Below are 54916 nucleotides of genomic sequence, written 5' to 3' on the forward strand. Positions count from 1 at the left end.
TCCCTTTAAAAAGTTTCCTTGTGTGTTTTTTTTTTTTTTTTTTTTTTCCCAAACGCCTGCTTGGATTGCTGCGATGTGCTGGCTGCTGTGGTTGCCTGGCAAGCGCGACAGGGCGGTGCCTTGGAGACCCGCTCTGCCCTGGCCGCGCCCCGCCTGCGCGGGCTCCTACGCAGCCGCGCCCTCGGGAACGCCTCCTTCTTCCCCGGGATTGACACCCGCCCCGCCCAGACCCGCGCAGCCTCGATCTCGGTTGGGGTCCGCTCCGCCTGGATCTCCGCCTGGGCTCGTCCCCCCGGAGCTGTGGCAACACCCGCTCTCGGCGGGAGCATCTCCCGCACCGCCGGGGCCCCTGCCGCCTTCCGGAAACGGGAAAAAGCCTTCCTCGCTCTGACTTCCGGGTTTTGAGTCATCAACGCGCGTCCGCCGCGGCGGCACCGCGCATGCCGCCACTTTGGCGTAGTCCGCTCCCGCGTCCCCGCTGTTAGGTTTGCCCAATTATCCAGGCTGCTGCCGGCTGCCCGCGGCCATTGCGGCACCTCCAGGCGCCCCAGCCGGGCTGCTGTTGGCCGCCCGGCACTCTCTCCTCGGGCGGCTGATGACTGTGACCGCCTGTCACTGCCTCGGCATGGTCGAAAGAAAGATCCCGCTCTGATCCCGCAACTTCCTCCGCCCCCCGCCCCGATAGCTTTCCTGGGACTGGCAGAGGTGTCTGTGGAGACCCTAAGGGTGATGACGACCTCCCATATCCCCTTTTGGTGGGAATCGTTTGTGCTCTTCCTAACTTGCTAGGAGTAACCCTCGCCTGCGGATGGCAAGGCGATTCCCTCCCGCCCTGAGTGGTGGGAGTCATTTGTGCTGCCTGCTGATGGTAGGTAGCCCCCGCGGCATTCCGAGAAATCGCCTCCAGCATCGTTCCCGCCTGAGCCAAAAGTCTCAAGGCCGTTTTATCTTTCCCTGTTGGTAAATGATAAAAGTGTCCATTAATCTCCCTGAGTTGTTCCTGGGAATAAGCTTTCCCCATGTTCTCAGTGTTCCCAATTTTGACCATTCTTACCAAAAGCTAAGTCACTTTCAAAGCTGGTCTGGGGTTTTCCTGGTCACTGGCTATTGGAACCCTGCACATCCCTCTGGGTGCCCTGGATGGCTCAAGACTCTGGTAGGGGCTTGGAGATCCTGGCAGGGGCTCGGAGACCCTGGCAGGAAGCCAAAGACACTTGGGATTTCAATCTTAACCCATGGAGCAAATTACCAATGTTGTATGAAGAATTACAAGTCACAAAAGTTTAAGTGGCATAATAGCAGTTTTCACAGGGTGAAAAGTAGAATTTTGAAGATTTTTCTATAGGGGTCTAGGAGGCAAGATGGAGGGACTTGGGTGTTGTCCTGTCTTTCTTCCTTCTTCTTCCTAGCCTCCATCTTTTTGGTGACAGTGGCACATTTAGATTGGCCTAAAGTAGAAGTAGACAGTCTGACATAGACAATAGGTATTGGAAAATAATGATAAAGTATATGTAACTCATAGTATAAAATTTAGACACCAGCCCAGTGGTAGGCAGTGTGCCCTTGACAGGCCTGCAGATTAGACCTCTGTGGGTCTGAGAGAAAATATTTTGGATAATAGATGATAAACAACCTTGTGAACATGAGCCAAAGAATCCTGACTCTTTCTTCAACCACCAGGTTGGATAAAAAGGACTCTCGGGTCATCCTGCAAGCAAGAAAACCTGAGAACCGGCCAGCAGCTCACTGGTGCAGAATGTCCAGGGCCCATTGGTCGTCCTCCTTCCAGGTCAATGTTGAAGCAAGTTGGCTTGGCAGAGGTCAAGTTGTCTGCTCTGGAATTTTTCCTCGGTGGTGTGCCTCTTCCCGGGCTGTTCAGTGGTCTGGGTCTCTGGCTGGATCCTTCTCTGACCAGATCCCAGAAGTGCCTCCAATTCTCGAGTTTCCTGCTGTCCAGATGACCCGAGAGTCCTTTTTTCCCAGCCCGATGGCCGAAGAAAGAGTCGGGATTCTTTGGCTTGTGTTCACAAGGTTGTTTATTATCTGTTATCTAAAATATTTTCTCTCACACCCGCAGAGGTCTGATCTGCAGGCCTGTCAAGGGCACACTGCACTGCCCTGAGGCAGTGCTATCTCTTTATACTGAAAACTACGTGAACTTTATTTACTGCTATTTTCCAATACCTATCACCTATGTTAGACTGTCTACTTCTACTCTAGACCAATCTAAATGTGCCACCATCACCAAGAAGATGGAGGCTAGAAAGAAGAAGGAAGAAAGACAGGGAACGTCCCAAATTCCTCCATCTTGGCACTCCAAACCCCTGTTCTAAAAATCCCAAAATTCTACTTTTCACCCTGTGACAACTACTGTTATGCCACTTAAACTTTTGTGACTTGTAATTCTTCATAGAAGGTTGGTAATTTGCTCCATGCGTTAAGACTGAAATCCCAAGTGTCTTTGGCTTCCTGCCAGGGTCTCTGAGCCCCTGCCAGGATCTTGAAGCCCCTACCAGGGTTTTGAGCCATCCAGGGCACCCAGAGGGATGTCCTGGGTTCTGACACAATCACCCTTTCTGTGAAGAAATTCTTCCTGAAAACTGGCTAATTGCGGCGTATTTTCAATACAGAGAAGCACCACAGCATTCTAAGTTCCTGCAGAGTTCCATTTATGCCTCTGTCTTCTGGGGTCTGTGAGGCTCTCTTCACTTTGTTGTCCTGAATGCATCCCTTTTCCTGACTTAGATATGCTGGGGAAGATCGAGGAATCCCAGAAAAAAGCATAAGGCTGAAAGGGACCAGTGCGTCATCTTGTCCCACCTCCCTGTTCCACAGGGCCATCCCAGAGCACAGGGCACAGGATTGTGTCCAGATGGTTCTGGAATATCCTCAGTGAGGAGACTCCACACCTTCTCTGGACAATCTGTTCAGTCCTTGGTCACTGCCCAGGACAGAAGTTCTGCCTCCTGCCCTGGTGGAACCTCCTGGGATCAGTCCCTGCCCGTTCCTCTGGTGCCATTGCTGGGCCACCCAGAGCCTGGGCCCTGCTCGGAGCCCTCCCTGCACACAGGGACACCCAGGGCTGAGGGCCCCTCTCAGCTGGGGCTCCTCTGGAGGCTGGACAGCTCCAGCTTCCTCAGCCTTTCCCTGCCAGGGAATGCTCCAGGCCCTAAATCATCTCTGCATCCTCCACTGGCCCCACTCCAGGAGCTCCCTGTCCCTCCTGTGCTGAGGAGCCCAGGACTGGCACAGCACTGCAGATGTGCCTCGCATGGCTGAGTAAGATTTGCCCATTCTTACATTTTTGACTTACTGTTCCTTATGAAATCATGACAGAGACTCAGAAGCAGCTGTGAACACCACTCACAAATTGCATCAACATGACTTTTACCCAGGGAGGGACTAACTTATGCTCAAGAAAAATTATAGCAAACATCTGGAGAAGAACTTCTAACTTTTGTATGTTAAAGCTTATAACTGAATTATATAATGCAAGAAATACCTACTAACATTATAAGTCACTGATCTGTGAAAATGTATTACAGTGAGGCTGTGTTGTTGATAATACTTGACAAAAGTTAAGATAGTTAAGGCTTATTAAATTCCTTTTTGTTTTTCTGTTCTTGATACTATGCTCACACTTGTCATCTGACCCTTTGACATGCAAACACTTTGCAAATACAAGTGATAGCTACATAGCTCCATGGCACTGGAATGATAACTTGATGTTATTATGCCCTCTAATGTTGACTTCCTACATAGTTACAGACTTAACATTCTAAAAAATATGCACCTATCTACTAACCTTTATGCTGGGATGGGGTTGACAAGGTATTTCTGAAAAAACTGCCTGATTATAACTCTTTAGAATCTTCAGCTTAATGAATCCTGCAAAGATAATAAAATGAAAGCAAGACTTACTCAGATTTACTGGAAGCAAAAAAAAATGTGTAACAAATCTCCCATCTCTTCAAGGAGGCAAACAGAAAGAGAATCTGCTCTACAAGATGGTCTATCACCAAGCAGATAAATATCTGGGTTTCAATCAGTTCTGTTTCTCATGATTTCTTTGTACATTGGAGTATTGTAAATGTTCCCAAGGGCTGTCAGTATGAAAAAGAAGAAATTGAGATGTGTGAGCATTAAACAGAGCTTTAATACACTAAGGACCATGTAGATTCTTTTACACTCGAGGCCAGTTAAGTCCTTCCATGTTCTTATTCAGCTGAGGCTAGAAAAAACTAACCTTTAAATTTTGAGTTACATTCAATAACACTAAAAAAACCCAAACAATGGGGAAAAATACAAAATGCAAAAAAAAAAAAGAAATTTCAGTTTTTTAATATCCCAAATATACAGGAAAAACTCATGGTCCAAGTCTTCATTTAAATGTACACAAGTGTTATAAATATTGGAGGTGTGAAGACAGATTCAGCACAGCAGAAACAGCCTTGACCCAAAAAAGGTTTTTTTTTTCATCACAGCTTTTTGGCTACTTCTCAAGAGAACAATGTCACACCTGAGTGGAGACAGAACAGAAATTCTTTGTAAGCAGCAGGACAAAGTGTTTTAAATGCAAAGAGCAGGGTTTTGTTCAGAGGGTTACCAGAAGTGTTAACATCCTGTTTTCATCTTTGTGGTTTGCACTGATACACTTCGAGTCTGTTGGGTTAACGAAAGTTGGGACAATGAAAGTGATCTGACATGAAAGACAGAATAAATTTATCTGCTCAGAGCAAATTACACCCAACCCCTCTGCTAAAAATTAAAGAGCAGTTTATGGACTTCCTGATGCAGCTGATCTCAGGAAATGGCATTTGGGCATTTTTGTTTCTCTAAGAAAAATAATGGGAAAAGATTTGTTTCCCTTATTAAATCCCATGTCTCTAAATAAGCATTAAGATACATCTTTATTATTTAGCCACTTTAAGGATACAAATTTTCTTATTAACAGAATATCTGAGAATAACCAATATAGACCTGGGAAATTAAGGTTTTGGATCTTTTGAATTACAGAAGGTAATAGTAACACTCTTAAGAGGTTCTGAATCAAAACTAAATTCTGTTTTCTTCAGAAATAATGAAAGCTGGAACAGTGATCTTTGCCTTATGATAACCTGATTGACAATGCATCAGGAGCAAACAGACAACCAATCTGCAAGGAATCAGTGAAACCATTAATAGAAGGCTTTGCAAAGGCATGGATTACACCTGAAGGATGAGATGTTGTCCAGAGGTACCTGGACACTGCAGAAGTGGTCCATGGGAATCTCATGGGGTTTAACAGGACCATGTGCTGATGCTGTACCTGGGATCAATCCAGGCTGGGGATGAGCAGAGGGAGCAGCCCTGGCAGAAGGACTTGGTGGTGCTGTGGGTGAGAGCTGGCCCTGCCCCAAACCAGAACTCCCCTGTGCTGGGCTGCACCCAGAGCCCCAGGGCAGCAGGGCAGGGGGGATTCTGCCCCTCTGCCCCGCCCCCCCTGCAGGGCTGCATCCAGCCCTGGGGCCAGCACAGGAAGGACAGGGAGCACCTGGAGCCAGGCCAGAGCAGGGACACCAAGCGGGTCAGAGGGATGGAGCAGCTCTGCTAGCAGAACAAGCTGAGAGAATTGGGAGTGCTCAGCCTGGAGAAGAGAAGGCTTTGGGGTGACCTCATTGTGGCCTTGCAGTGCCTGAAGGGAACCTACAGAGAAGATGGAAAGAGACTCTTGACAAGGGCCTGGAAGACAGGACAAGGGGCAAAGGCTTCACACTGACACAGGGTGGGTTTAGATTGGGTATTAGGAAAAAATTGCTCCCTGTGAGGGTGGTGAGGCTCTGGCACAGGTTGCCCAGAGAAGCTGTGGCTGCCCCATCCCTGGAAGTGTCCAAGGCCAGGCTGGATGAGCCTCTGAGGAACCTGCAATAGTGGAAGGTGCCCCTGTCTATGGTGGGGTTTGGGGCTGGATGATCTTTAAGGTGCCTTCCAACCCCAGCCATTCCATGATTCTATTATATTCCTTTGTTAATGCAATTCCCTTAGTCACAAGTAATACATGGAGAAATGGATCTGCTGCCATTCACTGTAATCAGTAGGCTTAGATAGGAAGTTACTGACACTGTGGATTAGTAAAAGCTCAGTTGCATTAATCAGTAGCAATCACTTCACTGCTTTACAAAACCCCTACCTTAGCATGGTATCATGATCCTCAATGAAGCCCCCAGAGCTCCAAGGCAATTCCTCATTGTCTGAGCCTGACTAATTGTCACAATCCGTCCTGGGGGGCAAGATTCGTGAAGGTTCTTTTCACTAATCTCAGGGTGCAAAACCTGACATGACAAGGGGATTTTGCAGTAAAATCAAAGCAAAAGTACTTTTATTGAATAACTACAGCAAAAATGCATTAGGGAGAAGAGGAATGAAGAGAAGAGAAAGAATAAAAGAGAGAGAGAAGAGAAAGGAGGTGTATAGCTACCAGACATGCAGATGACAAAGTCCCTCGAAGTCCAGTCGACGAAGAGCCTGTCGTCTTCACGTCAGCGGAGATCTCCTTGTGTACCAGTAGTCCGGCAGCAGAAGGCGTCGTCAGCAGTAGGCGTCGTACAGAAAGTCCATCAGCAGCAGGCAAGAACCATTGTCTTCTCAGTCCAGTGGTCGCTTGCAAGCTTGCTTTGGTCACCGGGCCTTACACGCCTTCCCCCACCCCATGATAGGGATTTCAGTTTCAGTCTTTTAGGGAAGAAGAGGAGGCTTTTCCATGTAGGGGTGGCATGTCTCAGTCCTTGAGGGGAGAACCTTCTCCCTCTCTGTCACAGTGATTGATGTACGGTGAATGGAGGGTCTTTTGTGGTGACCACCGAGAAGGTCATTCCAGAGAGAAAGTCCAGCCAAGTCAGGAGGGTGGAGAAATTCCAGGGCCAGCGTTGCTAAGTGATGCAGGCGAAGGAGAGCACACTGCCCTTTCTCGGGTGCAGTGTTCCACGAGTCGTACACACCCGTAGACAGTATTTGGCTTGGTGGATCAGTCAGACCTGGATTTTCAGAACAGGATCTTTTCCTTTTCCCGGTGGTCTCAAACTTTCATGACGATCGAGAGGCAAAGAATAAGGGAAATTTCAGATGGACACTCACACTAATGCTGCTGACTTCCAGTAAGAGCATACACAGGCAAAAATATCTGCCAGACTGCAACCAACATTTAAAGTGACCTTCAAAATTAATACATTTAAGGAATACAGTTAGACATTATAAAGTATTTTATTTTAGTTTTTCTCAAAAAACACAACATTCTAAAAAACATTTCCCTATCATCATACTGCCGTAGTGCTGTCTAGACTGTGTTAATGCCAAGACTGTAGGTATTAAAGAATTAAAATTATGACAAACCAACATCTCTGAATATAATACATCAAAAAGCTGGTGGCCAGATGTCATTTTGATTAAACAACATTAGTATTCAGTAGCACTTAAAAAATGCCTAGCAATTTGCAGAATAAAAACTCATCCTAACATCAGACACATCCATAATAAGAGTCCTCCAAAGTGGATGATTCCAGGATGCTGCCCACTGTCTGTTTATCAGCAAAACCCTTTCCACAGTCTTTTCCTCTGTGTGGCACTTTGTCACTGACCATTTAACTTGTGGTAGCACTGGGATGGAGAGGTTTGACTCTTGCCAGTCTGGAGAGGCCAAGTCTTAGGCAGTGAGTAGGTGGCTTAACAGGAACACATTTCACAGAAACATTACTGCTTCCTGATGGAGCTGGAGATGATTTTAAAACAAAAAGGTATTAGAAGTTTAAAGGGGGGAAAAGGATCATATGACTGTTGTCTTCTAATAGTTTTCCTAGCAGGACAAAAGAAGCCTTCTGAAGAGAGTGCAAAAAGGTCCAAATCACAGGGCACATGGAAATCACTCCCAAGGGATTCCTCCTCTGGGAGCCAGTGCAGCAGGAATGTTGCACAGGTTAATTACCCAGCCACACACTGCAGCAACACTGGGCAGCTGTTCCCAGCGTCCTGGGCATTTTCAGGCACTCCACAGAGAAATACTGCACACAACTCCAATGGGGAAACGTGGACTTGAGAGAAAGGAGCCAAACAGAACCACATACAGAGAAGAGCAAATATGAAGAAAAATCAAAGAATCAGGAGTCAGCAGCAGCATGCTCAAACACCTTGAGAAAATAAAGCTTTTAAGCATTTGCTTTATTAGAGCAGCTAAAATACTTCAGCATTTTTAAAATATTCTTTGTTTAGAACAGATAATAATAATTTAGCACATACCAGAAATAAAGAAAGCTCTAAATAAGAGAGAAATTGACATGGAAAGAATCTTTTGATTAAGGTCTGATCCACAGTTTGGAAAACATTTTGTAAAGCAGTTAAGAATAATGCTGCAAATTAAATATAGATATAGCTATTCTTCCCATCTCTCTTTTTTGTTTTAAATCTGTCCAAAGAAAATCCCTGTAAAATGTATATAAAGGGCAAGCATTTCCCTGGAATAGTTTTTGTTTGCTTTTAGGAGAGATTGCTAAAAGCTTAAGTCAACTCATGTATGTGTCTACAGCTGCAGCCTCACCCATACCTGGTGGTGTCCATTTAGGCTTTTTGTCTGTGACAGGACTTGATGCATGTAGAGGCTTCCCAGCTGCTTCCAAGGGACTGGACATCACCTTCTGCCTTGGCTCAGAGTTGTGTTCCATTATCCAGGAAGGAGAAACTATAGGTGAAGCTGGGATGGAAAATAATTACTATAGAAAGATGCTCTTTAGCAGAGAAATCATCACTTAAGATGATGGACAGCAGAAATAATGAGGATGGTACTAGACTGTCCCATCTTGAAGCACTAAGTATTTACACAGACACCTTGCCTGTTAGGGAATGACACAGACATGGATGCAGCTTGCTCTTCCAAAAGATGGCACTCACAGGAAGGAAAGAAGGAAGGCTTACTTGCTTTTTAAAATAAGCTTAAACAAAGCCAACAGTGAAAGCTCCAACACCTGACACTACTCCAGAATCACTGTTTTGACAAAAACCCCAGAAAACAACTGCAACAATGAACAGAGGATCTTTAAAGAGATGAAACTTTCCTGTACAAGGAGGGCAGAAGGAATTTCTCCTGACACACAAATGCAGAGAAGCAGTGACATTTTGCTGATCTGGGAGTGAATAAGCTCCAGTGAGTAAATTTAGTGTCCAAGTGCAAATGAGATGTCATGAGTATGAGGGGATAATGCTTCAGTAAGGGGAGAGTAAGGGAAAATGCAGTCAAAGCAGCATGAATTTCACTAAAAATCCAAACTAAATGTAAGGCATCACATCCAAAGCACATCTAAGGATGTGGTTTTGGTAGAGAAGAACTTACTGGGTACAGACCCTGGCTCAGAATCAGGATCATGGGCTCTGTCATCACTGTCAACCACCAGTGACTTGTGATGTGCTGGACCTTTGGTTGCTGCTGTCCTTTGTCTCCCATCACCCTCAGGTGCATCATCATCTATAACCTGATTGAGACCTGCAAAACAGAAAGTGATTCAATCAGCTGAAATTCACAGTAAATCTATTTTCTTCCTCTACAATAATTTGGTATTTGAGTGCCCAGAATTAATTTTGGTGATATGAAGTCATACTGTTCAGAAACATATCACTGATGCCTGTTTTCATGTGGTTCTCATTTTATTTTTTCATTGTCAAATTTATCAGCATTTATCTGTAATCAGGCGAACAAAATGAAGACCAAAAATTAACCAAGCACAGGTTTGCTCATTTTAAGACTGGGGCCAAGTTTTTAATGAAAGAATCTACACATCCTTCAACCGTTATTTAAGATAAAGACCCTTTTTTCCACATAACAAAAAAAAAAAAAAAAAAAAAAAAAAAAAGATAAACCAATGGAAACAAAAAAGAGACAAGGTACTTAAATGTTTTTTGTGAGAAGAGTGCAAAAACAACTTACCTAAAAGTTCACTGTCTACACTGCAGTTGGAAAAAGGGGGTCTCCTCTGTCTATTTTCTGATTCAATATTCTTACCTGTTTTAAGATTCAGGGAAAAAGATTAAAAATACTCTATAAAAACGCATTATAGAAAGTAAAAATACATTATAAAAACCACATTATAAAAAGTAAAAATAGCAAGAAATTAAAATAGCTGAAGTTTTTAACTGTGTCTAATCCAAGTATGTATTTGGAAAATCTTATAGAAGAGTTATTTTTCTCACAGAAAAAAAAGCCCAAGAACATAAGAAAACAGGCAATACCTAGAAAGTCTCTCTTGTCATGACATCTTGAAATAAAATACAATTTTCAATCTATTTCAGGGTAAAATAAATTCCCATGGTCAAATTCACTGCATATAAATAAAGAATGTTGCATGGAACTGTAAAGTAACCTTGTTCTTCTGAATTTTGCACTTCTTGAGGATCTGCAGATTTTTCTTTGACTGATAAGGCTAAGGCAACTTCCACATCTCTTTTATAAAGTCTCTCATCCAAGGATAACCTAGGGAAAAAATGACAACATATTAAATAATAAAACAATTACATGAGTGTTACAGAACTATTTCTGGCTCAGTGAACTCTTTAAAATGTAGGTACTTGTGAAGAGATTAATATTTCAATACATATTTACAGCACATCTTGTTACAAATGTTACATTTTGAAATTATTTAGACAAAATGCACTAACTTTTAAAGCACTCTATACTTTAAAGCATTATAATTGTAAAACAGTGCATGTGTGCATATATATACATATATCTAAATATATGAACTATTAACTGGCATTACTGCAGGAAAAAAAAAAAGTGATTGCCTTTGCTTGAAATGCCACACCAAAATGTAATATTTAAACACAACTCTACAAATAAAAATTAGATTTCTCATTTTCATTGACACTGACTTTGTATCTTTCTTTAAGTATGTTCTTTCCAAAGAAATCAAACTTGCCATTATGTTTCTCTGGTTTAGGAGTCCCTAAGAAACTCAGAATTTTTAGAGTTATTTGAAAGTGCATTAATACAGCTCAAAATCTTTATTACAGTCATGTATTACTTGATTGTACTCAGCTGCTTAAAACTCTAGGGGAAAAGAAATCAAACTGAAGCATTCTTATTGAAATCCAGTTTTACACAGAGTTGACCAGAACATTTCTTACCTCTTACTAAGTGTCTGTGTCTGTGATGGAGTCACTTCTATTAGCTTTTTTGACTTCTCTTTTTTCTCCTTCTTTGATTCCTTGAGCTGTGTTCGGGATTTTTTGCTTGAAGGTGCAAAGTCTTCATCTGTTAGAAAACAGCAACAAGCTCTCTTGAGTTTTCCTATATTCCTAAAATTTCATAATTTTCATTGCACACTGAAAATATATCAAGATAACATTTTCTGGAAACTAATCCTATTTTAAAAGAACACAACAACTATAACTGCACTATCCTTAAACGTATTTAAAATGAAAATTCAACAGACCCTCTTTTACAAGTACTTTTATGTGAGAGGCAATGATTTCAAATTCTTGATGTACAAGAACACCCCACTTACCATCATCTTCCAAATCCCCAAACTCAGAATAATCAACAACTTTCTTGTTCCTGTGGCAAAAAAAAAAAAAAAATTAAAAAAAAAAATATATATGCTATCAATCCTTTCTGACTGAGCATCTTGATTTGGTAACACTTTTGGGAAGATCATATTTTACAAGGGAAAAAATAGCAATACATGTTCAGGTGGACACAATCTCAGAATCATGGATTATCCATGAGTTGGAAGGGATTCACAAGGATTATCCAGTCCAGCTCCTGGCCCTGCTCAGGACACCCCAACAGTTCTACCCTACACCAAACAGTTCATCCTTGAGAGCACTGTCCCAACACTCCTGGAGCTCTGGCAGCTTTGGGGCTGTGACCATCCCCTGTTCCAGTACTCCACCACCCTCTGGGCAAAGAACCTTTTCCTGATATCCACCCTAACTGTCCCCTGACAAAGCTCCAGCTGTTCCTTGAGTCCCTGGGACACAGACAGCAGAGCTAAATCTACAACCAGTGCAACTGTACACAATGGCTTATTAGGAATTGTAGAGGATTTTGTGGACACTTGGCTAGCTGACAAAGGTCACTATGCCCCTGCTGCAACAGCTGCATGGGGGAGAAGTTCATTAGCTAGAAAAGTGAAGAAAGGATAAGAAAAGCCACAACAGAGTAACCACAAGAATGTAGAAGTAGGCATAGTTAGCTGATGAGCAACTAACCAATAATGAGCTCGCTTTTTGCAATATGCATTAGCCTTATTAATACTAATATAAATATGTGTGCCTATTCAATAAACTTTTGAGACTTGCTGATCACTCATATTGTGTACCGCATTTCTCCTGCTGATCTCAACAAGGAAAAACTTGTAGATTTTTTAAAAAGACTCCACACCTTCTCTGGACAATCTGTTCAGTCCTTGGTCACTGCCCAGGACAGAAGTTCGTGATGTGTGGGGTTATTCCTTCCCATGTGCAGAATATTGCACTTGCCTTTGTTGAATTTTAGACACTTCTCTGCCCATCTCTGCAACCTTTCCAGTCCCTCTGAAGGGCTACACAGCACTCTGGGGTATCAGCCACTCCTCCCAGCTTTCTGTCATCTGTGAACTGCTGAGGGGACATCAAACCCTTTTTCCAAATCATGGATGAGCAATTTAAACAATACTGAGCCCAGTATTACCCCACCTGCAGGGCTGCATCCAGCCCCGACGCCAGCACAGGAAGGACAGAGAGCTGCTGGAGCCAGGCCAGAGCAGGGACACCAAGGGGATCAGAGGGATGGAGCAGCTCTGCTGGGAAGAAAGGTTGAGGGAATTGGGAGTGCTCTGCCTGGAGAAGAGAAGGCTTTGGGGTGACCTCCTTGTGGCCTTGCAGTGCCTGAAGGGAACCCACAGGAAAGATGGAGGGAGACTCTTGACAAGGGCCTGGAATGACAGGACAAGGGCCAAAGGCTTCACACTGACAGAGAGATTTAGATTGGGTATATGGAAGAAATTGTTCCTGTGAGGGCTGGTGAGAGGCCCTGGCACAGGTTGCCCAGAGAAGCTGTGGCTGCCCCATCCTTGGAAGTATCTAAGGCCAAGCTGGATGAGGCTCGGAGCGACCTAGATAGTGGAGGCTGTCCCTGCCCGTGGCAGGGCGTTGGAACCGGATGGTTTTTAAGGTTCCTTCCAACGCAAACCATTCTACGACAGAACCCTGCAGGACACCACTAATGCCAGGCCTCCAGCACGGCCCTGTGGCACTGATCACGACCGCTCCGCTGGAAGGGATAGAGGCCACCCTGGAATCCCGCCGAGGAGATCGGGCGAGTCCCTCGTCCCTCAGCCCCGGCATACGCACCTCCTGACCGGCCGCGCCATCCCCACCGCCGCCGGCGCCGCTTGGCGCCTTCGCTACAGGCGCAGCGCCGAAAGTGCCGCTGCGAACGCGCAGCTGCGATGATGAGAGCGGGTAGGCGGAACATCCCGGCTCCCCCTTCCCCGAGGCTCGGTTAACCCGCGGCTGCCCGCCCGGAGCCAGGTGAGCCGGGACGGGACGGGCTGGCACGGCCGGGAGGCTCCCGGTGCCCGCGGGCGCTGCCGCTTCCAGCGGAGGGCATGCGAACACCGGGAGCTCCCCGCGGCTGGGAGGGGGCGGATGGACTCCCACAGGCCATGTTCTGTCGGCTTTGAGCCTACGATTTCAGGTCCTCTTTGGAACAGGGGGTTTGTCCCCCGCTCCCTTTCTATCAGCTTCCTCCCCACCTCCTCGCTGCATTGGGGAGCAGCAGAAAGAGCGTGGTCGGGTTTGTGTTTCCCAGTATTTCCCTTTGAATCCCACTCCCATAGAGGCCGTGACACCGCCTCGCGTTGGTTGTCCTGAGATGTTTTTGAAACTGACTTGTTTCGTCTGTGTCTAACACATATGTTTGTTCACAGAAAAATCCACCCCCCCCCCCAAAACCCAACAAAAAACCCACCAAAACCTAAACCCGTGTTTCCCTCGGGGTGTGGTTTTTAGCACTGGGGAGGATTCGGCTGAGTCAATGTGTCCAGCTTTGTAGGTGGTGTTCGAAACAGGGGGATGTGAATGAGCAGAGGAGCCTTGTGGAGGGTAAAAATACCAGCACGGTTGTCCCAGCCTGTATTTTCACTCTACCCCTTGCATCTCTTTTGGCTTATTTTTAATGCAGGTTACAGAAAGACAGAATCAGCTCTTTCTAAAAATCGTGGCAAACATCTGCTCCCCCACTCCCCAGGCCTTGCACCTGCAGAAAGGAGGAAATAAAATCTGTGTGCACTCTGCAGGATTTCAGCTTTTGAGGCATCCATGACCAGAAGTCAGAGTGTTTTGGTTAATTTTCTATTTATCAGGATTCCCATCTGCCCTGCTTCTGCTTTTAAGTCAGGAGATTTACGCTGTAATTTTTAAGAGCAATTACCCACATTTATATATTGACCCACTCAAATACCTTTTAGAGGCATTTGATATTTCGGAAACTGGTATTTATGCTTCAGTTCCAGATGCATGTATTGGAAGTCAAAACTGAGTATCTATGAAAATTTGGGGGGTTACGTATTTTTGGCTGTTAATTATTAGCAAAGCCATGGCTTTTCATTACCATTTTTTACTTCTGATTTTACGAAAATGTAATTCTTGTTACTTTCATTTCTGTTGCAGGAAACAAACTCAAGAGGATGAAGCCTAATAAAGGAAAGACTTTAACTAGAGAGAGAGACTATGTGTACAAATTCAGTGCTGGAAATGAACATTTGGTGATTACCGTGCCTCTCAAATTCCCTGTGCAAGAGAATATCAGTCATTTGCATGGACGTCTGATGGTTCTGCACAACCTGCCATGCTTTATAGAAAATGGTATGAATTGATTTCTTAAATTAATCTCACATATCCTTGCCCACAAGTATCTTACAGCTTGCTCTAAGAAACCAAAAGAACAGTGTTTTACTGGAACAGTGTTTACAAAATTGGTTTTTTAAACAGCAAAACATCAGAGAAAATTACTGTCAGTGCTAGCAAGGAAAAGGTTTTACTTACAGGTTTCGTGGGTGATTGTTGATGTGTTCTGTTGATGGACCATTTTCTTCTTGTTACAAAATAGACCTGAAGCAATCTCTTAGTAAATTTGTAGAAGAGGAAACCATAAAAGATTATGACAGAGAAGCTGAAGTGGCTCTGGAAGCAGTGAAATCAGGAAAAGTAGACATCAACCAGCTGGCAGATACTTGGGCTAAAGCATATAAAGAGGTAAGAATAAGGCTGGAAAGTTAATATTCAAGGCTTGTTTTGTATGTCTGTATGTGCAATCACAGTTGTGAGGATGAAATATTACACTAAAATTCACTGCAATTCTTGCAGATTTTTCTTTGTATCTGAAAGTGAGCATCGAGTCTTCATCCTACAAGTACTTAGTCAGGTTTTTCTTAAATTTAATTAAGTAGAAAGATAGAAAATGGAGAGGCAAAAATGGAGGTTTGTTCATTCAACAGTTGATACTCAAACAAAACATAGGTGTAAGGTTTATAGTAGCTTAGAATTAAAGCAAGAGGTAATAAAGTGACACTCCTATCCTAAATCTCAGTAACAGCAATTAAGGTTAGAAGGAGAAAGTGTATAGTTGAGAGAGACTTTTCAGTTCATTGTTTGGGTTCATATTACTATTTCATATTAATTAAGAAGGATGAGGCTTTAGTTGGAATAATGTCTCCAGTTTCACATGGGATCTTAAAAGTAGTGGAGTGCAAAAGAGCTGGAGGAGTCCTACTGAAAAGAAAAAATGAATGACGAACCTGCAGCATCTGAAGAAAAGTTAATAGGAATTGAATTTTCTTCTCACGAAATACAGAAAAAATGTGGAAAATTCCATAAAGGGTTTGCAAAACTGGCATTTTTGGGCTGTTCTTTGTTGAATAAAAATAGCCTTTCTTCAATAAGTGGTGTTGATGGAATTCTTAGTGACATCAGCTGTTAGTCATCCTCACTAGCAAAGCATTTCTGTTTGTACAGCTGGTGTTCTGGGCCTTATCTAAAATTCATCAGGTGCAAATATTATTGTGGATATTGCTCTTCTTTCCCAGCTGGTGTTGTGTGAAAATTGGTAATTCCTTACTGTAGTCCAAGCCTTAATGATTCTGGCTTTAGTTGCTTTGAAAGAGAAAGAATGGGAGAGGAGAAAATTGAAAGCTAAAGTAGAATGCAGGAAGCTTAAATTAGGGAAGATAATTTATGTATGGCACAGGCTGTGTGTGGGGGCTCCCATGGTTTTACCCCACCATTATGAGGGATCTTGATATGTCCTAAGAGGTATCTTATCCTTTAAAATCTCTTACATTTTCTTTAGACAACATTAGAACATGCCAAACCTGAAGAAACCAGCTGGGATGAAGATTTTGCAGATGTTTATCATGATCTGATCCATTCTCCAGCTTCTGAAATGCTGTTAAACCTGGAACACAATTATTTTGTTAGCATTTCAGAATTAATAAGTGAAAGGGACGTGGAACTGAAAAAGCTACGTGAAAGGTATTACTTTTTTTTTTTATTTAGGTTTTCCTTTCTCTTATTAAATAGGGGTACATGCCACTGGGTGTGTAAACTCATAGGACAATGTGTGTAGCTTATATTTGTCTGTGTAAACCCAAAGTCAGACAACACTTGGCTGGCACAAGAGTATTTAGAGCAAGGGGGAATGGCTTCAAACTGAAAGAGTGAAAATTTAGATTGGATATTAGGAAAAAAATTCTTTACTCAGGGTACGGTGAGGCCCTGGCACAGGTTGCCCAGAGAAGCTGTGGCTGCCTCATCCCTAGAGGTGTCCAAGGACAGGTTGGATGGGGCTCTGAGCAGTCTGGGTCAGGTGGAAGGTGTTCCTGCTGATGGCAGGGGTTGGAATGAAATGAACATTCATGTCCTTTCCAGCCCAAACCATTCCATGATTCTATGATGTCATTAGGGTCAGCTACCTTATATTACTTTGGTGGCCTTCTGTTATTTTCAATGACTAAGGAGAATTTGAGTTTTGATTTTCAGAAAGCGTTGAGTTTGTGTAGGCACACAGTTTGTGGAAATGGGGAGTGGGGCTGTTTTGCCTCATCCCCAATGGGCTACAGCTGTGAAAAGCAGATGAACAATATTGAAGGTAATGAGACATGGAGTGCCCAGGTGCACTGACCAGTCACCAGAGGGACACACAGGTGCAGTGCATGTAAGGTGAGGGGTATAAAAGGTTGGGCTGAAAGGCAAGATGAGAAGATGCTTGCAGCCTTCTGGTGTGATGTTGCTCTGTATGGGTGAACCTCTTTGAAGTTGTGTGGTGACGCTCTGTGTATCATGGTACAGTCATGGCTGTCCTGACTGCAGAGTATGCTGTGTTAAGTTTGAGCCCAGAGTTCTCCCATAAGCTTGCATAGCTGCAGGTGGCTCCTTTATCCACAAGAGGGAACATGTTGAGTGTGGATTTTTCTTTTTGTGCCAGAGTAATTTCAGTAGGTCTGGTTTAGCATTCTCAGTAGCAATATTCCTCTTGAGCTGTGTGTGTTTAAACTCACATTAGACAGTGCATAATCAGTTTGTGCTATGGTTTCTTCTGGACCAAATTATAAATATTTCTAGTTTGGGGGTCAATGTTGCCAGTAAGGTGTTAGCAAATCTTTTTGCTGCTATTGCCTCTTCTCAAGTATGCATACAGAAGAAAGAGCAGTGTTATTGATAGAGCTCAGGTGTAATGTAGCTGTGTATTGACTCTGCTGGAATTTATCACGTCCCTGTGTTGGTGGCAGCTGAGACTGTCCCAAATGAGGGTAGGTGGTGTTCCGTTTATACAGGAGCTGACTTGTGTCCCTGACCCTTAATGCCAGTTTGTGTTGTGGATTTTCATTGCTAAATCTGTGACTGTTCATTCTGACAGTAACAAACAACCAAATCTGTTGTTGTATCACAGCAAAGGGTGTTCTGCTGCCAGTCTTCTGAAATCTGTGTTTGCTTCTCTTTCAGGCAAGGGGCTGAAATGGATAAGGTGATGCAGGAGCTTGGGAAGTCACTGACTGACCAGGATGTGAATTCCTTAGCAGCTCAGCATTTTGAGTCTCAGCAGGTAACTAAAATGTGTCCTGCACATAATCACCTTAAAAAGAACACCCACACCACTCAAACTATCACTGCTCTTTTGTCAGGATTTGGAGAACAAATGGACCAATGAATTAAAGCAGACTACTGCTATCCAGAAGCAGGAATATCAGGAGTGGGTGATAAAGCTTCATCAGGACCTAAAGAATCCTAACAACAGCTCAGTCAGGTATTTAATTCCTCTGTGATGCTTAATTTCAGCTGAAATAGTTCAAAGGATTTGCGTTTGCATAATCTTCTAAATAGGATGCTATAGTCCTATTTATTATGATGTTATCATATCTGTAAATAATTTGCATAGGATAATCAAAGCATATCAAAGGTGAATAGACCATCACAAAGAAATATGTATCATTTTATGAGTTTCTTCATTGTGTGATGTTACAACCTCTCTGTACCAGAAAGTGTTGTAATGCACTAAAGTACAGCTTGACATGAGTGGAATTTCCTCCTATTTTGCCTTTCTCTCCTATGTCAGTGTCTTTGACAGTTTCACAAAGCTTCCTCTTATCTTGTAAGCATGTTCTGGAGAATAATGGTACTTTAAAAAATTGTAACAAGGGTTTAACTTAACAAGCCTCTTTTTAGTTTCATGTCTGTCACTGGACAGCTTAAAAAATGGAATTTTTTAGCGTGAGCACTTGTGGAGAGAGTTGAATGAGAAGCTTTCCTCTGTTTGAGGAAATGCCAGGGAATTTAGAATTTGTAAGTTGGGTGGGATCCTTATTCTTTATCACTAGTACATTGCTGCTTGACAGTTGAAATCGGTAGAATTGCTTGCAAGCTTATAAGAGATTTTTGGAGGTGAGGCACTTTGAAAACAGAAATGCCTCACTAATGCAGAAACAAATTGGATGCTGTTCTTTCATGTATTAGAAACAATATTTGTTGTTTCTACCAGACAGTTGAATTTAGGGAAAATATTAAAACTGATACCTGAAATGTTTCCTGGTAGTATGAACACTGTGGAACATTTGATAAGGTGGTTTTTAATCTCGTCTTTTGTCTGGGAAGAAAAAAAGAACTGCTTTATGTAATAACTTCATAAATTAGATTTTGGCTGCTGTAAATAGGTTTAAGAGAATTCTTTTTATTTTCCTTTTTCCTGCATTCTTACTATGTTATAGCTAGGTATTGTGACCTATTTCTATTTCTCAGTCTTGGAATGTTTTACAAATGGGGCAAGTAATGTAAATCTAACAGTGAAGTCTCCTCTTCCTGCTGCCAGGAAGGCAAAGGTGAAACCTCCTGAGTTTTGGCTGCTGTAAATAGGTTGAAGAGAATTCTTTTTATTTTCCTTTTATTCCTGCATTCTTACTATGTTATAGCTAGGTATTGTGACCTATTTTTATTTCTCAGTCTTGGAATGTTTTACAAATGGGGCAAGTAATGTAAATCTAACAGTGAAGTCTCCTCTTCCTGCTGCCAGGAAGGCAAAGGTGAAACCTCCTGAGTGGAGCTCATGCTCATAGGTTTGGTCTCCTGGTTTCCACAGTCCAGCTGAGAAAACTTGGGATAGCTTTCCCAAAGTTGTTGGTCTTGAATAAAAATTAGGATTAACTTTTTGGTCATTTTCTTATTATTTTAGTGATGAAATTAAAGTTCAACCCAGCCAGCTGAGGGAATCTGTGGAAGGAAATGGGAGAATCTATGAAGAGCAAAGGCTGTTAGAAGAAAGCTTTACTATTCATTTAGGTAAGTGGAGTAAACCAAATAACAGCTGGTAATAAATAATGTGTCCAAGGCATGTATTATTTACACTATTTAGCTCTCAGTGTCTATAATCCATAGTTTGGGGTTGTTTTGGTTTTTTTTCTTTACATGTGTAAGAGAACAGCATAAACTGTATCAAGCAATGTCTGAAATAGGTGGAAATCTTAATGGAAAATACTCTAGAAGCAAATTTTCATCCATTTTGGTTGGGTGACTCATGTGAAAAAGCACAGCAAAGCATACTGCCTAAAAATGATGCTTCGACTTTTCTTACATATGGTAGAAAAATGTGCTTACAAAATTCACTTCCTGTGATCAGTATATAGCAGAATAGATACTTGGAATTTGTATTTTTGTTTGTGTAGTAGAGTCTTCTTGAGCTGTTTTCACCGTGTTATGTTGTGCAGGAGTGGTTTAGGTCACTTAAAAAATCATCAGCAAAGGCATCAGCTAGAGGAGGTTTGATACAAATTTGCAAAATAGTGGAAAAGTTCAAAGGCAAGGTTCACTCTATTACTATACAGATAAAACACAGAGAGGAAAATTGGATTATAACAAAATCTAGGCAGAGATGGGCAGCAACAATCCTCCCAGTATCACAAACTTGGGAACTTGCAAGCTCTGAGAGCATCTCTGTCAGAGGGAAATGCTGGTGCAGCCTCCTGTGCTGCAAGCAAGCTCCAAGGATATCCCTTAGGACCACTGTCCATAGGGTCATAAGATGATTGCCTTGAGTCATTTGAAAAATGTTCATCCTCAGGTTGAATTGCTGGAGTTTCCAAAACTCCAACAGCAATGGTGCTGTTGCCCTTGGGCCATGGATCAGGTAGGGGGTGTTTCCAGGCTGTCAGGGGCTGACTGATGATCCCCTCCATGCAGCTCCCATTTCAGCCATGCAGGAGTTCCTGGGATGGCCAGGGGATGCCTCAGCACCCAGCTCATTGCACAAATTCCTAAGACCTAGCAGGAGTTTGAGCTTGTGGTTCTGGGGAGGGTGGGGAAAAGGATACACCACCACACATCAGTATTTCATCCCTAGCCCTGCAGTATTCCTCAGGAAGAACTGCTTCACAGAAAGGGTTGGAAGGGTCTGCCCAGGGAGGTTTGGAGTCCCCATCCCTAGGGGTGTCCAAGGAATGCCTGGATGTAGCACTCGTGCCCTGGGCTGGTGACAAGGTGGGGATTGGGCACAGATTACACTTGATTTTGGAAGTCTTTTCCAAGCTTAATAATTCTGTGATTCTGCAGTGAGAATAAGGCTCATTTTGGGCATGGACAAGTCTCACTTTGTGAAAACACTGCGTTTTTATTGCTACTTTGTGAATTGTTGATGTGTCTGTAAAACTGAATGTGTGGCTGAGAGCTTCCTCAGGGTGTTACTGGTTACAGCTCCCTTCCAGATTTTTAGGGAAGCACTTTGTGCCCTTGTATTTCAATCTGAGTTTGGCATGTTGCACTAAGTTAGACTTCCACTGGGATTAAGCCATGTGTGCTCTGTGCAGGAGCTCAGCTGAAGACCATGCACAACCTGAGGCTGCTGAGAGCTGATATGTTGGATTTCTGCAAACACAAGCGCAATCACCGCAGTGGGGTGAAGCTGCACAGGCTTCAGACTGCAATGTCCCTCTACTCAACTTCCCTATGTGGCCTGGTGTTACTGGTGGATAACAGGATCAGCTCATACAGCGGAATCAAAAGAGGTGAGCCTTTTAATGGAAGGTATCATGTCAGGGAAAATGACTAAAATAATAAATTAGAATAAAATCTGGCTGTCGTTTCTCACAGAAAAATACTATTTGTAAAATTAAAATTCAGTGGGGGGCACTCATGTTTTGCATATGTTACGGCAAAAGGGTAAAAAATACAAAAAGAGATGAGGATGGGGATTAGTGTTGTGCTGTTATCTCTCATCTCTTTCCTATATTTTGTGTCTGAGTAACAAATAATATTGGAGAGGACCCTTCAATATTGATTTAGACAAATTTATTGTAGGAGTTCCTAACTTTTTAATACCAGATTATCACACTGAAACCTATTTGCAAAAATGAAAAAGAAATATGCCTAGATTTTAAAGTGATAGGTAAATATATAAAAATACCATGTTGTTTTGATACTGTGAATGCCGTTAAAAATGAACAATAGGAATATGACTTCCCTACTCCTGGAAAGTTTGATTAATAGCAATTTGAAGTGCGTGTCTTTTGAGTAAGTGGGCACTATGATGGTGTTTTCTATCAAGGTTAACCAAAGAAACTTCTGTTTATTCCTGATTGACTTTCCCACTTGTGTCTTGAAGTTTAACACCACAGTTTGTGGTAATTGGGAGTGGGGCTGTGGAGCCTCATCCCCAGTGGGCTACAGCTGTGCAGGACAGCTGACCAGTATTGAAGGATTTATTCCTGGTTGACTCTCCCACTTGGTAATTGGGAGTGGGGCTGTGGAGCCTCATCCCCAATGGGCTACAGCTGTGCAGGACAGCTGACCAGTATTGAAGGTAATGAGACATGGAGCGCACAGGTGCACTGACCAGTCACCAAAGGGTACAGAGGGCACACAGGTGCAATGCATGAACCGTGAGGGGTATAAAAGGTTGGGCTATAGAACAAGAAGGGTGGACACTTGAAACCTTCTGAAGTTATCTGGTGTTACTTGTATGGGCTGATGCTTACAGCTTTTGCAAATTGTATGGTGGTACTCTGTGTATCACAGCTGACTCAGCTGTGGCATATGCTGTGACAAATACGCTTGGAATGTCTTTTTTTGACTATCACTTGCCATTGTTCTTGCAGACCTAAAAAAAATGCACAGTAGTGCTTGATATTTCCTGGAAAGTTGGAATCAGGCTTGTAGCAAGAAGGAGAGGGAAGTGTACCAGGAAAAACTGCAGTTGCATTTGTTGATTGCTGTTGATGGTTTCCCAGTAGTTTAATTGTAACAGTATTATCTTGTACTTATTTTGCAGGTACTTTAACTGTTTAAATATTTAAATGAATAACAAAAGGAGAGTATCTGGTTTTATGCTAAATTTTAGGCAATGAGAGAAAACAGAAATTTAAATAATGCCATTAAACACAAAATTGCATCTTGTACCACTAGCTAGAACCTGCAGCCACAGTAGAGGGGAAAGTATGGAACCATGTCACAATCTGTCAAATGTAATCCTCAATAAATTTTGGAAGAGGAGTCCAGTAGGGCTTTATCTGCTTTTGGAGAGTTTGCCTTTATAGCTGGATTTACTTGATCAGTAGAGTAGAATTACATAAGGTTACTGAGCACAACCTCAGGACATGCATTTCAATCTTATTTTTTTCCTAGATTTTGCAACTGTTTGCCAAGAATGCACGGATTTCCATTTTCTTGGAATCCAAGAACAACTTGAAATTGTCCAGAAAGTTGTACTTAAGGCCAGAGCACAGCGTAGCAGCAAGACAAAAAGACACCACGGTCAGTGACAACCAAAATTACCCTCCTTGAAATAGAACAGTGGTCAGTGGGATGTTTGTGGGCAGGGCAGAATTGATGCCACTTTTTTGCAGTTATTTAATGTGTAAAATGGAATGTTTGGGTTCATCAAGAAACTGTGTGAAACTCACAGAGAATGTGATGTTCGGGTAGTGTCTTTGCTGCTCCTTTAAAATGAATCAACATATAAAACTCGCATTTTAACAGCATGGGAAGTATATCAGGCCATTCTGCTTTCCTTAGCTGCCTGTAGCAGCACAAACTTTATCTGTCTTTACCTGTTTATTGCCATGTACATTTAAATCTTAAAAAATTGCAGAAAAAGGAGTTTACTACTTTTCCCCCCTTCCTTTAAAGTGAATGCTGAAAACCAAATAAATTGACTAAATGTGTATTTAGCTTTCTTGTACTGACCAAAGCTTTGGGAATGGTTTTCCTTATATTTGTGTTTGCAAATGGCTGGGAAATGCTCTGACCACATGGTGTTTAGGCAGTGCAGTTGTACATCATGTAACTTTTGTTTTCGCTCCAAAGAGCTACTTACGTGATTTAAATGCATCAGGAATGTGAACAAATGTGAGTACACAAAAAAACTTCCCTTGAGAACCTGTGTATTGCTCCATCTCAAGGGAAATGGTGAAAGCTGGTTTTATGCTGCTGATTTATGTCAATCTCTTAGGAACAAATTTGTTTGAATTTATTACGTTATTGAAAGTAATAGCAAGATACTATGTGGTTGTGGGGGCAACTTCCAAAGTTTCATGTTATGTCTGAGAATATTGTTTGCTTTTGTCCAAATGAAGAAATATCATGGGATGGTAAGTAAGACAGGCAGGGATTTGAGGTTGGATTCAGTTTGGGGTATGTTGAAGACAGCAAAAATTCTTCTACCCATCCCCCTTGCATTTTGGGGACTTTATGCTAACTTCATGGTCAAAATTCAAGCCAGATATCTGTACACGAACCTTTTCATGCCAGAGTGTAATTAATAGAGGGTATGATTAATATTTGTTCTGTGTGTTCATATACAGAAAACAGAATCAGTGGGAATGAAGATAAATTAAAGAATATTGAACGAAACCAGTCGAACATTTTACCGGGTGAGTTGTGTGGCATTGACCCCCTCTTCCTGAAGCAAATTGTGTTTTATATGTCCATATTTTTAGCTCTAAAGTCAGAACATAAATTATAAACTGAACCCAAGCTGACCTCAATCAGAGGAGAAGGATGTTCCTGTGGCTGAGGCAGAGAACTGGGTGTCAGGACATCTGGTTTCTATTCCCAGCTTTGCCACTGCATCACATGGTGTGGGGCAAATCACTTCTTTGCCTAAAGTTTCCTTTTGGAATTTGAGGGTGGAAAAAAGAACTCTGAGCATCTTGGGGGAAAGGTGAAACTTCAGTACTAGCAGCTAATTTTGTTTTTGAGAATGGCTATATGTATATCACTGCTGTGGTACAGAAAAGCAATTTTGAGTGGATTTTTTAACTTTCAGAAATCCTCTCTCAGGGGAAGTATCTTCTGTGTATATTGTGATGTTTAATAAGGAAAGCTGCTGTTGAATTTGAAGATGAATATGCATTTGGAGGGGGGAGGAGTTAAGTCCATACAACCCATGGTTGAGTGAGGTCTTATTAAAATTGATTTAATGACTGTCTTAAATATTTTTAGTATGAGTGGATTATAAATCAACTTGGACCAGATAAATCCAGTTGTCTTGTAGTAGTGGCCTGTGTTACTACTTGTAGGTGGCCACTGCTGGGTATTCCTGCCTCCTTAGGTATCATCCAGAAGGCGTACAGACCCATTCTGCAGCTGTTCCAGTTCAAAGACAGAATCTTCACTTCAGTGGCCAGTGGGAATAGGTTTGAAGGAAGATGTTCATTTGTTGACTGAAACAGCGGGGGCATTGCACACCTGCTTTTCCCTTGACTGTACTATAGACTTTAGATCTTCAGTGCAAAGGAACAATGGAGAGACCTGGATTTCACTGCCTCTCACCTTTGATAAATGAATACTAAGTCTGAAAATACCCCCAACAAGATGTCTTGGTTCCTTTTTTCAAACAACTCTGTAACTCGCCTTCCCACTACTCTGAATTATTTTAAATTCTAATGGTCACTGATCCCTTTGTGTTCCAGTGCCATATCTCAGTTGTTACATAACCCACTATCTTTTTCCACAGGCTCTGCATCCTTTTTTGACCTTTCCGCCTCCCACATCTGTCTCCAATTCTGTGCTTGCATTGTGTATTTTGAGTATTGCACCTCCTCTGGGTTTGTTTTTCTGTTTTGTGCTATATAGAGATCATATCCTGTACTGGCACTGTTATGGTTTATTACACCATGTGGCCATGATGCCAGTGGAACCCATCAAAGCAAGGGAGAGAGTTGTGGGATGGATGTAAAACAGTGACAGTCCAAGAGATTTTAGATCTCCTGTGTACGTCCTCATCTCTGCTGTATATTTCTATTTGCCTTTTATCTTTCTTACGCTTACAAACAATGGATTTCAGTACAGATCACTACCATGATTTCTTGCCTTCCTGGTTTGCCTTATTGTGCAGGAGAGTTCTACATCACACGGCACTCAAACCTCTCAGAAATCCACGTTGCCTTTCACCTGTGTGTGGATGACAACGTCAGGTCTGTGAATGTGACTGCCCGTGACCCGGCCATCATGGGGCTCAGGAACATCCTCAAGGTCTGCTGCACACACGACATCACCACCATCAGCATTCCCCTCCTGCTGGTGCATGAAATGTCAGAAGTAAGTAAATGGAAACATATGGGCTGGTTTCATATCCTTGGATTTTTGCAAGTGGTGTGTTTCATGCTGATTTAGGCCAAATGGGATGGTTTTTCTCACTCACAGGCTTCTGCCACACCACATGGTACTTGTATCTACATGGTGACCCAAATTGAGGAGCTAGACCAATTAAAAACATCTCAGCCAGCTGAATCACTCGAAGTTTTTATTCCCACCCTTCCTTTTGGACAATTCACTTCCTGGATCCATCTCACTGCAGTGGTACAAGTATTAATAGAAGATGGGACTACATAGCTGGAAGCTCTTGCTTAGAAACTCTATCTTCAGAGCTGCTGATGCAGTAGTGATACCAGATTCCCTCTTTTTATTATCATTAGCTGTAAACATTAAAACTAAATTTTGGGAGCCGCAGAACTGGCAAAGCTTGACTTAGAGTTCTGTAAATCTAAACGCTACCTTTGCCTTCTGTAAGTCTTCTACCACCTCAGCCCTACACAAGAGCAACCAAATTTCACCTTCACTTTGAACTGTCTCTTCCTTCACTGCCTAATTTCTGTCCCTGTTTCCTCTCTAAGTCCCCTCAAGTACTGTCTGGGTAAGAGGCAGCATATTGCTGATGCTCTTTGTGTTCTTCCTTAACTGTTCTGAGTTTTGTATTTTCTTCTGTAGTGGCACTCTGATGTAGGCCTTGTCTCACAATCAGCTGTAACATTTCTCAGCACACAGCAATTTAAAACTATTGGCAGCCTCTTTTCTCTGTCACAACTGGCTCACAGAGAAGAAAAGGGGTGGCGAAGGCAGGGAGTACAGCCATATGCCTTATATCCTAAAGAGCTGGAAAGTCTGTAAACCTAAAGAAATGAGAAAAGGAAGATAATTCTGTCATCCATGTAAGGATATCAGTAATAATTACAGTCTGTTGGAGAGGTTTCTTTTTTAAATAACGCTTTGATTTTTCACTTTTAGATTCAATATTGACTTTCCTTTGTGGAAGTGGCTAACTCACAGAAAGATAAATGCTCACTAGTGGATTACCTTTAACAGTGACACATTTTATAATAGAATTTACTGGAACACAGAGCAGAAGTCACCCATTTTTGCAGGATCAGGGTCTATTACCATGAAAAGCAAGCAATGAAAAAGGTAAAAAGACACAATAATGAAGCTTCTAAAGGATGTATTTCCATACATAAAAGTAGACTTTTAAGAACAGATGAGATTTTTTATGAAATTTTTCATCTTTTGTATTGAGATCTTTCTTTGGGCACAAATGCAAGTAATCAACATGCAGGACAGCAGCCTGGGTCACTCATTGGGACCCAGCTGCTGTGTTTCAGAAATTTATTAAATATATTGACCATTTTTTAATCAAGGTGCCACCTGATTATATTCTTCTGGGTTTTGTTTCCTTTAAACCTGGTTAGTTCTGGCTTTGCATATCTGTATTTTAAACTACAACTAGAGCACCTGACCAAGTGTTCAACATGCCTTGAGATGTGTGAAACTGAAGAATTATCTTCTTGTCTAGTGCTGGATTCTTAAAAGATCCTGGTGAAACAATTTACCTTTTGTATTAAGCTGTAAGTCTTTGCAGAGTAAGCAGAAAGTGAGCTGGATGGTAAGTGTGTCTTAAGGCACAGCTGCTTTGTATGACTTGCATTAGCAGCTTGCTTATTACAGTGCTTGGCAGCTGGCTGACGTGATTTGAAACACACAAATCTGTAACTCCTTGTTGAGGGAAAAGTGAGTAATGACAGATTGCTGAAAGTTACCCTGAACCCGGTGCCTTTGGCAGCCGCAGTTCTGACTCTGCATTTACCACCTACAGAAGAACGTTTTTGTGGGGTGGTTAACCAGGAGCCCAGCTGCAGAGATGTTTCCATGCTTCCCTGGGACAGGCATTCATTAGCAGGGTTCTCTGTGCTTTTTCCAAAGATTTTCTCCTAATGTAGATGGAAGAGTGGTGTTTATATCCTCACAAAAGTAATTACAGTATCACAGACGGCTTTGGGTTGGAAGAGACGTTAAGCTCATCCTGTCCCATCACCTGCCATGGCTATGGACACCTTCCACTCTCCCAGGTTGCTCCAACCCCATCCAAACTTTCCTGAAATACCTCCAAGCATGGAGCAGCCACAGCTTCTCTGGGCAGTCTGTGCCAGGGCCTCACCACCCTCCAATCTAAGCCTGCTCTCTGTCAGTTTGACTGTCTTGATCTCAATGAGGCTGTTAGATTTCATTGTTATTTCTATTTAAAAAAATAAAGAATTCTGTTTTCCTTTGTTTTTCTTATGGCAAGAACAACCAAAACAGATCTCTCTGGTCTGATCATTAAATTAAATGAAGGCAAGAAATTGGATTTGATACCTCACAAAGGCAAAAGCAGGCAAGTTTGATTTCAGGCCAAGTGAGGTGTTACTGATCACTGGAATATGCTATAAACTGGGGAATGAAATGGCTCTAACAGCAAGGCATTGCTAAAAATGCCAGAGCTGGCACCCTCCCTTGGTAGTTTCAACATTGCTGTTGTCCACACAGCAAAGTAACAAAAATGTGACTCTTCAGTGATCTCAGTCTAGTTGTCTCTATTACCATAATTTAAGACAAAATTGTTTTTTAAAAAAGAAATGAAAGGAGTATAAACTGTGTAACAAATATTTATGAATATAGTTTATGTCCATAGAGAGGTTACTGACATATGTGTTGACCTCAAATGTTTCTCAGCTGAGATTCCTGCCTTTTGAATTTATATCTGGTCATCCAGTGTTTAGGATTTATACAGATGCACTGTGAGTTAAACACCTTGCTAATTCTTACTGAAATTACCCATTGAATTTAGTTTGAAATATTTTTCCACATGATGTATGTGGACTTTACTGTTTTACTTACTTGATTATGACATGGTTCTGCAAAGGCCCAAGCCCTAAGCAGCCCCACGTAGTGAGCCTGTCATAAATTAAATGAAAATAAAATCAAAAGGATTGCAGCATATCTTTCTCACTGTGAAAAATATGTGGAAGACCAGTGAAGCTGGTCTCTCCTCCCCTCCTTTTTTTTCTAAATGAGTCAAAGAAATCTTAATTTGACAGAATGATTGCATCTGAAAAAATGTTAATGTGTCTCTGCTAGTGAAAACACCTGAAGTTCCAGGTGGTTTTTTTTTTTTTTTAACTTTCTTGAATGCTATTATTCAAAACTCCCTCTAAGAGGTTGGCTGTTTGCTTTTTTGCTTTCTTGTGTCCTTCTCTGTACTTTGCATTGTTGCTTATCTGATCCTCCATTTCCACACCAGAGAAAACTCCTGGTGATGTGGTGAATTCATGAGAACTTTAGTGGTGAAGATAGATTAGAATTGAATCACTGCTATGTCATTTTCAGTTCTTGTGGCTTACATGGAGCAACATTGTTATTTCCCTGAGTGCCCACAAAATTTAGTCTCTCTGTTCCTCTGAAATAGTCCAAGGAATGGTGTCATATCCTGCTGTGTTGATCAGTCTTTTTAGGGCTTAATTCCCATCACTGATTGCTCAGGTGCTCCTGCGAGAGAATGTTCTTCTTAGCAGTGATCAAAACCAGGTGTAAACCTTACTTGTGACAGAAAGCAGTCATGGGCAGATGAGTTATAATAAACACCAAGTGTTGCTTCCAGAATGCTTAAAAATTTAAAAAGTCAAAAAGCAACCACAACAAAAGTATAAACCCAAACTTGTCCAGCACTATTCTGTCTGATTAATGTGCTGTATACTTTAAAAGCAACATGTAGGGATGCAGTGATTTGTATAATGAAGGCTTTATGAAAATATATTTCAAATTTACTCCGTTTTTAACATAGAGTGTATTTTGGGGGATTGCAGGAGATCCTCCCACCTGAGGAGGAACTTTGGCTTTCAGTAGTTGTTTAATGAAGCCACACATCCAGTTTCAGTTGTGTTATCACTGAGCATTCTTAGATTACCTTGCCTCTCAAATAACTTTAATCCTGAAATTAAGCTTTCTGATAACAACAGATTGCACTGTGTGTTTGACATTTCAAAATAGAACTGGCTTTATTGAATAGAAAAATATGTAAAGCTTAAGTTTGAAAAGGTACTTGGAATGATAGATCAGTTTCCACATCTATATTCCTGTATTCAGAGTAGGAAGTGCTCATCTTCATGTTGAAGATTACAGCAGAAACAAACAGATATTGTTTTCTTCTTCCTGAGAAGTGTTTGCAGTTAGTCATTCTGTCTCTGATGGAATTCCATCATCATGGTGTAACTGGCTTTCTAGCATACCAAAAATATTTAATGAACTTTATTCTTAAATTATTTAGCCCAGTGCTTTTAAACCACTGTGGTTTTCATGTCATGTTTTGCTATTTAAGTTTAGGTAAGGATTTGCTGGCTGTTGCTATCTGAAACTCCTTCATCAGATGCAGATGATTTGCTTGTTCTCACTCTTCCCATAAATGCATCTTAAGGAGGAAGAGCCTCTTCCCGTTCCAGTATTAGAGGGAGGGTTTTACTGAAGGTTGTGGGTATGCCAAGAAATACTAAACAGAACCAAGAACAGTTAGAAGTCATCATTGTGCTTTCAAGATGTGGTCAGGAGCCTGCCTTTGATTTGCTGAAGCATGAACCTGACAATTATCAATTGAATATTAGACTTTTTTTTGGAGCTCCACAGGAGACTCAAACAGCCCAGTTTCCAGTGGGTTTGACAGCATTTTTATTCAACACCTCAGTTAAAAAATGTTTAATATTATTCTGACACTGGCTCTCCTAGCAATAAGGAGTGGTGGTGTTTTTATGGTCACCTGTAAGGTATGTACTCCTGCCTAGAATGTTCTAAAAACTAGGTCCCAAATGCTGCTTGAAAATTATGTTCTAGGGCAAAAAATGTATTGCTTTTAATAATTCCCCTATTCTTGCTGGTTAGATTTGTGGGGCATTGAGGCTTTTTATTTCTTCATTTAGGAGATGACCATTCCATGGTGCCTGAAGAGGGCAGAGCTCGTGTTCAAGTGCGTCAAAGGTAGGGGAGTGGAGCCTCAGTGGTTCTGGGGAGCCAGTCCAGAGCAGGGACATGAATTCATTAAAGGGCTGGAGCAGCTCTGCTGGGAGGAAAGGCTGAGGGAATTGGGATTGTTCAGCCTGGAGAGGGGATTGCTTTGGGGTGACCTCATTGTGGCCTTCCAGTGCCTGAAGAGAACCCTCAGGAAAGATGGAGGGAGACTCTTGACAAGGACCTGGAGTGACAGGACAAGGGGTAATGGCTTCACACTGACAGCAAGTTTAGGTTGGATATTAGGAAAAAATAGTCCTCATGACTCAGCATGGTTTTCTGTCTTTCTAAGTGGTGTTTTTACTTTCTGCATTTTTTGTGCTGCACTTAAGTAGTTGAACCAGTCACTTTCTTTCAACCACCTGCTTGAGGAACCTCTTCCTATAGTAATTGGCCTCTAGTTCACATGGATATATCGTCTATATCATCCACTTCTATTAAACAAGTATTTTTCTGAGTCTCCTTATTTGCCACAAGAGGATTCCTGTGGCCTTTGGTAGTTCATTACTTGAGCAGTAAATGAGTGCTGAGCTTTTTCCCTATAGAATCATAGAATTGTTTGGGCTGGAAAGCACCTTAAAGATTTCAAACCCCTGCTACAGGTGGGGACATCTTCCACTATCCCAGCTTGCTCAGAGCCCTATCCAGCCTGGCCTTGAACACTTCCAGGGATGAAGCGGCCACAGCTTCTCTGGGCAACCTGTGCCTCCCCACCCTCACAGGGAACAGTTTCTTCCTCATATCCATCTAAACCTCCTCTCTGTAAGTGTGAAGCCATTCCTCCTTGTTCTGTCACTCCGGGTCCTTGTCAGGAGTCTCTCTCCATCTTTCCTGTGGGCTCCCTTCTGGCGCTGGGAGGCCACAGTGAGGTCACCCCTGTTTCTCAGTGAAAGGAAGCATGGAAAGAACTACTGACACACTGTTTGGAGAAACCCTCACTTCTGCTGTGTATCTCTGTGCTGCACAGATGGACTGATAATTCTGTCCTCAGTGTAGGTATTCTGCAGAACTCATCATTTGATATTTCTACATTTCATTCAGATTGCCCAAGTCTGATCTAAAGGCAGTTGAGGCCATCCCTAATTAAGGCAGTTCAAGCTCTACTTGTGTGTGGAAGCTCCCTCACTGCCTGCTCATGATGTAACTGCTGGGGAGTATTGCACAGGTACTCCAGACAGTGTCAATGCTGGTTTTTTAGGTTTCATGATGGAAATGGCCTCGTGGGATGGAGGAATTTCTCGGACTGTACAATTCCTGGTACCACAGGTAGGTGAAACCAAAGACTTATCCAACCTAGGAGACTGCTGGTAAAAAGTCGCATGTCAGCAGATCTAGTTGTTTTTTTTTTTTTGCAGTTGCCTGCTCCTTTTGAATGAGTTAAATGACTATCTGGTTTTGTTTCCTTGCCTATAAAATAGGAGTAAGGGTTGATTTATATTTTTGAATACCCAGTAGTATTTTTGAATACCCAGTAGAGAGGATGCTAAAATTTCAAACTGAGAAATTCACCTTTACAAACAGTGAATTCATCACCTTTGAAAAAGGTACTGTTTTTCCTATTACTTAATTACATTATTTACTTAATTACTTAATTACATTTTTCTGTTAATTACTCTGATACGCTAACCTTGTGTTACATAACTTGAGTTGTTTATTAGTCATATTGTCTAACAACATGGAAATCTGCAATGCAGAAAGTTCAGTCATGCTTTCACAAAAAAATAATTACTCCAGGTATTTGAAGTTAGTTCTGATTTAGATTCTGAAATTATTTCATTTGGAGTTGTAGCTGATCTTCAGAAACAGGAAGATGTCCAAAGATGGCCAGCATGAGGTTTGTTCTGAAAAGCAGTAAAAGTAGAGTTAATGTTAGGAAAGGAGTAATGTGTATTTCTTGACAAATTAGAAAGTTGCTGAGCAAGGAGGAAGCCACAAATAAATTCCAAATTTGAAGCTAGTCTTGAAATGCAGAGAGCAGGAGTCCTGTAGATAACAAGCAGCACAGTCCTGCTTATGTTTGGCAGAAGTAATCAATCCCTGGAACAAGAAATCAACTGGAAATGGTTATGTGGGTGTGTCACATAAATATACAGCCAGTATTTTTAGGTCAGTCTTTTAACTGAATTCAGTCAGATTATAACATGGTTTGAAAATTATTTTTGTTGTCTTCTGAACAGCATCGATTCTCTTAAATACCAAGAAACAAGATTGAGAGAGACTTAATTCTTCCAAACTACAAAAAGACAAAGCTTACCTGTGTGTTGTTGTTTTTCCCAGACAATTTCAGAGGAAATGTTTTACCAGCTGAGTAACATGCTGCCACAGATCTTCAGAGTATCCTCCACACTGACTCTGACCTCCAAGCACTGATTTCTGTGGGACACTAACCTGTATCCTATTGGCAGAGGATGAGATTAAGGAGATTCTGGACTAGAATGTCTCTTTCCTGTGGACTGATGACCCCAAAGTGGTATTTGTTGTAATTTCAAGAATTGTGTTGTAATAAAAGATAAATGTTGTCTGTTCTTGGCTGGTAGCAGCTGTTTTTGACCTCTTGTTTTGTTTCAGTACAGGATTGATGATTAATTCCTCACCTTTATCTGAAAGACATTCATTATAACTTGTAAGAGATCTACAGAAATATGTAGGTAATTCTCATAGGTAGTAGCAATAAGAGCTTATGCTAGGAGTGGGGTCTTCTGGCTTCTACAAACATTTGCTGCATTTTCTTAGTGACTTTTAGAAGAATGTGGAGCACATCAGAATAACCAATGGAATTTGTCATAGTGTCCATGGAATAAAATGTATTACTGCCTCATTTTACTGCTGCAAAATGAAAGACTTGAATCACAAACATTTACCCTGTTGCATTTTGTAGATTGTGAAAGTGTTTAAAAAAATTAATACACACTTGTGACAATAATTACAAATTTTTAAGTATAGGTCTTCCTTTTTTATTATGCTTTTTGCTTTATTTATTTTCCTTTATTTTACATTGAGAATTTTATGGCAACACTAAAGTGTTCTGGACACTTATACAGATAAAATTTGCTGCTTATTAATTAACATTTTATGACTAATCAAAAATGCCAGGGAGATATCTCAAGATGCAGCTATGACATTTCTTGGGACAAACTTGAATCCAGTCAAAAAAACCCCAACCAGATAACCCCTGTATCCCAGTGATGGGGGATAAGAGGGACACTGGGAACTGCTTTTGCCACCCAGCCTGGGCAATCTTGGATCCAGGAGCTGGAAGCAGCTTTTTCATGGACAGGGAAAGTCCTGTCAGGAACTGGGGTTCTTGGGATTGCCAGAACCACTGGGCTCACAGCAAAGCAGCTGTGGGGCTGAGGGTTTCCAGGTGGTGGGATTTCCATATCCACAGTTTTGCTTTGTGGGAATCATGGGGATCCTGGCAGATCTGGCTTTGAATCAGAAACCTCTTCGTACGTACTGCTGAAATTCTGCACTGGAAACTGGAGAACCTGGAAGCCAATTAAAATCCAAATTATTTTCTGTCTTCACAGTTATTTTTTAAAATGTTATTTAGCTTAATAAAGGCAAAGATTGAAATGCTCTGTTTTGGGGAAGCTGCATAATTTAAATTTCTCACAGAGAACCAAAGGTATATTCACTGTTTCATGATGATTGTAAAGTCACTGTGTAATTAACAGACTCAGCTTAGTATTTTTATCAAGTCTTGCATGCTGCAGGAAGCTGTGTAAGTGACCTAGCAAACATCTCTTGCTGAACTGTCAAATACTTTCTTTTCCTCTGCCAGCAGCTTCTAAAGAAGAATCATGCAAGTAATGTGACCTAATTTGATGTTCTGGAAAAGAAGGATGTACATTCCTCTAGAAGGAGCTGGATTAATCCTGTTACAGCTCATTTTACATTGCTGGCCTTAAACTGAAATCAAACTCTGGTCCCAGAAAAGCAAGTGCTCTAACTGTTCTGTCTGGGAAAGGTGTGGTGGCAGAGCTATTCCTTTTTAGAAGTTGTAATGTTTATCTGTATGTGAAAAAGATCTGTGTTGCCTACTTACACTAGTTTTATATTTTCCTTCAGTCAGTAAATTGACCAACAAGGAACACGAGCAGTTCTTAAGCAAACATCTTTTGTGTACTTTGAGACTCTTTGGTAATAAAAATTATGCCTTGTATTTTTGCCAAAGCATGAAGACTCCATTTCATTTAGTAGCACTTGGGTGAAACTGCCACTAATTTCTAGGAAAATAACTCAGCTTTTTGCCCTTTATTTTTGAAATATTTGTTTTCAGTCCTCAGCAGATTGCATCTAAACTTGTTATCAGAAGAACCAGTTTTGTTTTTTTGGGGTCTTTGATACTGAAATGAATCAACAAGCTCTAGTGATGAGGTTTTGGAAAGCCAAAATGGAAGGAATGGTATGGGAAAACTATTAATTCTGCTTGCTGAAGTGTGACCCTTGTAAATGCTGAATAAGCCTGCCAAAGAGAATCTTTGTCTGGAGGATCTGTGACAGAGCATTTAATATTCCCATTTTTCATACCTGTTTTCAAAGAAGAGGTGCTAACGGCAGAATTTTAGCTGTCTTTGGAGAAATGCAGAATATAGAGACGGGCTGACTGAAGCTGTACCTTCTCCTTGGTCTGTGCCTGGCAGCTGTAGAATACAGTCTGCAGTTTATGGTGTAGAGCCACCTTAGAAATTCTGTTTCAGTCATGAAAAGCCATTCAAGATTAAGAAGAAAATGACTTAATGGGCATGAGGTTTTCTCTGTGTATATGCAGTGCAGATTCCTTGAAAGGGTGACAGTATTTAATGCCTTGAAAATATTGTGTAAAATTGTATGCGTGGCTTAAATTGAATAAAAAATTCTTGCTACGGGAAAGGTGAGGAGCAAATGCCACTGTTCAGCTTCTTTAACTTGCTCATGGTGACCACTGTAAACTGCAGGTGCCCTTTAGAGAGTCTGAACTAAGGTTATTACAAGGAAAAAAATGCCAAGAGTCTGGATTTGTCAAGGATATTACTTAGTGCCCTTCACCTCTTGTCACCAGCTCTGTGACGTGTGTCTGCTTCTGTGGGAACTGGTGACAAACAGGAGGAGAAGAATGCAGGCAGTTAAACACATGTACAGACCTTGCCCTGGCCAGGTGCTTCTACCCTGCTGCAGTGCCAGAAATGTCACTGTTAGAAGGTGGCACTGCCCAGACTGGTGGGAGTCGTACCTGAGGTCCTTTCTTCTGCAATAATTCACTCTGGACAGCAAAATCTTAATGATGAAAGAGTTATTTTATAACTTTTCCTGTTGTATGAGAGGTGAATGAAGCCACAGAAGGTGATTATGGAGAGGGGATATAATATAAGGGAGGAAATTATCATGGAATGATTTGGGTTGAAGGGGGCTTTAAAGAACAACCAGTTCCATCTGAGAGGACTGAGATTGCACATTCTAACTCCATTCTGGTATTTCTGTGAGCTTAAAAGTTGTTCAGTTTATTGCATCTGTACCTCATTTTCCCCTCAGAGGAAAGTTTAATTTATACTTGTATAGTATTTTGAGCATTAGTCTTTCATGCCTCATTTACTGGGTTTTTTTGCCAGTGCTATACCCAAAAATACAGAGCTATTCTCTGGTATTCACACCAGGTCAGCTGAGTAAAGAGATGCCTGTCCTCTTCTTGTATCTTTACCTCATGGAGCTCTCAGGACACACCATCAGTGCTGCATAAAAATAAATTCATTACTTCATACTATATACTGGATGTGGTAGAAGTCAGTAACAACCACAGGGCTGTTGTCCTATGGGACCACAGAATTAGAAGAATATGTTGTTATTATTATGTATAAGGACAAACAGTTTTATTTCAGATTGCAGAAGTTGAAGAGCTTGATTTTATGATATAATAGCATTTAAACACTAAGGTGCAATCTTATCCCAACATTTAGAAGCAAGTTCTTTTGAAGATTATTCCTTGGAGGTTAGGCCAGATTCTGGGTAAAGAATGGTTGTTCATAGTTCTCTATTTCCTTTCTCACTTCTGTCAGAATAACCTGCAAAGGGAGAAAAACAACATTCACCCTTTATAATAAAGGCTTCAAAAGAGAAAAGCCATGGAAATGAGTCAACTTAGGATGTGAAGTCAGTGTTGCAAGCTCTGCCAAATGCAGCTTGGAGAAGATGAGACAACTTGAGCAAGCACTTCCTCTGGGCACGCACTTTCCATATGACATATTTTTTTAATTGGGTAATGGACTGTGGACTTCAGTTTGTGATGCTCAGTTCTGGTCTCATTGGCCAGTTTCTCTGCTTTCAGAATATACATAGAGCAGTGTTTTCAACCAGCCCTATGAAGGGCTGAGAAGAGGTGGAGAAATGTTCTCTGCTGGAGTAATTATCAATACCCATAGGGAAAAAAGTCACCGAACAAAACAAGGTTATTGTGCCATGTTTGAAACACACAGAGAAATATGAAGTATCTAGTATCAAATATTCTATGTAACATAGAAAACCTCTTAAACTGGTGTTAAATCATGCAAGCACTCTGCATGGACCAGCACACAATGATATGCTGTATCTCACTTCTCAGAGAAGCTATGGTAGGTACTGGCATCTTCCTGATGGCTGTTACAGTTCACAACTTCTAAATCTTCACTCTAGTCACTGAGAATGCAGCAAAAAATACAATGATACAAAAAGGCACTAACCTTGTGCAGTCTGTGACCCACAGGATGTGATGTTAGTTTTGATTGATACCCTGTTTTATATTTTGGCATTCACCTTCTGCTCCTGTGTTGCTTGTGTCAATTCAATGTCTATCAAGTTTGCTGAGTTACTCCAAAATTACAGAGATGTAACTGAGAGCAGAATTTGGCCTTGTGTGCCCTTCTAAGGGTGCTAAGTTTGAAGAGATACAGAGCAACACTGGCTAAATGGCAACTGAAGGGGAATGTGAAAACCATCTGTAAATATTTAAAGGATGCAAAGACTAAAGAGTAGGGGGGTTTGGACTGAATGTTCCAGTAAGAATTTCAACTTAACTAACAGGGATGAAACTAATAAAGGGAAGTAGGGAAGATTTAGAGAAGCAATATGCCTGGAAACTTAGAAATCAGTCTCATAATGTACATATATTTCTCTGAGAATGGAGTGATAGCCACTGTGTCATTTCCAAGAAAACAGGAGGAAAAAAAAGCTACACCTTTGTGGTATAAAGTACTCTTAAATTGCCTGGGAGATGGCAAGACAGGACTTCATGTCTGCCTTTCTGTTTGGTCAGCAGAAATTGATTGATTTTTCCCTCCCTCTGTTCCATCTTTAGGAAGCATGTGGATGATGATCAGGGTCCAGACAGATGTGCTTCATCTCCAGTTGGCTTAGTAAGGTGATTGATTTTAAATCTACAGAAAGGAGGATCCCATGGAGAAAAACTACATTCCTGCACGAGGTACCTTCCATGAAAGACAAAGCCTTGGGGGGAGAAATCCTTAAGTTAAATTAATTCAGGTTTAGATGAAGTGTAAAGAGAATTGTATGCTCCAAAGCACTATCAACTCTTTCCTAATGGGCATTGGCTCACTCTTAACAGTGCCAAATATCATCAGAGCATCTTTGAGATCCAGTGGTTTCAACAGGAGTTCAAGGCCCTTGGCGCCCAGGCAGGAACAGACCCTGTACATATCAATTTAGGAGTATCTTGAATTGAGGACTTACCAGAGTTGAAGCTGGTTTGGTTGTTTCCCAAAAGTCTTTATTTTAAGCTCCTTAAACTGAACCATAACAGCTCTTGCCTGGCATAAATTATAATCCTCTAAAATGCTCTGTACTCTTTCATGCAAGTCATTTATAGTGACTGTTTCAACTCTGTTCCAAAGAGCAGTTTTAAATCCCAGCGTAAATAGCCTGACCCCACAAACAGGGGCTGCTTCCTTCCGCCCCTCCTTGTGTGTGCAGCACCCAAGTTATCAGAGTGCTCCGGGCCTATTCCCACAGCGGAAATTGTATCAGCACAGGCCAGCCAAGCCTCCCTTTTTGAGAAATGAATCTCTCTCCTCACTCACCAATCAAAGATGGAAATTGCAGTGGGTCATTGGCAGGAGCTTGGCTCCAAGCTTGACCAGCTACACAAGAGGATGTGAATGTTTCTGTTGAGTAGTTGTTTGGAAACCGCTGCGTGACCACCAGTTGTTATCTTGGATGTGTTTTTAGCCATTTTGGGCACTTCTCCCTGCCCATTGGAAGTGGTTCTTTCTTTCAAGCAGTCCATCAATTATGAGCAAGTCATGCAAACAGATGTTGCTACATGCAAAATGGCTCTCACCACCTTTATATCTTACTGTTGCTTACAGTGGGAAATCTTTTGCTGCAAGAGGACAACAACATTTTCGGGTTTTTCTTCTCCCCATGATTATTTTACAGCATGTAGGTATTTATGGATGAGGACAGTCAGCCCCTTTGCCTGGGTGTGAGACCCAGCAAGTGAGTCAGCACCTCCTGATGGCTGAGAAGTGGTGTCCCCCAGGGGCCTGTAACGGGACGAAGTAATTTTTGATATCTTCATTTATGACATGGACATTGGGATTGATTGCACACTCAGCAAGTTTGCAGATGACACCAAGCTGAGGGTGCAGTGACACACCTGAAGGACGGGGTGCCATCCAGAGGGACCTGGACAAGCTCAAGTAGTGGCCCAGCTCTGGGGACCCAGCACAGGAAGGACATGGAGCTGCTGGAGGCAGTGCAGAGGAGGGACACCAAGGTGATCGGAGGTTGCCCAGAGAGGCACAGGTTGCTCAGAGAGGTGGAGGATGCCCCATCTCTGGAAACAGTCAAGGTCAGGCTGAGCAGGGCTCTGAGCAACCTGATCTGTTGAAGTTCTCCCTGCTCATTGCAGGGGGGTTGGGCTGTGTGGCCTTTAAAGGTCACTTCTAGCCCAAATGATTTTATGATTCCATGAAAAAGGCATCAAGAATTTGGAAGGGCAGGCTCTGTACTATACATGGTGCAGATATGTCTTTTTTGTATTTTCTTCTTTTTGCTCATGATGCTGTCACAAATAGCTCTTTAGAGAAACATTGTGCCCACTAATAACTGGCCTGCTGGATCACCTACTTCTGCCTAATCCATCTTCATTTTTATTGTGGAGTCATACAGAGCCAGACCTGCCAGACACTTAGAGAAACAAAGGATGGAAAACATAAAGCAGTCAAAGAGAGGTAAGGATGGGCCAAGCTGCAGTGGTGTAAGAGCCTTTAACTTCCTCTTTGTGTCGGGAAAACTTTAATATAAAGTACAGCAAACCAGGACCAGTGCACTTCTCTGGCCAGTCATTAAATTGGCTCCTCAAGGTGGAGATTATTGTGTCATGAGCACCATTAATTTTCACAACATTATTTCCATGAGAGGTTATTACACATTAAGTTACAACATTCCCATGCATCCAGGCTTCTTGTAACAGTAGGAGAAATGGTGGGCTGGAGAAGACAGCTGGCTTTGCACGTGGTCTATGTCAGTTTACTTAACCAGAACCATTTTACTGCTGCTGGAGGAATGCAGCAAAAGGTCAGTGCTGAAACTCCACTAAAGTAAGCTGAGCACACATTCCATCTGCCAGCATATGCTCACTCCTTTCTTGATCAAAAAGGAAATTTCAGAGCTCTGCTGCATGCTTGCCTTGACCCTGCTGCACACCGCCTGTCCAGTGGGCATCAGACAAACCATTCTCTAATCCTGTATGGAATATGCATTCTGCTGGAAGGATGCTTGGAATAGTTGCACAGCAGCAGCAACAGCGTAATCCTAAACTGGGCCCATGCACAGGAAGAATTGTAGGACAGCATGGAGAGGGATGTCAGGAGAAGTGTTACATGTATGAAATGTATGGGTTTATTTCCTGGTTCTTTGCACCCATCACAACTTGACCCTGTCCAAATAAGACTCATCTTTTTCAGGGGAAAAATAAACTCAACATTATCATTCAGCTCTTTCATTTTATTTGCCTGTCTTCTTCAAATGTTTCATCTTCTGAAGTCTGCCTGATCTAGTCAGTGTCAGAGGAGGAATTCTGTACTAACAACATGCACAAGGAGCTGAACCAACTTAACTAGGCTGCTAAAATTTGCAGAAGTGAAGCTCTTGTAGCTACAAGAGCTTTTGGCTGATTTAGAACATGCCCTCATAACATCACTTGATAAAAATAAGACTTGGGCTTTTTAATAGAACAAATAACTTAGGCTTTATATTTAACCATGGTCACTGTTAAAGCTATAACTGGTTTTCAGAATATTTTAGGAATCTGATCTTGATCTTCCATATGTTAACAACCATCACAACAAATACCTTACACTCCTGATGAAGAAATGACAAGGTGGCTGCAGCCTTAAACACAAAAAGTTTCCTTTGGACTGACATTTGCTACTGTTTAGAGTGACTACTGGAAATTATAATTTCAAGGCAAAGAAGAGACAGACTTGAACCAGAGAAACCCACAAACCTGCATGATTTTTGTAGAGAGGGTACTGATGTCCTAATTACTCATAGCCAGCTCTTCAACAGATCCCAGACTCCAGTGGGAAAAATGACACCAATATTGAGATCTCCTTGATGCACTGAAAGCAGAGGATATTTTGACGCAGAGAGGTGAGCTCCCTTCTGAAAACAGGACTTGCAGTCTTTAAAAATATTGAATGACCATTGTAATTGACCAGATTAGAACTGCATTTACTCATCTCACATTGTCTCTAGGCTGTGCCTTAGGGATTGTATAGTCATGGATTATGAGGAGAACATCTAAAATCACACATAGAAAAACATGAATGTAAAAAGATGATGCTAAAGAATGAGGTCTTTGCTGGCAGAAACCAAATTTTTTTTTTTAATATTGTATTTTATTATGTGTGATGACCACATAGAACCAAATCACAATGAACAATAATTTGGAGAGTGGAAACAACATCCTGTATGAATGGCAGGCATTTGAGGAAGAATCCATCACTACTCCCAGATTAGTTTATTTTCCCCAACCTGCAAGTCTGCAGTTGGCAACAATAAATTGTAGGAAAATATATTATGAGGGTAGGGCTGGCATCCAGCTGGCCCCTGAAAAGCTGGAATAATGGATTGACAGGATTCTTGTGCAGCCTGGCATTAAGAAATCCAGAGCCTTGACCCTGGGAACACATTATTCCTAGCAATAGTCCGGGCTGGGCACTGACTGACTGGGGAGCAGCTTTGTTTTGAGAAGAGGCTGGGGATCATGGTGCAGAGAGCTGAACCCAAATTCAAGTTGTGGTGAAGCAGGACAGCCCAAAGGTGGCCAGGAGGTCAAGGGGTGAGGGAAGGGATTATTTCCCATCACTGGCACATCTGGTGTGCTATGGTCAGTTTAGGGCATCCTAGCACAGAAGTGAAGTCAATAGATTGGAGGAAGTCCAGCAGACAGCCCCAAGGATGCACAGGAAGCATGTTGAAGCTGTTCAAAGGAGAGGCTGAAGGTGTTCTCAGCAGCTTCTGAAGATTCAAGAGACTGCTAGGGGGAAAAACTTGTGTTGCCTTGGAAAGATGCCTTATGAATAAGGTTCTGGCTATCATCAGGGATATAATTCTGTCGTGCTTCTGTGGAGAATTCAGAACATTGTGCCATAAATGCATTCCTTCTTCAAGCACAGAAGATGCCAACAGGGTGCAACCCTAACAGCTCTCTGCAGGAACTGTGCAGGTCTGTTCCTGCAGAAGAGGAAAGGAGAAGATATCAAAACCAGGATCCTTTCTATGGAAATTAAACAATGAATCACAACTGCTTGAATGATGAATTACAAGCTTGAGACCTTCAGGTGTTGCCTGTCATGCAGGGAAAAAAACCCCAAACACTTGAAAAATGCAGGAAAGTTCAGATGACTACACAAAAGGTTTCAGAATTCTCCTTTGAAATATTAGAGAGGATCCAGACCAATGGAAGAATTGGCATGCAAGAGAAAGTCCTCAACTGAGCTAATGGTGCACAACACAAGGAAGACACAATAACCTAACAAATGACAGAAATTGCCTTTGACCTTCTATGTTCATTACATAATTTAATCTGAATAGTTCTACGGTCAAGAATCACACCGAGAACAGCTGGGCCACTGGATAGAATCTCATCACCAACAACAATAAAAACCAAGAGGTTTTTTTGCTTTCCTACTCAAAATGTTACTTAAATGTGGCATTTAGCATCCCTGTTCCTGCTGTAATGAGCAAATTGTGCACGGAACAAACAAACAAAATTAAACATGTCCCTTGTCATTCATCTCTCCTAATAAATAACTCCAGGCAGATTCCTGTGGGGGTGGTGGCTGTCACTTCTGTTTTCTTCACCTCGGCCTTTTACCCTTATACTGCCTGTCCTTGTGGAGTGGGAACAGCTGAGGAAGTGATGAGAGAAGCAGTGTGGGCTGGTGGGCACAGTACCAGGTGGGAAGCCACAGGTCCACTGTGGAGTCACCGCTCCCTTTTCTGACAGTCATTCCTGTTTCTGTGGGACATGGAGAGGGAGACCTGGCCAGCTCAGGACAGCAAAGATGGGCATATTTGACTGTCCTGGTGCTTGATATAACCTCTCCAGAGAATGAGTTCGGCATGATTAAGCAGTAAACCAAGATGTTTTTCCAAGCAAGCTAGCAGCATCCACCTCTTCCTAAATCCTCCAGAGTTCCTTGTGGGAGTAGATCTCTTTTTCCACTTCCCTCCAAAAAGAAAATAGCAGGAAGCTGTTTTATGATTTGGGCTTGTCTGTAAGAAATTGACACGTGAAATCTCAGTGGGAGATTTCTCTGTAGAGAAATGGGAGGATAATTATTTGCGATTACTCTAAGCTGTTAAATTTACATACTCTCCTGCCCAGGTGTGTCTGAGTGGCCTAACCAGGACCTCTGTGTGTGTGAGAAAATGGAGGTTTCTTGATAATATCTTGGCTTTCTCATGACTGGTGATGGCAAACCATATTTGAGCAGGTCTTGTACATGCTTTAGGAGTCAGCAGCTGCAATGAAGGTATAGTTTTGGGTCAGAAGTTTGCTTGCTTCAGCCTCCAAGAGCTCATCAGCTGCCAAGGCTCTTAGGCAAGGTTGCTGTCTGTTGTCTTGTTTATTCACTTTGGGGATCAGTGTGACAACAAATCTGCCTCTCTGTTGGGTAGTGGGAAGAGAAATAACAAATACTGTGTACTACAACCCTTTCTGTCGTCCTCCTACTACTAGAGCTCAGGTCTTCTGCTGATTAATGATCTATTCTGTGGTCCTATCCAAATTAGCCTTGATGCCAACAACATCAGTGTTCCCTGATGTTGTTGGCATCAAGGGAACAACACCCTTTTCAGTGTTACCAGTTCTACAGTTTGGAGGGGTCCTTGGGTGTCAATACAGCTCTGCAACTCTTGCTCTGTTATTTTTTTATGCTGCTTTCAGATTGTGATTAATATTTAATTCATAACAGTCCTGGTATCTGTGTTACAAATCTCTCCATGCTGGCCAGCAAACCCCATTAACCTAAAGATGATCAGATGGCGCTCCATGGTCATACTTGGACTTACAGATTTTTTTGCAATTTGTCCAGAGTCTGCAACACCTGCCCTGCCACAACGGGCAGATTTATCACCTGGAAATCTTCCTTCTCCACTGTCCATCATCAGCTTGGGTCTTCACAGGCAAGGTGAACAATTTTAGTCCATCCTTCTGTGTTTGAATGAGGGATTGCTCTTTACAGACCTTAAAATAGGGAGACAATTTTAACAGATTTGAAAATGGAACTTAGGACCCTAAGTCAGCACACATTTTTTGAAAGACATGCTCTGCATCCATATCATGTTACTGCTCAGCTGCAGGACTTTTCTTAGACTATCTGAAAGTGGATCTGAACTGCTGTGCTCCAAAGAGGGGTTATTTTAATATTGTGCTGAAATACTGACAATGAAAACGTGTTGCTTTAGTTAGGCAGTGAGCACTGTCACCCCAGGTCTTAAGAGCTTGAGTAAGCAGAGTTTGATTGCTGAAGTAAATTTTTACTATTTTGGAGTTCACAGGGTTTATTTTACTGCAAATGTTATTGATGTCTCCCTATCAGATTTCACTGGGCACATGAAGCCAGGACAACATGGTACCTGAAAATCAGAAGGTTACAGTGTGTTTTCTGGAAACAGTCACTTCATGGACCAAGAAGACGAGTTTAAGCAGAATGAGACATATTTTAGAGCAAATAAGGCTTGTCTAATTGAATCAGAAGCTCAAGAATTTACATGGCGGTTCAAATGGTAATACACCGAAACTCAGCAACCTGCTGGCCACAGATCCAACTGGAGAATGGTTCAAGACTCACTTCAACTCTGATGCAGAATTGCTGAGCAGTACACAAGACTGCAGAATGCACTTCATCTCCCAGCTGCACACACTTGGTCTGGGGCCAGACACCAGGACTCCTGGTCTTAAGAGGACCAGCTGTCCCAGTGAAATCACAAATTTTAGCTATTTGGTTTGGTTTACAGATAAGGCAAGAAAAGTCTGGAATTTTTGCAAGCAAGTAATCTGTGCACCCTTTCCATACAGAATGCTGTCAGATGGACTTGCTCAGCAGGAAACTGCTGGAGCAAAACTGTCTCCTGGGTCACCACAGCTCTCAGCAGTCATTTTCCAGCTGGACTGACTAAAAGACAAATCAATGCATCCCATAGACTTGTCAGAAATTATCTTTGTTTGTTTTGTGTCTGACCATTTGGTTTTACTCCTAGGATCAAGGCTACTGGGATGAGACACAGTGCATCCTACAAAGTGTTCCTTTAACTTGGTCCATCAGGACACCTTGTGGGGAATCCACAGTGGCAGATGTGCCAGCAATAGTTAGGGGAGCTCAGTTAGCCCATGGTTTGTCTTTGCTCTCTTAAAACCAATGAATGAGACATAAAGATGCAAAGGTGATTAAAGCTGAGGATGGAAATCCAGCTCTGCACCCATTACACTTGAAAAATTCTCTAGGGGGAAAAATAAACAGGAAAGAAAATATTACAATACATGATTTTACAGTGATGGCTCTGAGACCAGGAAGTGTTGCCAGGAGTCACATGCATTGGGAATAGGCAGGTTTCAGACTACAACATAAGAAAAACTGGGAAATCAGTGCTCCATGCTTGTAACAGGGACCCTGGGCTTTTTTCCCCAGTGATGCTGGCCTCTCATGAAGACTGCAGCTATGATAAGAGGGTGTAAAATACTAGTATCATTCCTTCCTAAAAATTATATATGTCCTTTATATAGATGAAAAAATCATCAGATGAAGTAGAAAGCAGGAGAGAAAAGAAAAGGATCTGAGGATTTTCTTTGTCAGCAAAAGATATACTTTGGCCACCACCCCAATCCTGCCAGAGTTCAGGGAGTGTGTGGACAAGGCTCTCAGACACAGGGTGGGATTGCTGGGGTGTCCTATGCAGAGCCAGGTATTGGACTTGCATGATCCTAGCGGGTTCATTCTAGCTCAGATTATTCTGTGATTCTGTGATAGTCAAGTTCAGCTTCAACAAAGGCACAGAGACCTTGAAATGCCACCTGGTACCAGCCAGGGCCTAGCCCTGTGGTTCCCAATTATTTTATAATTTTATAGCTGAGCCCGTCTCCTGAGAGCAATCAATATTCACATACATCCCTGACTCTGACTGATCACCTGCCTCAAGGCTACCAGGGGCTCCCCTTCACCTCACGGGGCTCATGCTAGGGAGTCTACAGTGTCCCAGGCCTCGTATTGCACCTCTGCTGCTTAATATGAAACTCTGTCACACTCTGCTTCCAGGTACTCCCCTCATTAGCAGGCTTATCAATGACACAGAAGATGCAAGGCCTGTACTATGAGAAGCTGACAGACATATTGACAAAAGGATTTGTATAAATCTGAGCCATTTTCCTCTGTCTTATGTCTTGATAAGTTCTGTGAAACTAACTGAGATAAAAGTCTAATCTGTCCAACTCCAAAGGAGCTGAAACAGCTTCAGTGGAAAATTAGGGGAAACAATTAAGACAGTCTGAGCAAATGGAAGGGGAGGCAAATTAAGATGGTCATAAGTTATAAAATAGTGAGTATTTGGGCTTGAGGAAAAGAGACAGTGAAACACTGGGAAGCTGTGGCCATCTCACTTTTTCCTCATCTTTAACACATCACCTAAGTCCTTGTCTTGCTGCTACAAATACTATTGCCCCCCTGCAGGAGGCACATACCCTCCCCAGGTAAATAGGATCGTCTGGAAGTCACCTCAGTGAAAAACAGGAAGACCTAGTGTTCCCATCTACGTGTCACTGCAAGATCAATGCTCCAGCCTGTGTGCCTTGCTCAGCAGAATTCCCACTGGGATAAAACCTTCAGGAGCTGGGGCTTCTGTCCCTGCTGCATGGCTTACCCCTCCTTTAGCCAGCCAGGAGTACTTGCTGCAGAGGTACAGACAGATGTTAGCAGGTGGGTCACTCAGTAAGAGCTGCCTTGGCTTTGCAGGGTGCGCACAGAAAGGGCTGTGGCCACTCATGACGATTGTCCCCGAGTATCGAGGTGTCCTGACAAGCACCCGCTGATCATGCCACCAAGGAAGTGGCTGCAAACCTCTCATTGCTCACTGATGAGGTCCAGAACTGTTTTTACACCTTCTTCTCTAAATAAGGAAGCTGCCTGTGAGGCCTCTGATTCCCCGACCAATTTGACTCCTTTGCTTTCCACAGCCAATGAAATCCCACTCCTGCCTCCTGTCTTGGCTGACAGCACTCCAGCTCAGCAGGCAGGGAGGACGCAGGTTTGTGTTACAGCCCTGGCAGCCTCACCTTGGGCAGGCTGTTGATGTCAGAGTGATGATGTGGGCAGGGACAGCCCCTGCACTATAAAGATGGCTCAATCAAATATAACGGAGGCTGCCCAGTGGGAAGCAGGATCTACAAACCATGGTCCCCACCAGCTGGAGTCCTGCTGGCCTGTCTCTGCTCCCAACCCAACTGCTATCGGGCTTTAGTTTCAGGTCAGCAAGCTCTATTTGCTTTCCAAAAATAAGCCTCTGCCACCATGCTGAAGGGAGAAAACCAAGAAGGGCGGTATTTTTAGGGCCATTAATTCTGAACACGTGCCTAGGAGGTGAACCGGATGGCCACGGCACAAAGACTTCTCATCACTATGTCCTGCGACGCCAGCGCTCACCGGACGTTGCCTGCGTTCCTTCTCCTGGGTTTGCTAGCCGGGATTGCTGCCACACACCCAGTTGTAAGCAGAACTAATGGCACATTGCTGAAGAGAGGATGGCAATCTCTGCTGTCCAGGTCCATGGCTGGGATGTCAGGGGAGAAGGCAGATGTGAACTGGGAGAGTGACTATTTGCTAGGAATCAAGAGGCAGCGGAGGCTTTACTGCAACGTGGGCATCGGGTTTCACCTTCAAATCCTCCCAGACGGAAGGATAAGCGGAGTTCACAATGAAAACCAATACAGTGAGTTGCATCCAGAAATGAAATAGAATAGATGTCACTTAATTGCTGTGAACTCTAGTAATTACCCTTCACAGAGTGCAAATATTGTGACTTGATATTATTAACCTGTGCTACATCTGTTGCCTTTTAAAGTCTCTGGGATCAATAAACATGAGAACTCTTCTGGCTGAATAGTGGCACAAAATGCTTAGATGAATTTAGATAGAATTTATTTTTACCTGCTTTGCTGCACAGATGAGAAAAGACAAACCAGGTCGAAAAGTGACCCTCTGCTGCATTTTCTTACTTCTCACCTTCTCATTTGCCTTTTGAATCCAGGAGGTTTTTGCTGAGTCCAGAGTGCCAAAGCATGATTCTTGAATCCCAGCTGACCAGTATTTTTGGGACACTCAGTGTGTCCCATGGAAGGGGTTTGCTGGTCCTGGTTTGTTAATTTTTGTAGGTGCTGTTCTGTTACCCTAAGAATTAAGGAAAGCATTAGTCATGTGGATTTGAATTTCCTGTAGAGGGCAGTTGCTAAAATCTTTTGCAGCAATGTCATGTGGGACTTCAAAATGCAAGCCACACTTCAGTAGAAAACCTCTTGAAAGTACAGCATATTACATAAAAATTATTTTTTATTGAAAAGGTCCAGAGTTTGACAGATCAAAAGAGTTTGATAGAGCAAAAGGCTTATAAAGAATGTGACTACAATTCTAGAATAATTATTTTCAAATCCTGTGACATTTAGAAAAACCCAAGATCTTCTCTGTGTATATTTATTTTGCTGCATTAGGGAGTTAATATTTATAAATAATATATTACAAGTTTGTTAGGGTTTATTAAAAAAAAAAAGATATCTGAATTGCCTTCTATTAGCTGTAGATTCTGTGATAACACTCCTATTAAACTTCATGTTTTCCAGGTCTCTTTGAAATATCCACTGTAGAAAGAGGAGTTGTCAGTCTGCTTGGTGTGAAAAGTGCTCTCTTCATTGCAATGAACAGCAAAGGCAGGTTGTATGGGACGGTAAGTACAAGTCCAAGTAGTTTTTCACAGTTTAAACAAAGGTTTTGTAGTGGTTTTGTTTGATTTAGCGTTTTGTTTTGTTTGTTTGGGTTTAGTTTGTTTTGGTTTTGTTTGTTTCAGTCTTTTCCTTATGGAAATCTCTGATTACAAGCAGAGAAAATAGCCCTCCTGTTACAGAGAGCCTGCTCAGCCTGCTGTCATCAATGCTATTTAATGCAACAAGTAGCATGGCTGTTACAGGGCTGGGATTTTAAAGCTTTCCTGTAAGACTGTACAGGGGACACCTTAGGAAAATGAACATATTCTGCAAATAGTACAGATTAATTAGATGGCTTCTTCTAAGGTCACAGGGCTGCATACACATTGTAGCAAAGCTGAGCCCCACTGATTCCATCCTGCATTGCATTGTGGTAGGAGAGGCACAATTATAGCTATTTTCAACAGCTACTCTTAGTAAAGTAATGACCACATGCTCCTTCCTACCAAAAACAACCACACCATCAAGAATAAATAGGAAGTCTACCCTACAAGGTCAACACGTGTGGCTGCTGTTATTTTAATGATCAGTTTTGTGAGACCAGTTGCAAAGGGTGAGAAAATAATAATAACTATTAACAATGGCATGCAAATCATACTGAAACACCATCATCCTCATCTAGATGATTTGCTATCTAAATGCTGTTTAACCTCTGAGATGGGAGCAACACATCTCCAGTGTCAATATCCAGCAGAAAAAGTGCTTGTCAGGAGGCGCATTTGAAAGAGGCTGGCCCTGGGCAATAGGCAAAATCAGCCCACCTCAAAGTAATGAATAGCACTGGTTGTATCAATCTCTTTTGTCAAGGAACAGCAGAGTCCTTTCCTTTGCAACAGCTGTCATTTCAACAAAGCATTGCAGTGGTTTAAAATAATGCCTAATGTTGTGAGGGACCTTTACTAACCTGTTTCTTTCTCACACTATTAATGACAGTAGGACACTTTAAGGTCCCACTTCAGGAATATTCTTTCAATCACAAGTGATCACAAGCACCTAAAAAGTGCCACAAGTCCAACTGCATTACTTAGCTGGGTCTTTCTAAAGAAGTACAGGGTCTGGATTCAGAAATCCCTTTGATTTTTTTGCCCCATTTTCAATACAGTTTTGTTTATTTTCAAAGACACTTTCAAAAGCTCTAAGAGGTGTGCATTTTCCCTGCACAGACAATGCCCTAAGTCAAACTCTTACAGGTTTTGGATGGTATTATCACACAGATGCCCAAATAGAATTGCATTGGTGGCATCTCATGTGCTAGACATTTGAAGTCAGAGAATTATTCTGCTTTCTCTTTTAATTTGTCTCCTGCTTGTCCTTGCAACTCCTCTCTCACATAACTCCCCCTCCTTAGATTTTCTTGTTTTGGCATGGAGGATATTAAAACTATTTTCCCAGATTAGAACCAGCAGCATAGTCAAATATTACTAATGGTTTAAGAAATAAATTATTTATTGCTAATCAAATCTCTTATTAAAGCAAGCAGTTGTCCCTGGACACTGCTGTTTGGAAAAGCTCTGAAGGTTTCAACAGACAGAATATAATTTTTTTTATAAATGATGGAACTTCTGGCAGTGGGGACGTGTAAAATAAAGCTGTTGTTTGGGTGAAAAGGTGCAATGCTGACAGCAATTATTACTTGCAAATAAAATGAAGAAATCCATGACTTATAACGAATTAACTTGATCTGCCACAGGAAATACAAAGTCCATTATCTGGACAGGTGGCATCTGAGTTCATCTGACACCAAATTAGCACCAAGGAGGGAGATTTATTGTTGGCCACAGTGGCTGTGGCACCACCTGTCACACACTGCAACAAGCCCTGGTGTAAAAATGCAAGGAAGAAAAATGACCTGGGCCTTGGTGGAAAATTGATTGTACCTGATTTGTATCCTTACCCCCTCCCCTTACTGTTCCTTAGGCTGTTTTCCATGATGAGTGCAAGTTCAAGGAAACCTTGCTGCCCAATAACTACAACGCATATGAATCCAATGTTCACCACGGCGCTTACATAGCCCTGAGCAAACACGGCAGGGTGAAGAGAGGGAACAAGGTTTCTCCTGCCATGACAGTGACCCACTTCTTACCAAGAATATGAGCACCAGCAAAACAGAAGATTAAATCCCAGGACAAGTTGTTTCATTTTGCACATGGGGAATAACCTCCCAGGTAAAGTATTTATACTGGTCATTGAAAAAAAAAAAAGATATCTCTAGATGTATGTGTATATTTGGATAAAAATATTTGTACTAGATTCATCACATAGCATAGGTAATACAATGCTGCTTCTTTTCTACTCAATACAAATTTTACATGGCTGTGTGCCTCCTTCGGTGCTGTACAGAGAAAAATGCAAGCTGGAGTGCAAAGGAAGTTTTTGGAAGATGAAGAATGGCTGTGGGTAACCATCTAATCAATCACAGGTGATTTACTAAATATTATTTACCTCAGATAATAACCTCTTGTAGTGAACTGTTTACATATCATGGGCCAAATCACCAGATGATTTTGCTTCACCAGAGCTTCAGGCAGTTCACTCCATCTGAATATCTGCCTGCACCCCCCTCTACAGACTGTGTCCTGTCCTGTAAAGTCCTCAACCTGTTTTGGTCACTAAGGTGCCAATTCCACAACTGTTTCTACACAAGCAAACTGTCTGTTCCTGGAGCCCCTCTGTCTCTGAAGGGATTCTCCAGGGTCTCCTCACATGGACTGGTTGGCAAAATGAAGACGTACAATCAATTTCCCATGGGAAGGGCCACAGGATAAATCATAGATGGGTCCCAAATGCAAAACTGATTTGGAGCTGAGGATTCTGAATGGCATTTTGTGAGCTTAGTTTAGACTTATCTCCAATATAGATGTGTACATCTTTAATATTAATATTTGTATATATATAGACATGGGATGATGAGTGTGCATCTATGTAACTACATAGTTTTAATGAATCAATTATGCCAGTCTTCTGATGCCCAGGTGCCTTTATGCAAAAGAAAAGAAATATTTAAAGGCACTCCATCTCATTTAGCCTGAATGTTGTTGATCTCTAAGAACTAGAACTGGTGTGTGGGATGCATTTTATAAAAGATAAGAAATTCATGGAAGCTTCCAGCAAAGGGTTATTTTAGAAAACTCTGTTGAATTTTCACTATGTTAAGTATATTTGGTTCTTCTCTATCATACCTCCCTGAGGTATGAAGGACAGAGAAACAAGGCTACACAAGCATACTCTCCCATGTTGGGAGAGAGGAATTCATGCCATAATTCCCATTTCTGTCAATTGCAAAACATCGGTTTCAAAGACAACACCGCAAGCTGTATGAAACACTCTTCAAAGCTCTCCTAGAAGCTGTACAAATGGCACATAACCTTGCCTTGCTATTTTGACAACCCTTTTCCAGATCACCAATGCAGCTGCATTCTCTGTGTGTTTGAAAGAGTATTTTAAGAGGCCCTAAGTCAATAGTCACTATAAATGTCAGTTACCAGAAGCCTTGGGATTCCTGCATTGGTGGCGTGCTCCTAAATTTGAAACTAGATTCAATGTAATGTCAGAGCATGAGCATTTTCAGCATAGATGGACCATGCTGCTGCAGAAGTGAATATCTGAGTGCAAGATTATCTCCCATGTCCAGCCAAAATGGGGCTCTGTCCAGCCTTGACATGCCATTCTATTTGCAGGAGCTGTCTATTCATGATGAATTTGAGCCTTCTGACATGCATGAGAGACACTGTCAGGGCCAGATCCTCAGCTGAAGTAAATCAGCCCAGGAAAACTATCAGTTTATAGCTGCAGACGATTTGGCCCAAAGGACATACCCACAAGGATGTATCCACTGCCACCATTCCCAAGAAACTGTCAAGGCAATTGTTTTGTGAACAAGATACAGTTTTTCAACATCTCTAGTATGACTTATACTTGGATTTATCTGGTTCAAATGTAAGTGATGATCACAGTGCAAATGAAGAGATAAAAAAAAGAGTGGAATGCTGCTCACAGTACAGGAATGGGATGCTTTGGAGGATGCTTTGGAAGGAAAGGAGTTGAAAGGAATTGCTCTTCATTTTCTGGTCTTGCAGTATTTCAGAAAGAAAGCAAGATGACACACTTTGTTCACTCACAACGTGTGCAGCAGTTTGCTTCGGAAAAATATGCATTTGAAGTGAAAAATCAGGATGTTTTGAGTGGGGAGAGAATGGGTCAAAGAAAAGTTTGGAGGGTATCAGGCAGTAGATTGGCCTAGAGTCCCTAGAGGTACAGAGAGATTAGCTGGCAGCCTGTATCCTGGTGTTATATTCCTAATTGTCTTTGAAATTAAGTTTGAAGAAGTATGGAAGAGTCCAGGGATGTGGAAGGAAACAGAGTTCAAATGCTAGCACACAAATTTGTTTCTGATCACAGCTTAATCCAGCATCCTTATGACAGGATAAAGTCTGTTCCCTCTTAAACCAGAGCAGCCTGGAGAAAGTGATTGTTGCCAAGACTGATAAGCATTGGGACAGCTAGAACAAAAGGTGGGAATCAGACTGGCTCCATTTTGTACACACTGGTCAAGCGAGGACAACCTGTAGACCAGGTCACAAGAAATCAGGACAAGAGGGAAACAGCCTCAAGCTGTGCCAGGGGAGGTTCAGGTTGGACATCAGGAAGAATTTCTCCACTGAAAGGGTGGTCAGGCATTGGAATAGGCTGCCCAGAGACGTGCTGGAATCACCATCCCTGGAAGTGTTCAGGAAATGACTGGATGTGGCTCTGGTCTGGTTGACAAGGTGGGGATTTGTCAAAGGTTGGACTTGATGATCGTGGAGGTGTTTTCCAACTTCAGTCATTCTGTGATTCTATAAATCTGTTCAGGCACAGCCTGCTAGGCTGAGACTGCTCTTAGGAACTGCAGACCCTTTTGGATGCAATTTTGGTGGGCATTTGGAGAGCCCCATCAGTCACTCTGCTGAGTTACTCTTTACATCACTGTTTTTTTCCTCATTACACCTCAATGCCAGCCAGATCAACATGGAAATCACAGCTGAAATCAAAGAAGGGTATGTGACTATATAAAGAAAACTCATTAAACTAAAGGAATTTCCCAAATCAGGGCCAAATTAGGAACTTCAGAACATATCTCATCTCAAGTGTGGATTAACAGGGGTCATGCCATGGGCTGAGCTTTGAAAGCATTGCTGTGAATGCTCCACACCAGCCTGTCATGCCCACATTTTGCACATGAGATTCTTCTGTGGAGTAAATGCCTATTTTTACAGTTTCTCCTTCCTCAGGCAAACCCCATAACAT

General features: G+C 42.0%; 3 protein-coding genes across 5 annotated transcripts; 2 read left to right on the plus strand and 1 right to left on the minus strand.

Annotated features, from left to right (window-relative positions):
• Positions 1-6547: 6547 nt before the first annotated feature.
• Positions 6548-13432, minus strand: RAD51AP1 (RAD51 associated protein 1). 2 transcript variants are annotated; one of them, XM_041398765.1, is made up of 9 exons: positions 13351-13432; positions 11523-11572; positions 11143-11269; positions 10380-10489; positions 9947-10021; positions 9356-9505; positions 8573-8719; positions 7614-7744; positions 6548-7190 (listed from the first exon to the last, which is right to left on the minus strand). In XM_041398765.1, the coding sequence occupies exons 1-8, from the start codon at positions 13368-13370 to the stop codon at positions 7617-7619; spliced, it is 807 nt and encodes a 268-aa protein (XP_041254699.1). In that variant the 5' UTR covers positions 13371-13432; the 3' UTR covers positions 6548-7190; positions 7614-7616. The 2 variants fall into 2 exon arrangements, with proteins under 2 accessions (XP_041254699.1, XP_041254698.1); XM_041398764.1 differs by having other exon boundaries at positions 6548-7744.
• A 24-nt stretch (positions 13433-13456) lies between these two features.
• Positions 13457-33647, plus strand: CUNH12orf4 (chromosome unknown C12orf4 homolog). Its single transcript, XM_041398763.1, has 14 exons — positions 13457-13530; positions 14671-14865; positions 15110-15255; positions 16349-16530; positions 18001-18100; positions 18180-18301; positions 19721-19827; positions 21348-21545; positions 23161-23289; positions 24339-24407; positions 25874-26076; positions 31035-31092; positions 32321-32388; positions 33400-33647. Exons 2-14 carry the CDS (start codon positions 14688-14690, stop codon positions 33490-33492), a joined length of 1653 nt encoding a protein of 550 aa, XP_041254697.1. The 5' UTR covers positions 13457-13530; positions 14671-14687; the 3' UTR covers positions 33493-33647.
• A 14399-nt stretch (positions 33648-48046) lies between these two features.
• FGF6 (fibroblast growth factor 6) lies at positions 48047-54314 on the plus strand. Of its 2 annotated transcripts, XR_005952226.1 has the most exons (4): positions 48047-48585; positions 49490-49593; positions 51548-51795; positions 51971-54314. XR_005952226.1 is itself a non-coding variant. In XM_041398890.1 (3 exons), exons 1-3 carry the CDS (start codon positions 48246-48248, stop codon positions 51722-51724), a joined length of 621 nt encoding a protein of 206 aa, XP_041254824.1. In that variant the 5' UTR covers positions 48047-48245; the 3' UTR covers positions 51725-54314. The 2 variants fall into 2 exon arrangements, 1 of the variants encoding a protein (XP_041254824.1); XM_041398890.1 differs by having other exon boundaries at positions 51548-54314.
• The last annotated feature ends 602 nt before the right edge of the window (positions 54315-54916 follow it).

Source organism: Onychostruthus taczanowskii, unplaced genomic scaffold, assembly GCF_017590055.1.
Source record: "Onychostruthus taczanowskii isolate IOZ18803 unplaced genomic scaffold, ASM1759005v1 scaffold15, whole genome shotgun sequence".
NCBI classification, from domain to species: domain Eukaryota; kingdom Metazoa; phylum Chordata; class Aves; order Passeriformes; family Passeridae; genus Onychostruthus; species Onychostruthus taczanowskii.

Coding starts and splice junctions, on each gene's coding strand:
- FGF6 (XM_041398890.1), top strand. CDS start 48,246: ATGGCCACGGCACAAAGACTTCTCATCACTATGTCCTGCGACGCCAGC. Junction 48,586..49,489: donor TCACAATGAAAACCAATACA/GTGAGTTGCATC, acceptor CATGTTTTCCAG/GTCTCTTTGAAATATCCACT. Junction 49,594..51,547: donor AAGGCAGGTTGTATGGGACG/GTAAGTACAAGT, acceptor ACTGTTCCTTAG/GCTGTTTTCCATGATGAGTG.
- CUNH12orf4 (XM_041398763.1), top strand. CDS start 14,688: ATGAAGCCTAATAAAGGAAAGACTTTAACTAGAGAGAGAGACTATGTG. Junction 16,531..18,000: donor CTGAAAAAGCTACGTGAAAG/GTATTACTTTTT, acceptor CTTCTCTTTCAG/GCAAGGGGCTGAAATGGATA. Junction 19,828..21,347: donor AAGCTTTACTATTCATTTAG/GTAAGTGGAGTA, acceptor TGCTCTGTGCAG/GAGCTCAGCTGAAGACCATG.
- RAD51AP1 (XM_041398765.1), bottom strand. CDS start 13,370: ATGGCGCGGCCGGTCAGGAG. Junction 11,573..13,350: donor ATGGCGCGGCCGGTCAGGAG/GTGCGTATGCCG, acceptor TTTTTGCCACAG/GAACAAGAAAGTTGTTGATT. Junction 7,745..8,572: donor GCCTAAATGGACACCACCAG/GTATGGGTGAGG, acceptor AATCATCTCCAG/CTCCATCAGGAAGCAGTAAT.